The 72089-nt window shown below is 36.2% G+C and overlaps 2 protein-coding genes and 1 long non-coding RNA gene across 6 annotated transcripts; 1 reads left to right on the top strand and 2 right to left on the bottom strand.

The window, feature by feature from the left end:
* Positions 1-8374: 8374 nt before the first annotated feature.
* Positions 8375-34240, bottom strand: LOC5571879 (lipoyl synthase, mitochondrial). The gene is made up of 4 exons (XM_001659939.2): positions 34073-34240; positions 33612-33953; positions 9021-9510; positions 8375-8948 (listed from the first exon to the last, which is right to left on the bottom strand). Exons 1-4 carry the CDS (start codon positions 34136-34138, stop codon positions 8665-8667), a joined length of 1182 nt encoding a protein of 393 aa, XP_001659989.1. The 5' UTR covers positions 34139-34240; the 3' UTR covers positions 8375-8664.
* Positions 34241-37490: 3250 nt separating this feature from the next.
* On the bottom strand, positions 37491-38187 carry LOC110678587. 2 transcript variants are annotated; one of them, XR_002501761.1, is made up of 3 exons: positions 38105-38187; positions 37899-38035; positions 37491-37659 (listed from the first exon to the last, which is right to left on the bottom strand). It is a non-coding gene; the product is annotated as an uncharacterized LOC110678587 (long non-coding RNA). The 2 variants fall into 2 exon arrangements; XR_002501760.1 differs by lacking the exon at positions 38105-38187 and having other exon boundaries at positions 37899-38090.
* A 972-nt stretch (positions 38188-39159) lies between these two features.
* Positions 39160-71651, top strand: LOC5571878 (neuronal membrane glycoprotein M6-a). 3 transcript variants are annotated; one of them, XM_021855071.1, is made up of 5 exons: positions 39169-39542; positions 54503-54847; positions 69063-69222; positions 69284-69594; positions 69650-71450. In XM_021855071.1, the coding sequence occupies exons 1-5, from the start codon at positions 39539-39541 to the stop codon at positions 69925-69927; spliced, it is 1098 nt and encodes a 365-aa protein (XP_021710763.1). In that variant the 5' UTR covers positions 39169-39538; the 3' UTR covers positions 69928-71450. The 3 variants fall into 3 exon arrangements, with proteins under 3 accessions (XP_001659988.1, XP_021710763.1, XP_021710762.1); XM_021855070.1 differs by lacking the exon at positions 39169-39542 and adding an exon at positions 54208-54224 and having other exon boundaries at positions 69650-71651; XM_001659938.2 differs by lacking the exon at positions 54503-54847 and having other exon boundaries at positions 39160-39542.
* Positions 71652-72089: the final 438 nt, after the last annotated feature.

Genomic DNA, 72089 nt, shown 5'->3' with positions numbered 1-72089 from the left:
TTTTTTTAACCATACTACCGACATACTACACACGTGGTTGCCAATGGCTTTTAGGGTATTAAAATAAGTTAAGCGAAGTTTTGATAATTCAGGAAGTCCATTCAAAATAAATCATTATGGACTTTATCTTCCAACTCCAATCGATAACTCAGGTGCCAGTACTTGTTTTAAATATATAAAATGAAAATCTTTCCGACGAAATGCAAAAATATTCCAACTCTCCTCCCAAAATCTATCAAAGTTACCCCGTTTCACGGTACAGTTTTTTGTAAATTTCGCCAAGAGCTGGCAGCTTCGCAGAAGCTTCAGCTAGAGGTTGTTGAGAATGTTTACCAACAACAACAACCTGCTGCGAAGGAAGTGGATTGAAGCTGTTCGCTTATTTGTCTAATGATCCTGTGAAAGCTGGAACATGGGTAGGCTCCTTTCGTTCACAGTGAACGACGATTGCCCGTTGTTTGGTGCACCATGCGTCTCCATCATTTCCATATCAGTCGCACCGTGTACTGAATACAAGGCCTTGGAAAAGCACTTGCTGTACACAACACAAGCGTGGTGAAGTGAGAGAAGGCTGAGGGCGATCTTCTTAGGGATTTAGGATAAATGTTCCAATAGTGGAGGTACTAAGCACGGGTCAACTTTATTCAACCCCTCAAAATTCAAGTAGCGCAATAAATGTACATATTATTGTTGTAATGGGAAGGACACGATTTCCGACAACGTAGCCAGGGGAGCAGGGAGCGTGACGGATACGAGGTGAACAGTTTCTGAAAGGAAAGAGAAAGTGTCAGAAGAGATTATTAGTAGGGGTGCCTAAGTTTATTGGAGTGGTGTTAGTCGATTTCTTTTTAACTTCGTATCCAATAGTTCATTGACGTGAGTGATTTTTTTTCCATTTTTCCATTTTAATTCCCTTGTGAAAATATTACATAGATTTGCTGATTATATAATTTCCTTGGTGGTGTATATAAGGTAAGTCATAGTGCTTTTGAACATAACATTATTATAAAAATAAATAAATAAAAAAAACAATGAATCGACAAGTACCAATACAGAAGTGGGTAATTCGGGAGACATGTGTGTGGCCAAAAGGTCCAATACTAAGAATTCAATCGTTTGTGGAAGAAATTGATTTGACTAAAACTGTATTGGAACAAGTGATGATCAAAGTGGGGGGTGGAGAAGTTCTGAATGAGAACGTAAACGAATTAAAGCAAATCATATTTGATTATATCAAGTTTAACTGGGAAAATTTTGTGTATGAGTGGATTCATTCGAAGAGGATTAATATCTCAAAAGAGGAAACATTAATGTATGAACAATACGAGAGGTCAATAAAAGGTGGTAAACAGGTTTTTGGTTATGAAGTATTATGGGCAGTGGCAGAAATTTTCGAGTGTACCGTAAACATTTTTTTCGAAGCAGGTGGGAAAATTATCTGCGGTTCAAAATACAGAGAGAATCATATTTCGTTGGATTTTGTAATCAATAATGAAGGGAAAATTGAAAACATTATCGATACAGATGAACATATGAGATTTGTATACAACAGTAATAAACAGGGACAGAATGTAAGAAGCGAAGTAGAGCGAGAGATCGGAAAATTAAAAGAGATGCAGGGAAGTAGAGCATATACATTTGAAATTGCAACAAGAGATGAAATATTGGAAGTAAAGCAGATTGGACATGATGATGTGAGTCTTATGAGAGCTTTAGAAGTACAACTCAACGCAGAGCAGGATGGGGAAAGTGAGAAGGTAAGAGAAGAGCTAGATGAGTTATTTCGAGGAAGCAAGATACAGGGAGAGGATTTCAACCAAGTAGAAAATATACTTGCTAGATTAGGGGTAGTTGCTTCTAACCTCAATAAGGAGATCATCATATATAGGGAAAAGAAAAATAAAATTGTATTGGGAGTCACTGAAAGGAAACCAAAAATGAAAGAATGCAAGCTATTACTTACGGTAAGAGAAGGTAAAATACATATAGACATCATTAGCAAGTGCTCGGAAGTGACTAGAATAGACTGGAATAATGTAGTTGAGGATTTAGCATTATATACATACGTAAGAAAACCAAGAGAAGAAATATACCAATTTAAACATCCACAGAAAGAAGGAAAAATGGAAGTGAAGATAATCCAAGGAGATAGAAATTGTATGCTAAGATCGTTATTAGATCAATTAGGAAGGAGGTACGGCAGATATCTATTATCGGATCATAATGTTTATAAACTACGGAAGTTCATGGTAGACTACATACAGCAGGCTAGGGAACAGTTTGAGGGATTTATGTTTGATTACAAACAACCAGAGGAAGACTTTGAGATAGGGATATCAAATATGAGAAAAAATAAAACATAGCTGGGACACGAAGCACTATTAGCATTGACTGAAATATTGAAAATAGCAATAATAGTTTATGGAAAGGATGGAGCGATAAACACTATCGGAGAAAATTATTCATCTAACGGTAGCCTACAGATCTTTTACACAGGAGTAGATGTACAGAATCATTATGATAGCATAATAACTAAAAATGATGAAATAGCCGGAAATACCAGACATACACAAAGATTTCATAATGAAAATGATAAAAGCTACGATTTGAATGATGTAGCAGTAAAGATCGATCAGATGGCAGAAATGAGGGAGCAGGTCAATCCTAATCATGGAACAGACAACTCAGAGAAGTAACAAGCTTCGAACCGAAGAAAAACTGAAAACAGTCATCTACCAACAAGTCAAGTTACTAATACAAATAATACTAATAATACAGATGTTAAATTTATTATAAATAATTATAAAATTCTTAAGAACATAATACAAGGAAAGTAAGCAATAAGTTTATTAGGATTGCTAGTTGGAATGTCAAAGGTTGCAAGAGTAAGGAAAAACGGGAAGAAATTGATGAAACACTCACAGCTTACAATGTAGACATAGCAGCGTTACAGGAAGTAAACACGCTAGGCGATGAAGTCAACACAAAAAATTATGTATGGAAAATTGCAGACAATCACGTAAACAAGTCAAGAGGACTGGCAATAGTAATCAGAAACAATACAAACATTACAATTCAAAATATGAAACAGGTTAGACAAGGAATATTATGGTGCAAAATCAAAGCAAAGGATAACGTTTTCATTATTATTAATATTCATGCACCTAATGTGAAGCAAGCAGCGTTTTTGAGTAAGCTAAATGAAATAACAGCAAACGAAAAAGACCGTAAACATCTTTTAGTAGTAGGTGATTTCAACGCTCAGTTAGGGATCAATGACATGAACCAAGAAGACGAAAAAAGGATAGGTAAAATGATAGGACATGATAAATGCAATGACAACGGAGAAACGTTCAAAATATTTCTTCACACGGCAAAACTAAAAAATGTGTCATCAAAAATTAGCATGGGCACTGAAATCACATGGAGAAGTGGCAGTAGATGTAGTCAGATAGATCATATTATAAGTCCAACGATGACCGATTTCAAAATAAAATACATCAGGGGAAATTGGACAAACTTGAATACTGATCTTAAATTAATAACAATAGGAATAAAATTTGAGAAGATAGTGAGAAATACAAATGAAAGAAATGAGCCAACTAAAATAAACCTAGAGCTACTTAAGGATAATAAAATAAAAGAGAAGTATTAAGAGCAATTAAAACTCAACAAAAGTCAAAAAGAAATTGAGGAAAATACAATTGAGGAATGTTACAAAGAACTATCGAGCAGAATGAAAAGAGCAGCTAATAAAACAATAAGATTGTCCACGATTCCGTCTACACCTAAAAGAATAAAAGCATTTGATAGATTAAAAGATGCAATAAGAATTTCTAAAAAAAAACACCCAGATATGATAAACTATAAATATAAGTTAAAAAACAGGAGACAAGAGTTCACTCAAGCAGTAAAGGACCACAAAGAAAAAGAAATAAAACATTTCTTTAAAAACCTAAATGATTTTGACGTAGGACAACGAATCAGAAAAACACATAATTATTTGAAAAGATACGTAAAACAAAAACAAAAGAGAATAGTTAATATAAGTACGAGGGTATGGGATCAAATGCATAGAGAGAGTGAGGGGCCAACAATAGAGTTCTGTGATACGCATGATTACACCCCAATGATACAACCTCCAACATCCGAAGAAATTATGGATATTATCAGAAATTCAAGCAATGGAAAAGCAGCAGAGCCAGATCTTATTTTTACGGAATATATTAAAAATGCAGACAAGGAAACCTAGGATTACCTTGTGAAAGTTATACAAAAAGCATACATAGAAACCATCTATCCGAGTGATTGGTTAAAATCAACTCAAATACCAATTCCAAAAAAAGTAAAGGTAACAGAGGCAGAACATTTTAGAAGAATCTCTTTATGTAGCGTAGTTTATAAAGTATATGCAAAGTGGATAGCTAAACAAATAATTAAATATGCAGGGCAACCAGATTTATATCAAGCAGCATTCACAAACAATCGATCTACAGATGACCACATATTTGTAACTAGAAGGGTAATGGAGGAAAATTGGAATGCCGGAAAAGATTTATATATATATATTAGCACTAGATATTAGAAAAGTTTTTGACACAATTAAGGTACACAATATTAAAGATATACTGCTAGGTTTGAATGTGCCAACGACGTTAGTAGATAGAGTAATAGCTTGTATGAAAGACGAAATGACAAGAGTGTTATGGAATGGTCAATTTTCTGAGAAGATAAAAAGAGGCAAGGGCATAAAGCAAGGATGTCCATTGTCTCCAATTTTATTCAATTATATTATGCAGGATGTTATAAGAAAAGTAGCCTCAAAAATTCCAGAATTGAAATTGATGGATGTGAATAGCCTCATAATACCCTTGCTTTTAGCCTTTGCCGATGACTTGCTAATTATTGCAGATAGTAAGGAACAATTGGAAAAAATAGTTAAAGAACTAGTGAAACAGCTAGAAGAGGTAGGACTGGAATTAAACTATGACAAGTGTCAACTATTATTAAGGTTTCCGAATTACAAAGGACAAATGCCTAACGAAATTATGTTAAATGGTAGGCCTTATAAAGTGTGTGATAGCATAAAATATTTAGGAGTGTGTCTAACGGCAACTTTAGATAGAAAAGCAACAAATAGGCAGAGATGCGTAAACGCATATAGAACAGGTAGATCAGTTATAGAGTTTTGTAAGAGTTTTAAACCCTCATGGGAATTAGGGAAGTTAATTTATAAAACAGTTTTAGCCCCTGCAATAACTTACGGAACAAAAGTCGCGGTGTTGACGAAAAAAAGCAGAATAGGAATGGCAAACTATGAAAAACTTATTCTTAGGAGTATATATAATCATTGTAGGAGACCACAAAACATAAGATTTAATGCGCGAAAACTGTTAGATGGAAAAACTATAAATAGAAGAGTCAGAGCAGGAAGAATTAGTTACTACGGACATATACTTAGAAGAGAGAAAAATCACCCCATCAGATTAGCATATAGACTAAACTTCAAAAAAAAAGGAGGAAGACCAAGTTTCACGTGGAAAGACTCCTTAGAAAAAGATCTGAACAGATATAGCGAGGTAGACAGGGAAGAATGGAAACAATTGGCTGAAGATAGAGATAAACTGAAGAAAAAAGCAGAAGAAATATATAAAGAAACTTTCAGTAAAATTTCAGAAGGCGAATCATCAGAAGAAGAAGGTAGAAGTAAAAAGTACAAGCATTGGAAGAGAAAAATGAAGAGATGAAGAAACTAGTGATGAGATTTGATAGATAATTGAAAGGTAAAAATGAGTAGGAAAGAAACATACAATTCGATAGTACTGATTCAAACTAACGACCTGTGTACCACCTTTAATAATAAATAGCTGTAACGGGACACGTAATCGAATAAAATGTTTAGGTTAAGGTGAAGATGAGTCGAGGCCGGGGTTCAGATGTTCAAGGGCACGGGTATGGAGAGCCGGGCATCCGTTTGGGCTGAAGACCTGATCGATTGGTCACCACCAGCTGGTGACCAATCGATTAGGTTTTCAGCTTGAACGGGTGTTCGGTTCACCAGATCCGTGATCTTGAGGATTTGAGGTGTGGCTTCGATTCATCTTAGCCTTAATTAAAGCAAATTTATTAGTAGCAGTAATTGCAGTGGTAAATTTCAATATAATCAATGTAGCCATGGAGGGTCATGTTTAGTTTAGTAAATGTCAGATAAACGTTACCCACAAACAAAAGCAATATGACTTACAAGTAAAACGATTAAAAAAAATAATAATAATAATAAAACGGCCAAAACAACGTCGGTTTTACGCAAAAATATACTATTAATTGATAAACACGGCAACACGTCAATGAACTACAAAGGATAAATAGGGATTAAATGTATAGAGATACATTAATAGGAATAGCTACTGTAGAATACAATAAAGGGTGAATACTGATAAAAAAAATCGTACTTAAATACACACAAATAAAGGTAAGATGAATTGTAACCGATTGTATATTACATAAACATACTACTATAAATAACGGGGTACGGGAGGGACCAACAGGGCACCCGATTGAAGCGATCTGGACAGGGAGCCTGGGACTGCCTCCTCCCTGTTGTTAACATTTCGTGGATTGAGGGCGGGCTCTTCAACCCCATCTATTGGGAGTATTCTGTCAATCGAAGGCTTGATTTTACAGTTGTTCGTGAAAACTTCCTTCTGGAAGGAGATTCTTTTCCCCTGCCGCGGGTTTCGTGCAAGTGTCTATGCTTATGGGTCCGCACATCCATTTTCGGCCCTTCATACAGAAGAATGACTGCTCACAAACAAAAGTACAATCTTGATCAAATCGCTTTTCAGATTATTCCAGTGCTATAGGCAGATGCCTTGCTACAATAGATGGTAGAACCATATCATCATATCATCATTCATTCATTTATTTCATAACGCTAAAATTGGCTATTTTGGACACCCACCCACCCCCTTGTAACGCTTTTTGTATGAATATTATTCAGTTTTTATATGGGCCGTAACATCGTTTGGACACCCACCCACCCCCTCCAGAGTTATGAAATATGTGAATGGGCCCTTATTGTTGTAAATGGGAAGTAACGACCATTTACTCAGTGAGAAAACTGATTTCATCGCAGTAACCATCGGCATGTCAGTGAAAAATAATGGACCAATGCACGAGTTCATTATTTGACATTTTAGCGGTGCCGTGTTATTTATGTGACCATGGAAACCAATGATACCCGTTGTGAGCCCGAGTCCTATGTTTCTATTTGTCTCTGATTGCACCGCAACTATGGACCAATGCACGTGTTCACTAATTTGACGTTTGAGCGGTGCCGAATTCACTCGTTGCCATGGATCAATGCACGCGTTCACTATTTGACGTTTGAGCGGTGCCGTGTTATTTATGTGACCATGGCAACTAGTGAATTCGGCACCGCTTAAACGTCAAATTCGTGAACTCGTGCATCGGTCCATGGCCACATAAATAACACGACACCGCTCAAACGTCAGATAGTGAACTCGTGCACTGGTCCATTGGTACAAGTGAGAAAAGTTTATGCAGTTTTGGTGGTATTTTATCAATTATGAAGCATTTTAAACGGTGTTTTCGGCTATTTCGTGTATCAATAAGCCAATACGTCGATTGGCAGTGTCGGTTATGTGGCATATTCAATAAAATCAGTGTAAATGACCCTACCGCAACTATAGGAACACCCACGACTAATGGATCAATTACCCTACTCCACAAATTTCGTTTTGAATACTTTCAAGAATTCAACTTGGCTAGCCCCGGAATTCTCTTCAGAATTTTATCCAGAAATTGTTCCAAAGAGTCTTTTAGGAAGTCCTTCAGAAAAACTGTGAAAAATTTCCCAAGGAAGTTCTCGAAGTAGTTTTCTACTGAGTTGTAGAAGTTTTTTTTAGAATTTTTCTAATCAATTCTTGAAAAACCAAGACTAATGCCAAAAGATATTATCAGAACATCTGTTCTGTTGCAAGGATCTCCGAAATAACTGTCTAACTCATGTGGACTAACTTAGTGGACTTTCGAGATAAATGGCTAAGACAATTATTTTGTTTTTTTTTTTTTTTTGACCCCTTATAATTTGTATAATCCATGGATAATTTGGAAGAACTGCAAGAGTATTTCGTGAATAAAATGTTGGAAAAATTCCTATAAAAATTCTGGAGTAAGTTTTAGGAACTCTTAAATGGTTTTGGTAGCAATTCTTAAGACAAATCGTAGGGATGGAAGCCAGAAAAAGGAAAATTGTGGCATTAAAGAAAATTTTGATTAAAAAAGAGACTTTAATGAAATAATCAAGTCTCTAAGCAGAGAGATTTCTCTACAAGATTGACTCGACACACCATTCACGAATCCAATGGGTAGCTCCTATGTTACTAAGACACAATAGCAGACATTTATTAAAATATTTGTATTTACATAATATATTTTCTATTTTCCTAGATTCATTTTTCAAGCTTCAACAAAAACAACTAATTCACCTTTAAGGCTTTTTTTATAGGTAAATACCTATACGCAGCAGTAAATATTTCTTTCTTTCTGATCGATCCTCTTCCACGAAGGACTTATTTCAAAAGCTTTGACTATTCTGCTTTTTTAGACGTGCCATGTTCCATCTCGATGACGTCACTTCACCTATGTCTGTTCCGTTTTTGTGTCCTGCCCACCCGCTGCCTCCTTGCGTCTCTCGGCCTCTTCGGCCCGGTTCTTGAGAATGCTGGTGATGAAAAATTCGCCCGCCTTGTACGAACTGCGCACCAACGGACCGCTAGCCGTGTACAGGAATCCCAGCTCGTTGCCACGTGTTTCCCAGTGTTTGAACTTTTCCGGCGTAACGTACTCGATTACCTTCAGGTGGCGCTTGGTGGGCTGCATGTACTGGCCCAGGGTGAGACAGTCGACACCAACCGAACGAAGATCTGCGTGGGAATGGAATTGGAAAATTAAAGGTAGTCTAAATCAATTAATTATTTTCGTGGAGCTTGCCATACCTTTCATGGTCTGTTCGATTTGTTCGTCCGTCTCGCCCAACCCCAACATAATCGAAGTCTTCGTAATCATGCTGGGGTTGATTTCTTTGATGCTTCGCAGTACATCCAAACTTTGACGATAGCGTGCTCGTCGATCCCTCACAAATGGCGTCAGGGCTTCAACCGTTTCGATATTGTGGGCATACACGTCCAAGCCGGATTGCGCAACTACCTTAACGCATTCCAAATCTCCACGGAAATCCGGCGCCAAGCATTCCACAAAGATGCGGGGATTTTGTCGTTTTATTTCCCTGATCGTCGCCGCAATGTGATTCGATCCTCCATCGGGCAAGTCATCGCGATCCACCGATGTGAGCACGATATAGTCCAGACCCCAGGAAGCGATAGCCGAGGCGGTATTTGTTGGTTCCGCAGGATCGAGGGGAGGCGGCACTCGTGCCGTTTTCACGCTGCAGAAGCGACAACCTCGCGTACAAGTGTCACCCATAAGCTGGGAATGAAGAAGAAAGATATGTATTATTATAGATAGGACTGATAGGATCTTGGCTTTGTTTGAGAAGAGTTTTGGAGGTTTTTTAAAAACTACCTAAAGCAATAGAACGGTACTGCTGAGTGCTACAAAATCAGTACTTTCAGTACTATTTTTTCTACTATTGATCCCTTTACGATCCTTGTTTGGACCCGTGCCTTCGATTTTTCGTTGATCGAAAGCTAGCTGTGGTAATTCTTCTTGGACAGCGTCTTGGAAAAAAATCTTAGAAGGTCACTTCTTCTTTCGTTTATTCACTAAACATGGTTGCAACCACGAACAAAAGAAAGGGTGAATCTCTGAATTCATAACTTCCTCAAAAATAAGCGAGATTTCAAACTGTCACTAAACGTGGCAAAATGGAAGAAAGAACGCGCGCTTTCTTCTAAGGGTGAAATGGATAATGCTGATAATTGCATCAAAATGAGCAATCCGTTCGATACTTTAGACAAATTTTCCGGACACCAAATCGAAGCAGCCTCTAGCCCAGTCTCTTTGATTCAAGTAAGGAAGAAAAGAGTGTCGCCTATCGTGATCAGTTGTTCCGAATTTGGGGGATTTAGGCAGAAGATCTTGAATTCCATTAGGGTAATCCAGGTATCCTTCCGAATTGCAAAGAAAGCAGACTGTCGCGTTTTGCCGGAAACTCTTAAAGATCTGGAACTTTTTCTCAAACATATTGCAGAGAAGAATCACAAATTGTTTACTTATGGCGACAAAACTGAACGTTTAGATAATTTGAACTCCTCCCCTATTCGTACTATGAGTACTAGTGTGGGACAAAATTTAGATTCTCGCTCCAGTCCACTTTTTGGATTGCATTTAGGTCCCATAACAACTGTGTCAAATTTCAGCTCGATCGGAGAAACTATATTTTAGCGCCAGCCGTTCAAAGTTTGTATGGGATTTGCTATAGGAGAACTTACTTTTACAAAGAAAAATCGCCAGAGGTCGCCCATTTTCCTCTATAAAAAATCTGAATAAAGATCTCGATAGGTATTTTTACGATGAAGAATATTGCCGAAGACCGCGAAACAATCCGACACTTGTGAAAAAAGTTATTCAATGAAAGCCTATTGGCAAGGCGACGTTAATTAACACGTAAAAGAATAACAATAATAACAAAGTCGGGCAAAATTTCCGAATAGTCTATGCTTAGTAACTTTTTTCACAAGCATCGGATTGCTTTGCGGTCTTCGGCAATGTTGTTCATCGTAGAATACCTATCGAGATCTGAGTTCAGAATTTTTATAGAGGACAATGGGCGATCTCTGGCGATTTGTAAAAGTAAGTTTTCCCACAGTAAATCCCATACAAATTTTGAACGGCTGGCGCTAAAATATAGTTTCTCCGATCGAGCTGAAATTTTGCACAGTTGTTATGGGACCTAAATGCAATTTAAAAAGTGGACTGGAGCGAGAATCTAAAGTTTTCATATAACCGTGTCCCAGGCTAATGAGTTCTACTTGTTTCAAAACAAATGAAAAAAAAACCCTACCGCCACAGGTAACTCCTACTCCACCTCTTCGTCTACCGAAAATTCTAATGGGAAATCATCAGACAATGTACCCACTTCAAGTGATATGTCTGCATCTGATTTTAATTTTCTAACTGAACAATTGAATCAAATGATTGATGCAATGTTCGAAGCCACCACTATGACTGAAGCAGTCCAAGTAGGTGTAAATGGTTGGTTGGTTTGACTTTATTAACGAGATTTTTAGCCCTGGGCTAGTTCATCTCGGGACCAACGGCTTTACTTCCCTTCCGAAGGAAGTCGTCACTATAACTTTTTACGTCATAAGTGACTATGTCGGGGATGGGATTCGATCCCAGGTCCTCGGCGTGAGAGGCGAGTATTCTAACCACTACACCAGGTCCGTCCCCAGTAGGTGTCAAATTTACAAATCAAATTGTTATTGGATTATGTTTTTCTAATGGATCCAAATAATAATTTAAATATTTTAAATTGTAATGCTCGTTCCTTGAATGGTAAAGAGGACGAGCTGTTTAATTTTCTAACAGCTAATAACATACATATAGCAGTTATTACTGAAACGTATTTGAAACCTAGATCCAAACTCAAAAGAGATCCTAACTTTTTCGTTTTCCGTAATGATCGACTTGATGGGCATGTGGGGGAGTTGCAATCATCATTCATAGGCGTATAAAACATCAACTGTTTTCGTCATTTGAAACTAAAGTTGTTCAGTTGAAACACAGCTTGGTAAATATACTTTCATAGTTGCCTATTTGCCTTTATAATGCCCTGGACAGCAAGTTGATTTGCTCCAAACTGACTTGCGAAAATTGACTCGCAATTGGTAATTGGTGACTTTAATGCAAAACATCGGTCATGGAATAATTCACAAAGTAATTCCAACGGCAGAATTTTATTTGATGAATGCTTTTCGGGATATTTCTCAATTCAATACCCTGATAGCCCTACGTGTCTTTCCTCTTTCTACGATTGATTTGGTCTTAACCGACTCTAGTCATCTTTTTTTTTTCCTTAACTTTATTTGGTTAGCCACTCGTCCACTTTGGGCACCACTGGGCTGAATAACTTTATGACTTGTACATTGTATGAGTCTAAGATCTATTTATATTCTGTGTACTCTTGTCCGTCGTCTCATCTCGAGATGCGGAGAGTGTACCTATTGCGTGCAGCAGCTGATGAAGTCGCGGTTGCCTACCTATCGGGCGGCGTTGTATGTCTATTTCTCCGAGCCATGATCCATTGTTCGATGCCTGGTTTCTTGTACCGTGTATATCCAATCGTGTGCAGGAATACCTGCGAAGAGGGTCAATTTGCCTCAGTCGCTCTCCGACCACAGTTGAGGATAGGATGTGGGGCTCCATCATCGCTCAATATTATGGATCATTGAGCAACTGGGCGGTTTTTTGTTGGGGGGGATGGGAATCGAACCCATGACCATTCGCTTATCAAAGCGAACGTGTAGCCAACTACGCCACGGACCCCCCTCTAGTCATCTTTGTAACCAACTGATTACTCATGCTGATTTTGATTCTGATCATGTCCCTGTTACATTTCAAATATCCCAAGAAGCGATTCTAAATCCTATCAGCTCCACTTTCAATTATTTACGAGCCGACTGGAATATATATAAAACGTATGTTGACTCTAATCTTGATGTTAACATTTCTTTAGAAACTAAACTTGATATTGACAATGCTCTTGAAACTTTAACAAATTCCATTGTTGAAGCCAGAAGCATTGCAATTCCAAAATGTGAAGTAAAATTTGAATCCGTGATTATAGACGATGATCTTAAACTCTTGATCCGTCTTAAAAACGTGAGGAGAAGGCAATTTCAACGCACTCACGATCCTGCTATGAAAATTATACGGCAGGATTTGCAGAAAGAAATCAAAAAGCGTTTTGCTCAATTAAGAAACAAAAATTTTGAAAGTAAAATTTCTCAATTGGACCCTGGCTCTTTTGGAAATTATCTAAAATTTTGAAAAAACCTCAGAAGCCAATACCGTCAAACGGGGTGACTTGCAACGGCGGGGTGACTTGCAACGGCGGGGTGACTTGCAACGCATTGTAATTCAAAACTAAATTTCACTATAAAACCCAAATTTCAAAAGAAAATTTGTTTTAACTCGGTGCTTCATTAAGTATGACTCACAATTCAAGTAACGGCCACGATTAAAGCTGTTATTATAAATATGTTCATGCATTAAACATAATTCTTTTAAATGTCTTGAAAACTGATACTTGATGGAGGTTCAAAATCGTGAAATGAAAACATGAGATAGATTTAATGTACAAAAGTAATAATCTGAATGGTGCTTCTATAACTAATAAGTGATAATATGACACATTTTTTTACGAAATTGTAGCAGTACCTTTTTAATAAAAAATCATTTTTATACAGGGTGTTTGGTTCCGGACTTTAAGAATTTTGAGGGTAGATAGATCTCCACGAGTTATGAAAAAGTGCCTAAGGAACATAGGGTCGCAAGTCACTGCTAAGTGAATTAATCACAATTTAAAGTTTTTCAATTTTCTCATCTTTGATGCTCCATATCTAAATAACTATTAGTTGTACATTCAATCTCCTTGCACGAATCGAAAGCTTATGACCTCATCTTTCTTAGCTTCTTTGACATGAATTTTGTAGAAAATGGTTAACATGCATAAATAATGAAAAATTTGCAAAAAGTGACGAAAAAATCAGCATTTTTTCAGGTATTTTCATGGAATTTAATATGATAATGAAACTTCTTTTAAAAAAGTTCTTCTACAAAATATGCATTATCTTATTAGCTGCCAAAGTTTCTTTGGGAGCAACATTGTATGTTTTGTAGATTCGTCACAATATCACTTTTAATGTTGTGCACCAAACAGTAATAAATCAATCAAATAATTGCCGGTTTACCCTATTCGTTCGTATGTTCGTTGATTGCTGCCTTCGCGTGGGAATGAAGCGGACGGTGACGACGGATGTTGGTCATGCCGAAGCGAAAGGAAATTGATTTCGCTTTGCAATTTGCGCCATGTTATCTTCGCTGCGGCGTTTGGTTTGTAAACAGTTGCGCATACAGATTCAATGCGTGCGCCGCATGACTGTCGTAGTAGCGAATGTGTGTTTATAACGACCGACCCCTTTAAATTCTTCGCACTAGTAGCTGAGCTACGGTGCAGAGCGGATGGGGGGTGTGCGTGCGCGTGCAGCGAGAACTCAATTTGTGAATTACATGTGGGATATAGGGATTAATAATCTTGACCCATATTGTAAGCGATACATAAAGATGGGCGAGGGAGTCATACAGGGGGAGAGGTCGATTTTTTAGGAATCATATAGGGGGAAGGGAGGTGTGGCCAATGAACACGGTACAAACAAATTCTATTTAATGTTTTTGTACAAATCACGTGATTCATGGACAACCTCTTTTCACGCACCACGCGCTTGTAATGTTGTACTTGTAATGTAACCTCGTAAACCTCGCTCGTATTACACAGCACAAGCGAGGTCTTAGGTCAATTTCTCAATGCGGTGGAAATTGGAGAAAATGTATAATCCTAAACGACCTTCAATTGGCGGGATTCGAACCCACGATCAACAGCATGGTTCGCGGAATTACCGCTACGGCTGGCATATGATATGATATGTACGAATATTATAACAGTAGAACATAGCTTTGCATAATGTGCCTTGCTAGAAAAGTCTATGAAACGATTTTTTTTCCTCTTGATTATTTGAGAGATTTTTTTTCTGGTGTTACGTTTCAACAGGAACCTGATCCTCAGCTAAATGCTGATACTTCCACTGTTATTAATCGAGTGGTTTTCTTTCCAATTGATCATTATGTGCATTTCTAGGTCGAAAAGGTTCCTCTCAAAATCACAAGCAGCATTTCCAGAACTTTCAATAGAGATTGCTAAAGCAATTTTCTGCTCTTTTTCACGAAGAAAATTACAAGCAATTAACTCAAAACAACAACATAGTAATTCCTTTGAGGATTGCTTCTGGAATGATTTCAAGAATTATTCAAGGAACTGCAACGAAGGTTTTTTCAAAAAAATAATCAGGGAGTTTCTTGATCTCCCATTTTTTATTTCTGGAATGCTAGAGATAGTCGGGTCTAAAAAAATGAGTTCAGGTTCGGTTCAAGTATAAGAGATTTAGGTAGGGGTTCGGCTTGGAAAATGTTAGGTTTCGGTCGGGTTTGAGTCGTCTTTGGTGATCATTATGAACAGAGCAACAATCGCCAACGAACATTTCTGCTAAATAAGAATTGAAAAGAACTCTCTCAAGCGTACTCCAACGTATGCCAGAAAAGTTTAATTTACTAGTAATTTCAAACAGGGCTTTTAGAAGGATTTTCTCAAAAATTTAGGGTTTGAGTTTGGAAACAAATTATTATTTCGGGTTTGGGTCGTGCCCGGGTTTTAAAAAAATGAAATATGTCTGGTGGGTTTGGGTTTACAAAATGTGAATTCCGACCAAACCTACTTTCTGGAGTTTCTCCAAAAGTTACATTTGAAATACCTCCAGAAAATTTGTCTGGAAATCTTCAACAAAAATATTTTTATTTCTTTAGAATTTCTTTAGAACACACTTTTGTATTTTCCAAGGACTTGTTTAGGTATTTCCACATTAAGTGGTTCTGAAATTATTGCAAAAGTTCTATTAAGAACTTTTCAAGTTGTTCCTTTAAGAACTCATGAAGAAGTTCATGATTTCTCCAGGCATAATTTTTGGAAATTCTAGATGAGTTCTATCTGGAATTTCTTCCTCCAGAAGTGTACCTTCAGGAAGTTTTGAAGAACCTCCTGATCATAGTAATCCTGGAACTCTGCATGAAAACCTTCAGATATTCCAAGTGATACCTCTGGGGTTTTATGCAATATTCCTCTTGAAATTCCTTCACGGTAATTTGACTACGAATTGATACAGAAATGCTTATAGAGATGCTCTCAGGAAACAATCTAGTGATTACTTCCAGGATTGCTTAAAATATTGCTTTAGAGACACCTCCCGGTGTTCCAGAAAGGATTCCTTAAATTGTTTCTCCAGGATTTTCTAAAAAACACCCTTCTTTGATTTTTCATCTGTTCTCTCAAGAACATTAAACTTTAATTGCTTAGTTTTTTTTCTACGGTTCATACACAATAATAGAGGGTACTTCAAACATTTGCAAAATGACTTGAATAACTATTTAAAAATTTTCAGTGGTTTTCAGGTTTTTCCTCCAAAGTTTTGCAAGTACCCTTCTGGATTAAATTTCTAATGCCTCATTGATTCAAAATATTGGTCAATTCAATGCTGAGAAAATATGACTTGTTTTTTCCAGTTTAGTTTTTGACATGTGTCACAAACTCAAGTATACATTTGGTAAACAATATTCAAACAATTCCTACAAAGTAAGTTTTATTCATTCGACACGTCAACTAACCAAAAACTTATGTATGTTTTTTCAGGTGGTGACCCTAAACTTTTGAACGCGAGTTTATATTAACTTAAACAAACTTAAACTTAAACCACAAACGTAATCATAACGAACCAAACTACGTGTCTTTAAACTATAAAATTTATCATGAAATTGACTATCTATTTTCGAACAAAACCATTGCACCATTTACTTATCATATAATTCTTACCAATGAACTTACTACATCACAAGTTATATTTCGATGCTGATATTTTGTTTTTTTGTACTGAAAAAGTTGTTAATAAAATAGATATCGTTTTTGACGAAATTTATCATATAAAATAAAGGAATTTTCAAGGTATCTTTTCTATTAATTCAGAAGTCTTATAAAGTTTTCATGGATGTAACAGTCACAATTTTTAATATGAAGACTCTAGTTGGATCAAGAATAAACTCCACGAGGACTTTTGCTTAATGCTATAAACTTTGTTGTTCTGAAGCCTAGCGTTTGAAATTTAGCTAACATATGAATAATATGAATAAATTACTCACAAAGAAGAGAAATAATCAACAAATTAACTGGTATAAAATACATAGGGGCCCAGATAGCCTTAGCGGTAAACGCGCAGCTATTTAGCATGACCAAGCTGAGGGTCGTGGGTTTGAATCCCACCGGTCGAGGATCTTTTCGGATTGGAAATTTTCTCGACTTCCCAGGGCTTAGAGTATCTTCGTACTTGCCAGACGATATACACATGCAAAAATGGTCATTGGCATAGTAAGCTCTCAGTTAATAACTGTGGAAGTGCTCATAAGAACACTAAGCTGAGAAGCAGGCTCTGTCCCAGTGGGGACGTAACGCCAGAAAGGAGAAGAAGAAAATACATAAAGGGTCGATGAAGCCGCATGACTAAGAACAAATATTGGAATTAAATAGAAAAATAAAGCCAGTGGCATTGTTTTTACGTCTGAAAGCTTTTTATCACGGTTTTGTGAAAAAAACACAAAGAATACGAAAACAATTTTTTTGTATTTATTGTCGCTTGTGCTACTATAGTCTATAATACAAAGCAAAATACAAATCAAAATCGTGTTTTTTACATAACTTTCACATTTTGCTTTAAAAAATGGATCAAAAGCTTTTGATTGATATAAAAAAGTTCTAATTTAATCAATTATTTTGTTTTATGAAAAATAGTTTTTCTTAGTAGTGCTACTATAGAAACAATAGGTTTCCTATAGATGCAAGGGAGCCTAAATTATAAGCAAAACTATATTTCGATCATTTTTTTTTAACAAAATCGAGTTGTGTATGAATGGTACTTAGGTGAATGGTTCCTGAGCTTCATGTTAAAAATATTTTGCAACGATTTGTACCAAAACGGCTGTTAAAACTACTAGTGCGACAATAGGGGACTGTCTACTAAGGGTACACCGACCCTACACGAATTACGAATAATTTGAAAAATAAAATTCCACCAAATTTGCTTTATGTTCACGTTTTTCAGAATTTCCCGGGATCCCAGGATTTCCCGGGAAATGGTAATTTTATTTCCCGTTTCCCGGGAAATCAAATCCCGGGAAATTTGAAAACTGTAGTTATTTCAAGCCTAATCAAAAATGTTTTATTTTAATAATTAAATAGGACATTTCCATTAGTTGTTCAAGAATCAAGAACAATAAGTCAGTAGAGAGATAAAGGGGAAGTGGTGGCAAAATGAACAGGGGCACGCTATGTCTGAACCAGACGATTATAAAAATCAAATGTACATCGGATTTTTTCTCGCTAGAGATCAGTATTTGGTCTATATTTTCAAAATCGGAAGGTTTTAAAATATTCTATCGGTGAAATTTTTCCCATACATTTTTTATGGGCGGAAATGCGTCATAAACGTGATTTTCAAGGGATTTAGTATGAGAAATGGCTAAAAAGTGGAAAAAATCAAAATTTCACCGATGGAATATTTTAAAATTTTCCGATTATGAAAAAATAACCCAAATTCTAAGCTCTAGCGAGAAAAAATCCGATGTACATTCGATTTTTATAATCGTCTGGTTCAGACATAGCGTGGGGGTGACAAGATGAACATCGTGCCTTTTACCGAGAAAAAACAAATTTGATTGAATTTTTATCACGCACGGACGATTTAGAGCAGTGGTCCTCAGCATAACTGGTTAAGCGGGCCATCACTTTACTCCTTTTTTTTTTAAATCCGATCGAAACGACTCAACTAGAGTTTCTGTCGTCCAAAAATTTCGCTCTGCACGACTCTGTCAGTCGAGTTTTTCGATAGTTGTCACACAATTTGACTGGGTTTCTATCAGGTTCGACAGGTGACTTCTGAAATAAGCATGCCTATTGTGTTCGACAGTTACTAACCGTTTCAATATTCTTTTTTTGATAACACCGATGTCCCTGGATTGTCAAGAGTTCATCCTTCGTGCAAAGATATAAAGTCAATGACAATACAATGACATGTAATGACAAAAATTATACGATTTCCGGAAGTGAAACATTATGGTCACAATCAATCCAGTTACGATTCAAGAGATAAAGCATGTGGATTATTTTTTCAAATATTAAACAATCTTTGACAAACTTTTAATATTTTCCCCAATTTGATGATTGCAACACTAGTATAATATTAACAATTAACCTTTGTGATCCTTAGCCACAGCGAAACTAAAACTTCAGCGTAATTTTGGAACTAAAGTAGAAATATTAGGAAAAAACACTTTCTTCTTTGAAAATAAAAGCTACTAGAACGTCGCAACTTTGTAGTCTTGAAGAAACTGAGAGCCGCATACGGCCCGCGGGCCGCAGTTTGGTGATCACTGCCTTAAATAATACTGCTAGAATCCCTTCCAGAAATACCTCAGATAATATCTTCAGAAATATCTCCAAGAATACCATCAGAAAATTATCGAGGAATACCATCAAAGATTCCTTCATAAATACCTTAGGGAATATTAGCACGTATACCACAAAAATGCCTCTAACGATTCCTCTAGGAGTATCTCCAAGGTTTCATACAGGAATACTTCCAGGAATTAAACCAAACACAACTCTAGGAATTCTTCTAGGAACATGAGATTTCTCCAAAATTTTACTACAAAGATTCTTCAAGGAAAACCTTCAAGGATTCCTCCAGGAATACCTGCTAAATTTCCCAAAAATAACTTTTAAATTTCCTACAGCAATCTCTCTTAGAATTCCTCCTGGATGACTTTCAAGACTTGTTTAAGGCATTTATTCAGAGATTTGTAGGGACATTCTCCAGGAATTTCTCTTTTAGTGATTCCTGCAGAAGTTTTTCCATAGATTACTCTAGCAATAAGAACCTGGTAGTATTCCATAGGAATATCTCTAGGCATTTCACTAAGGATACCTCCAAGATATTCTACAGGAATACATTAAGGTGAAGATAAATCGAAGCCAAAGCTCAAATTTTCAAGAGCACGGATCTGGAGAACCAAACATCTGTTTGAGCTGAAAACCTAATCGATTGGTCACCACCAGCTAGTGACCAATCGATTAAGTTTTCAGCTTAAACGGATATTTGGTTCTCCAGATCCGTGCTCTCGAAATTTTGAGCTTTGGCTTCGATTTATCTTCACCTTAAGGGTTTTTCCAGAAACATTTCAAAGGATACTTTGAATAAAACCTCCAGAGATTTTTTAAGAATACCTCCATGAACTCCATCAGAAATACTTGCAAAAATTTCTAAAGCAATACGGTGAATCCTCCATGAGTCGATGTTCCAGTACTCGATATCGAATCATGGAACCATACTAAAAACAAAATTTCATGGTTACCGTTTAGCTTCGAATTGCCGGACGCTTCGAAAGCCGCACACTATGATTATTTTTTACATTTTTCATACAGTAAATTTGAATTTTACTATAATACTTATGCACAAAATTATTCTTCAACTTTAGTTGTATGTTATAGATGTTAATGTATCACTGAAGGCTTCAAAATATTACTAACAAAAATAAAAGAACAAAATGCGTACCGATACTCTACACATTTTATTGCGTGTTAGGCTGCATCTCACGGTTGCCATGAAGTGGAAGAATCGATTTTGCCCAAACTTCCTTTACATTTCTAGTAGCTTCAGAGTTTGTCACGACTCGATACTTTTGTGAATACGTATTGTAACCTGTTCAAAATCCTGAAATGTAGAGATGGTGAGTTGAATTTTATACAAAATATGCAAATATTTCGTCAAAAAGAGGTGTCCGGAATTCGAAGCAAAATTGTCCGGATTTCGAATCAACTTAATAAGAGTGTCCGGATTTCGAAGCAAGACACATCTCTTGGTTTTGCATATTTGAACTTTTTTTGCATAAATAATCGTTATTTTTATTACACCATCCTAAATAATAAACATTTACCGTCGTGAAACATCACAGTACCTTACGAAAACAGATATCATTAATTATACAAATGATGTTAAAGTTAGTCCGGTGCTTAAGTGTCCGGATTTCGAATCATAACGGTACTATGATGGTCCCCTCAATCAGCTTCCTAAGCATTTCTGTTCCATGACTCGATATTTCCATGAATGGATGGTTTCATCCTCATATCGACTCATGGAGGCTCGAAAAATGTCTCCTAGAATGCCTCCAAGTATCCCTGTTCTACCTCCAAGGTTCCCTTTTAGGTGTCGTGGGTTGAGAACCACTGATCACCGAAACCCACAATCATAAACAAACTCAAAGGCCATCCGCCTGAAACCGACCAATGCACTCGAAAAGTGCAAGATATTGAAATTACAACCATATGCGACAACCGCACCTCAAGTGCCAGAATTATTTCCATTCCTTTTTCCCTCCTCCGCGTGAGCCCTACACGGACGGGCAAACGAAATCGAAAGGTTTCAAATTGCATCGCCCTGGCCGGACCACCGAGATACGAATTGCTGAAATAGCAAGATGCACATTTTTGGGCACGGACCACCTAGGCATACAAAATGCCACATTTGCAAAGATGAATGATTTTTAAGTATGGACTCCAGTTGTCTCACTCTCACCAATAGAAAATAGATTAAGCAGTTAAACATTGTAAGCTTTTGTAACAATATATAAACCCAGAAACGACGAAATAATAAAGAGATTCTTACGAACCAGAAACTGAGAAAGGAGTCTCGACTTTTATTGAGTCCTTACTGGTGATAGCTCTCGAGCTCACCATAGTTTGGATACTCTACAAAGAAAAGACCTTCTCCAATATTTCTAAATACCGTAGGATGCCACATAGGGTTCCACCTAAAAATTCTTGAAGGATTTTACCAGGAATTCCACCACAAAATTCATGAAGATGTATTGTGTACCTCCAGTTATTTAAATGAAAGCTAATACCAACCATCAGGGTTCATTTCAAATTTGAACTTCTGGTCACCTGTTTCTGGTTGGCTAATTGTTTTGATTCTGCATATTGTTTCATGATTTTTCATTCACTTTATTCCATTTAATGAGTTGAATAACGTCTTAATCATTTTAAATTTGAAAAATGTGCAGATTAGCGGGGTGCAAGTTTAAAAATGTTCTGATTAAAAGCAAAAGGAGTCCTGGTACTTCAGGAAATTCCTTGAAGAATTCTTGGATGATTATTTTGAAAATTTCATGAACAAAAATTAGAATAAATTCCTAGTAAAATACCTTAAAAAGCCTGTGATACATTCCTGGGAAACCCACTATAGGAATTTCGTACTCCAAAGTAGTAACTATATTAATCCCGCAAAATTGTGGTGGTAATCAATTTCATGATAAAGTTTATAGTTTAAGGACACATAGTTTGGTTCGTTATGATAACGTTTGTGGTTTAAGTTTAAGTTTGTTTAAGTTAATATAAACTCGCGTTCAAAAGTTTAGGGTCACCACCTGAAAAAACATACATAAGTTTTTGGTCAGTTGACGTGTCGAATGAATAAAACTTACTTTGTAGGAATTGTTTGAATATTGTTTACCAAATGTATACTTGAGTTTGTGACACATGTCAAAAACTAAACTGAAAAAATAAACATGAATCAATGAGGCAATAAAAATTTAATCCAGAAGGGTACTTGCAAAACTTTGGAGGAAAAACCTGAAAACCACTGAAAATTTTTAAATAGTTATTCAAGTCATTTTGCAAATGTTTGAAGTACACCTGGAAAAACCTGAAAACCACTGAAAATTTTTAAATAGTTATTCAAGTCATTTTGCAAATGTTTGAAGTACCCTCTATTATTGTGTATGAACCGTAGAAAAAAAAAACTGAGCAATTAAAGTTTAATGTTCTTGAGAGAACAGATGAAAAATCAAAGAAGGGTGATTCTTAGAAAATCCTGGAGAAACATTTTTAAGGAATCCTTTCTGGAACATCGGGAGGTGTCTCTAAAGCAATATTTTAAGCAATCCTGGAAGTAATCACTAGATTGTTTCCTGAGAGCATCTCTATACGCATTTCTGTATCAATTCGTAGTCAAATTACCGTGAAGGAATTTCAAGAGGAATATTGCATAAAACCCCAGAGGTATCACTTGGAATATCCGAAGGTTTTCATGCAGAGTTCCAGGATTACTATGATCAGGAGGTTCTTCAAAACTTCCTGAAGGTACACTTCTGGAGGAAGAAATTCCAGATAGAACTCATCTAGAATTTCCAAAAATTATGCCTGGAGAAATCATGAACTTCTTCATGAATTCTAAAAGGAACAACTTGAAAAGTTCTCAATAGAACTTTTGCAATAATTTCAGAACCACTTAATGTGGAAATACCTAAACAAGTCCTTGGAAAATACAAAAGTGTGTTCTAAAGAAATATTTTTTTTTTTTTTGTTGAAGATTTCCAGACAAATTTTCTGGATGTATTTCAAATGTAACTTTTGAAGAAACTCCAGAAAGTAGGTTTGGTCGGAATTCACATTTTATAAACCCAAACCCACCAGACATATTTCATTTTTTAAATCCCGGGCCCGACCCAAACCCGAAATAATAATTTGTTTCCAAACTCAAACCCTAAATTTTCTGGAAGCATTTTTGGAGAAAATCCTTCTAAAAGCCCTGTTCGAAATTACTAGTAAATTAAACTTTTCTGACATACGTTCGAGTACGCTTGAGAGAGTTCTTTTCAATTCTTATTTAGCAGAAATGTTCGTTGGCAATTGTTGCTCTGTTCATAATGATCACCAAAGACGACTCAAACCCGACCGAAACCTAACATTTTCCAAGCCGAACCCCTACCTAAATCTCTTATACTCGAACCGAACCTGAACTCATTTTTTTTTAAACGCAAACCCGTCGGGTTGGAAACCCGAGACCCGACTATCTCTAGCATTCCAGAAATAAAAATTGGGAGATCAAGAAACTCCCTGATTATTTTTTTGAAAAAACCTTCGTTGCAGTTCCTTGAATAATTCTTGAAATCATTCCTGAAGAAATCCTCAAACGAATTACTATGTTGTTATTTTGAGTTAATTCCTTGTAATTTTCTTCGTGAAAAAAGCAGAAAATTGCTTTAGCAATCTCTATTGAAAGTTCCGGAAATATGAGATTTATCAAGAGGAAAAAAAATCGTTTCATAGACTTTTCTAGCAAGGCACATTATGCAAAACTATGTTCTACTGTTATAATATTCGTACATATCATATCATATGCCAGCCGTAGCGGTAATTCCGCGAACCCTGCTGTTGATCGTGGGTTCGAATCCCGCCGTTTAGGGTTATACATTTTCTCTAATTTCCACCGCATTGAGAAATTGACCTAAGACCTCGCTTGTGCTGTGTAATACGAGCGAGGTTTACGAGGTTACATTACAAGTACAACATTACAAGCGCGTGGTGCGTGAAAAGAGGTTGTCCATGAATCACGTGATTTGTACAAAAACATTAAATATAATTTGTTTGTACCGTGTTCATTGGCCACACCTCCCTTCCCCCTATATGATTCCTTAAAAACCAACCTCTCCCCCTGTATGACTCCCTCGCCCATCTTTATGTATCGCTTACAATATGGGTCAAGATTATTAATCCCTATATCCCACATGTAATTCAAGTATAAAGGACTTATAATAGCATAATAATGCATGAAAAGTGCAACATCATACACGAGAAATGCACAAATTGAGTTCTCGCTGCACGCGCACGCACACCCCCCATCCGCTCTGCACCGTAGCTCAGCTACTAGTGCGAAGAATTTAAAGGGGTCGGTCGTTATAAACACACATTCGCTACTACGACAGTCATGCGGCGCACGCATTGAATCTGTATGCGCAACTGTTTACAAACCAAACGCCGCAGCGAAGATAACATGGCGCAAATTGCAAAGCGAAATCAATTTCCTTTCGCTTCGGCACGACCAACATCCGTCGTCACCGTCCGCTTCATTCCCACGCGAAGGCAGCAATCAACGAACATACGAACGAATAGGGTAAACCGGCAATTATTTGATTGATTTATTACTGTTTGGTGCACAACATTAAAAGTGATATTGTGACGAATCTACAAAACATACAATGTTGCTCCCAAAGAAACTTTGGCAGCTAATAAGATAATGCATATTTTGTAGAAGAACTTTTTTAAAGGAAGTTTCATTATCATATTAAATTCCATGAAAATACCTGAAAAAATGCTGATTTTTTCGTCACTTTTTGCAAATTTTTCATTATTTATGCATGTTAACCATTTTCTACAAAATTCATGTCAAAGAAGCTTAGAAAGATGAGGTCATAAGCTTTCGATTCGTGCAAGGAGATTGAATGTACGACTAATAGTTATTTAGATATGGAGCATCAAAGATGAGAAAATTGAAAAACTTTAAATTGTGATTAATTCACTTAGCAGTGACTTGCGACCCTATGTTCCTTAGGCACTTTTTCATAACTCGTGGAGATCTATCTACCCTCAAAATTCTTAAAATCCGGAACCAAACACGCTGTATAAATGTACCTATGCGGAGTGACTTGCATGCAACACTTCATTTCTAAGCAATTTAAAGTTGTATAAAAGTTAAAAACTTTTTGTTAAGTCTTCTTTATAATTCCCTGGCCAAGAACACAGGGTTTGACGGTGCCAAAGTAGAAGGTGCACCATAATAATACCCGTCTGTGAAACATATCACCTTACCAATACTTTGGCACACCTCTAACGGTTCATGATTTTCATGAAACGGCTGCATTCAGGCGGAGGATCTGTTAATATGTTTCGGCATATTATCAGGTCCTCTTCGAACGGAGGGACCGCCAGGGCTCATTAGTTACTTATAAACCTGTGCTGGTTGTTGATGGTTCAGTTCGTTTACACGAGCTGTACAATCCTTTGTACTAATCAGTAATGGTGGTTAAGTTTCGAAGCCAACGTGTGTTCAATCGTTTCATAATGCAACATAAGAATGTGTGTTTGGTAAAACTCTGCGTTACACTCGTCGTTATGAAATTAGTGATTGTGAAGGTGCTAATATTGATGTTTAAAAAAATGCATTGTGATGAAAATTTGAAAATGGCATTGGAAGTGATTGTGGTAGTTTTGTTAAATATACAAATAATAATTATATGGACCCTACTAGTTTAACAATGGTCATAATACATTTTGCAATCATTTCTCTGAAGATAAACACTATGGCCTAGTTCTTCACACATGTATGATTTTATAATGACAGTGAGTGCAAAAGAATGGATCGAAGTGATATTTTTTTCTGTAACTTTCTTGATCGTAGTGCTAAATCGTTGTTTTGTAATTTTTGTTGCTGTAGACAAATAATAAAAAAATAAATTGAATATCTTTTAATTACTTAGTAATGATAACAGATGGTAAATGATAATAACAATGAATTTATATGAAAATGGTGTAATGTAATTTTGATGAAAATTTGTAGTTGTGATAGTGAAATATGATATACCTAATGGATAATATATCTGAAGTGTTATACGAAAGTTGATGAGTGATATTCAGTGGTATACGTGATAGTGTCGATAGTGAGTGATGGAATGAAATGGGGAATGAGGACCTTTTAATAAAACTATTTCGTTCTTCACTTTAACCACTCTAGTAGCATTTCGGGCCTTATCATAGGTTGATAGTAGTCTGAACTACTAGACTGCAAAACTACGGTAAGGGCTGATTGCTGCTAGGGTACACAGTGACCATTTGAGCAACATTGCTTAGGAACGTCTGTGTGATGAACGCGATAGAGGCTTATAAAAGCAAATGCTGGGAAGGAGCTTAGGGCAGATTAAAAGTGCCAGTACTACCCCTATCGCTACCAACAAAAAAAAAAAAAAAAAAAGTTAAAAACTTTTTGTTAAGTCTTCTTTATAATTAAAAGAGTAATAACTACAAATTCTCGTCAAAAATATCATTCAGTTAAGATATTGGACCTTGATTGTTTAACCCACCGTCGGTCGCCCTAGTGTACTGAGTACACGCACTTTGCGAAAAGCCGAAAAACACGTTGAAAATCTCTTCAAATTGATCCGGGTGTTGGTCCTATTCCAAGACCTACTCTTCTTTGTGCTTGTAGAGAAGAAATTTTTCGAAAAAATCAACGAAAAGTATTCGAAAACAACGTGTTTTTAACCTAAGTTTTTACGCGTATACTCAGTACACCAGTGCGACCGCTCGTGTAACTTTTTTTTGCCGGGTCCGTCACACGAGCGGTCGCATCGTGTACTGAGTACACGCGGAGCAATGTTGATTGTCAATTGAAAACTAGGCAAGATAGAGTATTGATGTCTTCAGCAAATTTCTTCAGTTCAACGGTACTAATTGGTCAGTGGACAAATAAAACTTTGAAAACATCCTCAACTTCCAGTGGCCATCGGATTGTTCCCCGGGGGAACCGATGAAGTGGACATTTCGCAATGCAACATCTCGAACACAAATATCTTAGGGTCTAGATATTTTAGCAAGATGGTGTCTTCGGCAAAGTTGTTCAGTAGGTTAAGGACTAACATGTGATATGCCGCTTATTTTGGAATTCTGCCACCAGTTGGCGCTAGTAAGCATGTAATTTTTCAAACACAGATATCTCTGGATCCTGACTACCTAGAAAGATGCGGTCTTCGACAAAGTTGTTTAGTAGGTCGTGCACTAACATATTATAGGCCATCTAACTTGACATTTTGCTATCAGATGGCGCTAGTGAGTATACAATATTTCAATCACAAATATCACAAGATTTTTTAGAAAGATGGTGTTTTGGGCAAAGTTGTTCAGTAGTTCAAGGACTAATATGTGATGATTTATTCAATTCGGAATTCTTTCAGCAGATTGCACTAGTGAGCATGACATTTTTCGAACATAGATACCACAGGATCCCGATTACCTAGAAAGTTGACGTCATCAACAGAAGTGTTGAAATACAGATGGTGCTAGTGAGCATGCTGTATTTCAATTGCGGCAATCTCAGGATAGCGATATTATAGCATGATGGAAGATGATTAGAAATTCTTCCCAACACGGTTTATGCATTTTTTCGAAAGCATATATTTCAGGATCCTGATTAGGAAAATAAAATTAAATTAGAAAGATGCTGTCTTTGATGAAGTTGTTCTGTATATCACGGGCCAACGTGTGAGGGGTAAAATATTCTTTAAATTCTTCCACATTCAATTTAAAATGCAGTGGGCTGCATACTAGATTTCAAATACTTACATCAGGCTACCGTCGATGGAGGTGACAATGGGTCTAGGGGGTGAGATTGGGTCAAAACGGAAAAATATGTTTTGTGAAATATTTCAGCTAATAATGCTGATATTACTAAAATAATTAGTTAATATGTTAGGGAACATATTATTACACATGATTCATAACAATATACATTTTTAGAAATAGTAGTTTTTGTGTACTACATCAATAAACTTGCATGTTGAAACTAGATAAAATTTACAACATTAAATTTCTCCTGTACAAAGTATCACGCATGCACTCTAGCCTCTATCGTTGTATTAGTAGAATGTTGAAAGTCTTTTCATTACACATCACAGGTATTTTCCGGAATCTGTTTGATTTTCCCACAAAAAAATTATTTTGTTCGGTACGATGTCTAAAACATTGAAAATGGGGGTGAGATTGGGTCAAGCAAGAACGATAGTAAATGAAATTCCAAGTCCACTTTTTTGACATTTTACGGTGCCGGGTGTTCTCTTTTTTCATTAAGATGTGTTTATTCTTTCTAAATACAGCATCTTTGAAACATCAAACAAGTCTACTTGAGTATTCCGTGCATTGAATAACAATACAACGCATTTTGACAACTTCTCAAACCAGCAACTGTGTTTCGTGCGCAGCAACATCGTAAATTTTTATCAAAAGGGTGTTTTTTTCTAAATTTGATTATTTATCAGTGGTTTCATATTATAGAAACATCTCACGGAAGTACAAATGAGTTGAATCGCTGAAATACTGGGATTATGACGTCAACTTCTGCCTGAAATTTATTGATCGTGGAATGTCGCACCGAAATTTAACTATTTGCGAAGGTTTAAAATAATCACTGTTTCAGTACACCTTTGGGGAAACTGAATGGGCTTTATAGCAATGAGGATGGGACTTTAAAGACAATTTGAGGGAAAAACCAAGAAAATTTATGTAAACTTGACGATAAATGTTGGGTTTACTTATTTTTTCTCATAGCTCTTCAATTTTCAGTATAATCTTTCTTTTAAGTGGGTTTATCATACTTGTGAAACATCTTAGATATCTTTTTGTCTTGTTTGCATCGTTTTTTGTCAATATTTTTCAGTTGTGAATGGTTTTGAAATCATATTCTCAAAAACAAGTTATTTCAATTACAGTGACCCAATGTCACCCCCTCTATGGGGTGAGATTGGGTCATTTTTCATTCACTTGTGGTGCCGCTGTGAATAAATATTTGTCGTTAATTTTTTGAACAGTTGTTAATGTACCATCAAAGTACATACACACCAAATTTGAAGTTTATTGGAGTTAAATTGCGATAGTTATTCAAAAAATAAATCGTACATATCCCTTTTTGACCCAATGTCACCCCCAACGACGGTACACTAGAAGTCCTGATTCAAATTTTTCTAATACAGAATCTCGAGTTCCCGATTATTTTAAAACTTGATGTCTTCGTCAAAGTTATTCATTTCGCCAAGAACGCAAGAGCTGAGGATTCGGGAATTTTCAAAATCGAATCTCGGAACATATTCTACCGAGATGTCGGCATACCGAATTTTTCACAACATAAGTTTACTTAATTTTACATGTTAAGGTGAAGATACATCGAAGCCAAACTTTGAATTTTCAAGCGCACAAATATGGAGAACTGAACATCCATTTAAGCTGAAAATTTAATCGATTAGTCACCACCAGCGTGTGACTAATCGATTAAGTTTTCAGCTTAAACGGGTGGTCAGATCTTCAGATTTGTGCTCTTGAAATTTTGAGGCTTGGCTTCGATTCATCTTCACGTTAAAGAACGCGAAAACGATGGCACTGAGGTCGACATTTCTCGAATCAGACACTAACGTATTCAAAATTCGACACGAATTTACGTCATTTGGCTCGTTTCTTTTATGTGCATCCAAAAGACGTAAAATCTCATGATTTTTTGGAAGGGAGTAGTATTTCCTTATGGAATGTTTATGTCGAAACAGCGCAAGGTAGGATAATTTCCAATCAAACGGATTATTACATGAACATGATAAACAACTTTGTTGAAGACGTCATGTTCATATTTATGCAATCACGATCCTAGATATTTGGGTTGGAAATATAGCATACTCAGTAGCTCCATCTAGTGGAAGAATTCCAAACCAAGTGTGGCCCATCACAAGTTTATACTTGATGTACTGAACCATTTAGCCGAAAACTTCATCTTTCGATGTAATCGGGATCCTCAGATATTAGCAATCATAAGTATGCATGCTCACTAGCGCCACCTGTTGTATGAGTTTTGAAACTTGAGGTCATTCGTATTTAGGTTTTCATCTAATGAACAACTTTGCCGAAGATGTTATATTTCTTAGTAATGAGGATTTCTAAGAATCATTTTTTTAGGAATCAGGATCCAAAGATATCTACGTTTGAAAAATTGGAAAATTACCAGCACCGTTTTGTGTAAAAATTCCTAATCAAACGGCACATCATATGTTTAGTCCTTGATCTACTAAACTGATTTGCCGAAGTCACTATCTTGCTATAATATCGCTGTCCTGAGATTGCCGCGATCAATATACAGCATGATCACTAGCGCCATGTTGTGGTAGAATTTCTAGTTGGGTGTCAGTCATATCAGCTGATGGACTAAAACTATCAATATCAGTTGCGAACTATCAAAATCACTTGGATCTGACAACCAACAGCTGTGATGCGACATCGCACTCTAGATCACAATCACTGCAGAATGAGTGATCACTTGGTAATTACCCACACTATTGATGTTTTTCAGTGACCAACACACAGTTTCAATCCGTCTGAAGCACTATCAAGAATATCGTTCTGATAAATTGCCATGTGATTTGCCCTATTTAAGGCTAAACTTGATCCATCAGTGATATCCATAGTCTATCGCCATCAATGCATTGGTGATTGAGTAGACAGCATGATGTTGATGTGATAAGGAATGATCCGAATTGTATCGCAGTCGGCCTATACAAATCAGCAAAATTCAAGCGTTAATAGTGACAGCAAGCAACTCTGCCCGTGATTATCACATATTAGTCCATGAACTACTGAACAACTTTGCCAAAAACATCATCTTTCTAAAAATCGGGATCCCGAAGATATTCGTGATTGAAATATTGTATACTCACTAGCGCCATCTGATGGCAGAATTTCAAGTTAGATGGCCTATAATATGTTAGTCCTTGACCTACTGAACAACTTTACCGAAGACACCATCTTGATAAAATATCTAGATCCTGAGATATTTGTATTCGAGATGCTGCATTGCGAAATGTCCACTTCATCAGTTCCCCCGGGGAACAATCCGATGGCCACTGGAAGTTGAGGATGTTTTCAAAGTTTCATTTGTCCACTGACTAATTGGTACCGTTGAACTGAAGAAATTTGCCGAAGACATCAATACTCTATCTTGCCTACCTTTAGATTGACAATCAAAATAACTCCGCGTGTACTCAGTACACGATGCGACCGCTGGTGTAACTTTTTTTTGAGCGACTGACGGAAGGTTAACGCCTCTTTTTCCCATACAAAAAAAGCTTAATTATTTTCTTACAAAAAGGTATTCAAAATGGTCTTGTACTGGTTCGAATGCTTTAAATACATGAATAACAATACTTAACAAGTGTGACTAATAAAATATATCAACATTTTGTTGGCAAAAACTAAATTAACATTGAGTGTTGCAAAGTCACCCCGCACAAGGACATTTAAAAATTTCACCTATTCGATGACAAAATAATTAGATTCAATCTTCTGTCATCCCATTCTGTGGGCGGGCTGGCCATTCAAAGTTCCACGAGGATTTTAAATTTTTAGATTACGTTTAGATCATGGTTTTGGTTGATTGAAGTTGAAAAGTGTTGCAAGTCACCCCGTTTGACGGTACCGGCATTGAAAGAGGAAAACAAATTATTACTAACTAATTGCAAAAAAGCTCAAAAACTTGCCATGCAGTTTGAAAGCGCGCACATTTTTTTTTAGGACTTACTAGTCCAATTGAAAATCAAGTTACTCAGGACTTCGAAAATATTCTCAATCAAGAGAACGTTTTCGAAAATTCCTGGGAGACTGATTTGGAAGAAGTGAGAACTATTATTAAAAAATTAAAAAAATATGAAAGCTGTTGTTGGTTTCTACATCCTCATCAAGAAACTTCCAGAAAGTAGCTTATCATTTTTAGTTGATATATTCAACAAATGTTTCCTGACAAATGGAAAAATGCTAAGGTTGTTCCAATTTTAAAACCATACAAAAATCCTGCAGAAGCTTCTAGCCATTGTCCAATCAGTTTGCTTTCCTCCATCAGTAAACTTTTTGAAAAGGTCATTTTGAACAGAATGATGGTCCACATCAAAGTAAATTCAATTTTTGCCAATGAACAGTTCGGATTCCGCCATGGACATTCGACCACACATCAACTTTTACGTGTAACAAATTTGATCCGTTCCAACAAATCTGAAGGGTATTCTACTGGTCTTGCTCTTCTAGACATAGAAAAAGCATTCGACAGTGTTTGGCATGAAGGCTTGATTGTAGAACCAAAAAATTAATTTTCCGACATACATTGCTGGAATAATTCAAAGTTATCTATCAAATCGTACACTTTAGGTTAATTATCAGAACTCCAGGTCTGAAAGACTTCTTGTAAGAGCTGGTGTTCCTCAAGGCAGCATTTTGGGACCAATATTATACAATATTTTCACATCTGACTACTGACTTACCTGAAATACCTCAGAGATGTCAGAAATCCTTGTTTGCTGATGACACAGGCCTCCCTGCGTGTCGATTGCAAACAATTTTAGATATGTTTTCTTCATACTTGCAAAAATGGAAAATTTCTCCTAATGCTTCCAAAACTCAACTAATAATATTTCCACATAAACCAAAAGCTCTTTATTTGAAACCTTCAAATAGACATGTTGCCACGATGACAGGGGTTCCAATAAATTGGTCAGATGAAGTTAAGTATCTAGGGCTCATGCTAGAAAAAAATATATATAAAATCACATTGAGGGCATTGAAGCCAAATGTAACAAATATGTAAAATGTCTTTATCCACTTATTAATAGAAAACCAAAACTTTGTCTTAAGGCCGCACGGGACGTCATTATAATCACCCTATCCACTTGAAGAAGCAAATCTCAAGTACCACTCCAAATATCGATGTGAAAAATTTATCATATAATTCTATACCTATATGTCGTGTACAACTCATTGAATTTGCAGCTTCATCAGTTCGTCAAAACTCGAGATTTACTTCTGCAAAGTATTGATGAGAATGATAATCATTCTATACTAGATAGCACTAGTAGAACCTTGACCTTGTTTGTAGATTCAGAAGAATCAGTGATTCTCAACTTTTGATAACTGATAACGAAATTGATGCCAAAGACAAATAAACGTCTTTTGCTACTCCAATTCAAAATAATTCATTGAGCACCACTGAACTGATAACTCAAAGTGAAAATAAGAGTATAATATTGACCTTTCCCTTATCAACTACTGACCCCCCTGCCTGACTCACCATAATGGTCGCCGTCTGCGTTCCGTGCTCTCCTCCGCCCCAGCATTCGCCAATATTGGGGCACTTGGCCTCCTCGCACACGGTGGCCAACTTGAGCTCCCTGAGCTGATCCTTGATGCGGCTAAAATTCTTCCCCATCGGAATCTTCGTTTTTAGCCAGGGTGGCAACCGCAGCCGATCGTTTTCGCCCTTCTCCCGCCGCAATTTTCCTTCGTAGTCGGTCCAGTCATCCCGGTTGTACGAGGGATTCTGAACGAAATCCTGGAAACTGGGTCCACTTTCGAGTCGCTCGCGGATCTTCTCCAACGGATTGGCCGCGGTGTGTTTGCACTGGATGGAGTTCTGGTGAAGGTATTTCATAATCAATCTTTTGCGATTTTTCGATCGGCATTATTACGTTGTGTTAGAAGCCAATTTGTGAAAAGCACGATATAGTCACATTGAATTCACATCAAACTTACCTTTAGGCAACCAAATTTCCCATTTTGAACGGTATTTCTGAGCAAATTTGACGAAATTTGCGACATTTTTGCGTATCACTGCGAAACAAACAATCAAAATAAAAATTCTGCTCTGCCTTTTGTTTTGACAGCATTCGTGAAAGATTCATATTTTAGTACAATGACGTCATTGTTTTAGTACTAAATTTGATAACAGCGTCGCACAGTGCGTTAAAATTAGATGCTGGACAAAAATCAAAATTGGAAGACCAACCTACACTGATAGAAATAAATATATATTGTCGCGCTGGTGGCGGCATACGATGTTTATGAACACAGCGCACTATTCAAATATTAGTGGCGACGCTTGAAGATTGAGAAAAAATATTATGCATTCGGCAGGTATAAGGATAAACACACTTAAACACTGATTTCAAAAAGCGGCGAGCTGAAGCGTGATCCGGTTTGGTGGCGGCGCGACAATAATAAAAAAAAATTGCCCTTATTTACGTCATCAGAAAATCGCGCTCTTTTCCTTCTTCGGGAAATCTGAAAACAACGGTGCCAGTACCTGTCAAAGTTGACAGGTAGTGGCACCATTGTTTTCAAGTTTTGTTGAAGAGCGAAGGAGAGAGAATTTCGCCTAATATATACTGTAGTATTCACGAAAATAGGGATGGATATGCTTAATTCTACAACAGTGAAGATTCGCTCGTTGGGCTCCGCTACATGGAATGACTCGATGGTTGGATGTTCACTGATTGGAAAAACTATAACGTGCTATAACTAAGTAGCACTCGAATGTCAAGAGTATGGTAAATCAGTTTGTTTTTCGTTATTCTTCTGTTTTCCAGCATATTATAAATTGTCCCGCATGTACAATATCAGATAATATATATTTAAAATTTGCACTATTATAGAATACAAAAGTAATTAATAAACAACACAAATGTGTGGAAAATAATTTATGAGTGCTCTGCTTTACAGTTTGAAATATTCCACAGTTAGAAATATTCCTAAAATTGTAAATGGTGGAACAAGCAGCATGAATTGCGTCGTTTTACAAGTTAGTAAACGATATTCCAAAACATCAAGGTGCATTGTAGCTGTTTTTCGTAAAGCCTGATTCGCTGCTGACAAGTAATTTCTTGGCCTATCTTGATGCATGGAAAATTCCTGCAGAGAATCGATCAAGGAAGCGTTTTTTTTTTCTAATCGCAGTACGCAGTTGAAAAGAGATGTCAGTTCAAACGGAAGTCGCTGTAGAAAATTTCTGCAAGGAATCGGCGAGAAATTTCTTTAGCGATTCCTGTTAAGCAGCAAATCAGGCTTAAGTAACTTTATTTGGATTCAATTTGATTTCATGTATTCAAAAAACTATTCGATTTCTAACAGTTTATCGACGTTTTCAGCTTAAAGATTTGTCTTGGATTCGACGCATCGGAATGGGCTGTGAGCAAAACAGCAACTCCAGTGACGCTCCCATCCAAGGGGTGGATCACTTCTGATGCATCTGATAAATTTCATATATTCAAATGCATTTAAATGCACCCTCAGCAAATTTGCAGTTCATGGCTTGCTCCAATGTTTATTTGCTATCCTTGTCTTGGCATTTTGACATAAATAAACTTATTCTTCGAAGCGCTCAAGAAAAAAAGCTTCTGCACTCCCTAAACAAATCACTGCCAAATCGTGGTCCAACCGGTCTTGATAATCCTTCGTCCCGTCTGATAGAGGGTGGTGCAACCCACTTATTCAGAACCAGTGCGAAGGTACTATTTTTCGATGCTGATCGTAGTAAAGGAACTCCCAAAAACCTTACTGCTGTGTGGGCGTTTCAACGAAGCTTCAGACGAGCTCCAACTAATTCCTTTGCCATATCTGGAGCGTATCTGGATGCGAATTGAATGCACCACTTTCAAAATTGGGTACCTAGCATAGATTTCCAGAAAGAATTACACACAGTTTCTAATGCTTTTCCGCGACGACAGTGGTTTTGTTATTTGGAGATGATATTTGGAAAGTGGCATATCACTATCGAAAACCCTTTACTGTTCAGGAAGAGAACAGATCCAATGAGGATTTTATATTAATGTACACTGTTGAGATGAAGGAAGGTATCTAATTTATCAAAATATCCACAAAATTATGTTACGGTAAGCCCCCTTGTCACACTTCTTGGATGGAATCTTCAAATATTTTGTAGGAATGGTCAGAATGAACCAATTCCCCCTGCCTTGGAGCGTGATATTATTTATGAATGGTTTTTTCTTCGGATTTTGATTGTAGAGCTCGATACAGAGTTTTATGTATCAAACCAAATAATTTCACCTTGCCGTTAGCAAAGTGTGGCTTATTTAGACTGCGAATGCATATCAAAGGCCCCAGGCTCCCCGAGAAGAAGTTTTCTAGACTATTTATTTCTACCAAGCCATCATTCTCCTCTTCTTTCCGTTAAGCTCATTGTTCTTGTAACAAATATACCATCCATGAAATCATATATGAAGTGGTTGGAATACTGATATGCTCAATCAATCCAGTTGGTGCTGCTCAAAACCTCGGAGGACCGCTCAGTGGCATCGATTAGACCTCGAATAATTAAATAAAAATTTTATCGTAAATGATCAGCTTGATATGCTGAAAGGAATAAGGTTGATTAGTACAAAAATATTGGAAATGATTTATCGGAAACATAAGAATTATGAGAATTGGTTTATCGGAAACAAAGCATTTGAAACATGCACAACAAACAAGGTCTCGTTGCTATATCACTATACGACTCGATAGTACACCAGGGCTAAGTTGATCTCAATGTTGAAAAAATGCATTTGATGCAAATGAATGTACGTTTGATGTGCATTGAACAAGTGATCCACCCCTTGCTCCCATCCCATCAACTGGCAGGATCGAGATTTTGGGAAACGTGTTGGAGATTTGCCCATTCCTGTTGATAATGTTTCAACCTTAACGAATAATGTTTTAGAGATCCGACCATATGAACAACGGGTTATTTAGAATGTTTACCGTTTGAGAATCGAGTTTTTCTTAAACAAAATTTGAAAGATGAGCATAATGAGAGTTTACCACATACGGTTGGTAATAGTGGTTATCACGCACAATGCTATAGGTGCCCTAGTGTAGAAGTAGTTGTGAACCTTAGAGGAAAACAATATGCACTCTGTCTCGAAAAACACCCAGAATCCGGGTATACATTTTTCAAATTGGGTAAATTTCCATATGCATTTTGATGAGTCTGGAAAGGGTGTGCAAGTTTCTTTGAGGAAAACAAAAACAAACTGTGTATGACGAGCGTATGCTAATCTACGTGTGTTCAAATGTAACTAAGCTCTATTGCATTACTATAAATTGAAAAAAAATGGTCGGGTATAGTTACATCATATCATGGTACTGCATAGCGTATGGTTCTCGTTGATTTTTGTTTTTTTTTTTCATTATGTATTTTAAATTTCTTATTCCTTTCATTTTTCAATTAATGCACTATTTATTGGCACAACATGTATTTTTGTGAATTTACCAAATGGATTCGTCCAACATTAAACTGCTGAGTCACTCGATCCGTTTGACCAAATTTTTGCTTCCGACATAATCTGCAATCACAGCAAGAGATTAATTTATTATAATGGGAAGTATGCACTTCAACAGAAAAGTAATCGCCTATCACGATGCGTGGGAAATTTCTTGCAAGAAATGCTCAAAAAAAGCATTTTTCTTTGATCGCAGTACGCAGTTGAAAAGAAATGTCAATTCAAATGGGGCTCACTGTAGAAAATTTCTTGGCCATTTCTTTCCGCAGAAATTTTCACTTTTGTTCAGCTGAACAGCATACCTAGCTTAAATCGGTAATGAATCCAATTTACTCTCGTTTTGGGTTTTTTCAATAAAATCCAATGGAATACTCGGCTTTCCAGTTGTTGGAGTGAACGTGATGGACACGAGAATCGAATAACGTTGGCAATTCTTCTCCTAGAAGCATATTAAGACAGCAACTAAATGTTCGTCTAGAAAACTGAATGAAAAACAAAAAATACTTACCGTCACCCAGTTCGATTACTATGCAATGATTTTGCACAACGTTTTCAATCATTCAGAATCTAGATGAGCACATATTGTTCATTGAATTCCACGAATAAGTTATCTCCAGAAATAAACACCTCTCAAACTTTTTTTTACTCATTTTTTCCGACTGGTACATTAGCCATTCTGGGTCGATTATCTTCGTAAACAGTTACACAAAGTGTGAACGGTTTTACTGTTTCTATACCATACCCATTACGGTAACATTAATAACTAATACCGTTGCTATTATTTTACCGTTTTGGGATGAACTGTACCGTGAACATAGCGTCAATAAATATGGGCCCATTCACAAATTTCATAACCCCTTGAGTGGGTGTCCACAAGATGTTACTGTTAATACAAAATTTGAAAAAATATTCATACAAAATGTGTTACGAGGGGGTGGGTGGGTGTCAATAATGACCATTTTTAGCGTTATGAAATACAGTAATCTCTCCCTTACTCGATATTGAAGGGACCATCGAGCTAGGGAGGTATCGAGTTACAAAACACAAAATCAATGCAACTGCGATCCAAGGGACCATCGAGGTAGCCATGAAAACCAACTTTTACTATGGTTCTCTAACTCGATATCGAGATACGAAATATCGAGTAAGGGAGAGATGACTGTATGTGAATGAACCCTATTGACAATTCGAGTGTCAATAGGGTAATGACTGTTTATTTTGATCTCAAACGCTAACAGTTGGCGCCAGCGGCTAAAATTACAGACAACAACCTTTCGAACATTCAGTTTCTCTATGCGGGAACTCATTTTTGAGTTAAACACACTAAAGTTCGGTTTTGGTTGTTTTGCTCTTCGCTCTCTGAACTATAAATACAAAGAGCGATTGAAATAGGGAGGAAAAATAAATCGAAATTAAGTTAATAAAAATAAGGTCAAAATTAATATAGCCCGCTCATCATGATGGCCATTTACCGAATTCCTTCTCCTTGTACTAAAACATTTTCATTCAAACTGTCATCACAAAAATGAAAATATTTTGCTGTGCAACGTATAAACTGACAGCATTCGTCCCAGACTCACAGCCAAAAGAAAAGTATCGTGTAAATGGCGAGTGCATTTCGTTTGTTTATGGTGAAAATTTCTCTGATTTATATTGTTTTATCAATGCATTTGTGAGGAAAAATTGCATCAATTTATAGTTTGTGCTCTGTTTTTCAACGTTCACGTAAATTTTGTCGGTTTCAAGTGCGTTTCGGGGGGCAAATTTACAGATTCCTCCACCCTTTGAATAGCTGCTGCCTTTTGCAGACGCATTCAGTTTTCGTTCGAACAAAAGCTCAGTGCCGTGTTGTGGACTGAAAGGCGTTTAAAGAGCCACTGAAGTGCGACAGGACGGGAATCCGAACCGTCCCAGCGAAAAACAACGATTATTCGGAACTGAAATGGGTGAGTACCGTTTGTGTTTCGTTATCATACATCGGAAGGGGAAAGTGAATCGATTAGACAGTGATAAGAAATCGTTTTTTATATCGACGGATGATGTGTCTGCTCGGTTTTTGTCATTCCTCTTTGAAGGGCATAGTCTCGTCTCGCACCGATGGGTAATTAAAAATAAGGTGGGGTTCCTTCCCACCCAGCGGGTAATGTACCTGTACAGTGTACGCGATACACAGTTGCTTTTTGATTGCTGAAGGGTGGGTGGATTTTACGGAGGAAGGATCATTCATATATGCAAACGGGTTTGGAATCCGCTGAATAAACGCGGTTGGAATTAACGCAAGAAGCTAAACATTGGAATTTGTAGGCAGTATTGTGGAAGTGTAGTAGTGACAGATATGCTAGTGTAACAGGCCTTAGTGAATGGTGTTTGCTGCACTTCCAACATCTGTAGACAGATGAGAAGTAGCTCAGGCTGCATCTTAATACTGCAAACTATGGTATCAACACTATTGAAGTCGGTGTTTGTATAGCAATAGAGACAAGCTAAGAGGGTATGAATCGGGTTAATTAAACGTTACTTTAGAAATTGTGTCTCCAGCTTCATGGCGGTATGAATATAAAGTGCAAGTGATAGTTAGAAGATTAATTGTTCGCAAAAGGCGAAGTGCTGTATTTCAGTTGTTCGCAAAAGGCGAAGACTGAAGCGAAAATGAATATGCTTAGCTATGAACAAATGCACGAGTTCACTTTTTGACGTTTGAGCGGTGCCGTGTTTTTTATGTGACCATGGCAACGAGTGAATTCGGCTCCGCTCAAACATCAAATTAGTGAACTCGTGCATTGGTTCATACTTATTGGTTAGATATAATTGGTCGATGATCATGCAGACTAGACCAAGTGTTTTTAATGGTTTCAGGAAAACGTATCAAACCATTCGAAATATCAAAATATTTGCATTATTTTGTGTAATAATGGAGCTTATCTATTTGATGATACATCTGTATCAAAATAACATAAGGGAAATCAGAATTGATGGAGTCCTTAACTGCCGTTATACGCATAATTGTCCCATGTTACTTTTTGCCACTTTTGAGTTTTTGTAGTCCAATAGTCAATTTAACCTATATTATTAGAAAATAATTTCATAAAATATACTTGGTTCGAAGACAATAAAAAGCATACCAAGTCAATTTGTCCCATTGTTGAATTTCTACGCATAACTGTCTCGCTACTCAATTTCTACGCATATCGCATATCTACATCCCACTATGCGCCTGTGCGTCCTTTTTAACCACATTATTTCGCATACTCATATACCGCTCCACTTTGCTACATGCCACATGAGCCTTATTTTAGACCCTCAACATAGGCTTTATAATACACATCTTTCACCTTCGGTATAACATTCACGTCAATGCTACCGTCAATCGGTCTACTAAAATTAGTTGGACTATTATGCGTAGAAATTCCCTCAAAACTCAGTATTTCTAGGCATAACCGTCCCACTTTGAATTTCAAAGCAAAATTCCTTTTTTTTTCGCTTAAACCAATTTTATACTCTAAAGAACACCCATTTCCTCATATTATTGTGAAGAAATTTTTAAAATTTGTCATAACCTTTATCCATACGGAGCATAAATGTGTCAAAATATTTAATTGCGTTTTTCTCGGTTAGAGTTACATATTTCTCAGGAGCACATAAATGTACTGACGAGCAGGCAGGGCCGCATTGACGGGGGCATGGCCCCCTGGCCCCCACAACTAGACAAAAATATTTATAGTTAAGCTTTCACGAATAATTAGAATCAATGCAATAGTACATACTTTTCGAAAACGCATCATAAGATTTGAAAGCTTTTTTTTTTTTAAATAAACTCTAATGTGTAAAATTACTCGAAAGTATTCAAACTTTCAGAATGGGATTTTGTTTTGTTTGACAAGATGATCAAGAAATATTCAAAAACGATTTGGATAAACAAGTGGAGTGCCATCGTTTTGCTTGAATTTTTAACGATTTTCTAACATGACTTTCTCAACGAAGTTTCAGACTGGGTTCGAATGCAATGTATACATCTGCAGATCAAGTAATAGGACTTGATTATTTAATTATGTATTTTGTTGTATATTTAATTATGTATAGCTCTATCGATCACATAGCCGACCTAATAGTGTTTAAGTGGCTTGAATAATGGAACTTTAGAGAACTCTAGCTTGAACAAATGGACCAAAAAGAGACCGAAAATGGATCAAACCGAAAAACAAAATGTAACCCTTAATGAACCAGATAAAAAGATAATCAGGCCAGACATTTCTTTTTCTTGTAATTCTTCATTTTGACATTTCGACAGTGTTACTGCTTGTATTACTATGTTTTTTCATATTTTTTTTTTGTAGGTATTTTGGGAGAATCAGGGTATTTTCCCAAAGATGCAGAAATAATTCCACTGATTAAGTTATTATTTCCTGTGGAATGTTTCTAAGGAATTCCTTCAAGAATTTTGTTTCGGATATCTCAAGAATATAACCTGGATTTTAACAAGGATAACGATAGAAATTACCCAGGAATTTCTCCAAAGATTCTTTTAGATATTTTCCAAGTAAGGCCTAAGTCCTCCATGATTGTATCAAGAGGTTCTTCTATCGATTTCCTTACAACTTTAGAATTGGGTTGAAGGATTAGTGAAAAAAATATCTGGAAGAACTCCTAGTACAGTCTTTGGAAAACAACTCGAGGTAATCCCTGGGGAAATAAATGGAGGTGAATCGTTGGAGTGCTCAAGATTTTCTTGGAGAAAGTCCTCTAAACATCCTTTGCCAAATCGCTGGAAGAATTTCTGGGTGTATTGGTAGAGGAATCTCTAGAAAAAAATCCAGAGGGATCCCAGAATGAGTCCCTGAAAGTATTTTATATGAAATCTCTGGAAAAATCACTAGAAGATATCTTGAAGTTTTTCCATGAGACATATGAGAGGAAATTTTTGAAAAACCTGCTTACAATCTGCATTAAAGTCTATGATATTTTTTTCTCCGGAGCCTGTACAATTTAGCATCAGCATTATCTGCAATCCTAATGAGGGAAAAAGAGACTCCAGAGAGCATTTTGAATAAAATAGAGGTCTTAAAGATCTTCCATTAAAAATGGAGACTATTCAGAGACTTTCATTAAAATAGAGACAGTCTCTAAAACAAGACCCGCTACCAACACTACAGCAATTTCTTCAACGCAAAACTGTTAAATAAATTTGTTTGTTAAACAACTTGAATATTAAACATGAATAGAATAAGCATAATTTGAATTAAGGTATCTGTAAAAAGAGAATCATCAAACGAATATTGTTGTTGACATTGACATATTGACAAAAAATATTGAATTTAAGCTGTTAACATAGAAAATCTACTTAGATGTATTAAATATATAAAAAAAGTTATCTATATTAATTTAAATCACAAATCGATTTACGTTTATTGGAGATTTGAAGTATCTTTGTTACCGTTATAAAATAGTTTGACTCTGGTAATGAAAACCTTATAAAAACATTACAAATATCTTATCTATATGCTAAAGTATCAAAATGTTTTTTTTTCTGGGAGAAGGGCCCCCACATTTGTAAATCCGGCCCTACGACTCGAGCCTCCAACCAAACCGTGTCTCAGCTCATCGGAATTCTAGTGTGCTGCGCTAGACGAAGAATTGAATAAACTATTATGTAAAGGTATTTTCGATAAGTTTCAATGTTCCGTTCAGTAGTTATGAATTTTCAAAGCTTGAAAATATTCCAAAAACACATAATTGGTTTGAAGCACATCTAAATTTTCTCCAAATTGACTGAAATTTTGACCAGAAGTTCATTTCGACATGAAAAATCAAAATATTGGTTGACTCAGGAACTTCCAGACATTTGACTAGGTCTACTCTACAACTATTTTCGCCTCATTATGCAGGTGTCTAGATAGCCTACATGATATGGTCGAAAACTCGCGATCCAAGAGTTGCAATTTCGATTCTCGCTGAAAACTTTTGTAATCACTTCAATTATTGCGCTGAATTTTAAACAGCACATGTGACGGAGCGCATGAGACCGCAGTAGACACATCTCAAGAAAAATGAGGCGCACCAAAAAAGGTCTCACAATGTACTGCGCGCCCGTGCGCTTGCAAGCAATGAGGCTCCTGCACCTAAGGCTTACAGTACGTGCACAGTAACTCTACTCTCGGTTTCATGTTTTGGAACATGGGACAATTATGCGTATAACGGCAGTTAACGTACCGTCGTTGGGGGTGACAATGGGTCAAAAAGGGATATGTGCGATTTATTTTTAGAATAACTATCGCAATTCAACTCCAATAAACTTCAAATTTGGTGTGTATGTACTTTGATGGTACATTAACAACTGTTCAAAAAATTAAAGACAGATATTTATTCACAGCGGCACCACAAATGAATGAAAAATGACCCAATCTCACCCCATAGAGGGGGTGACATTGGGTCACTGTAATTAAAATAACTTGTTTTTGAGAATATGATTTCAAAACCATTCACAACTGAAAAATATTGATAAAAAACGATGCAAACAAGTCAAAAAGATATCTAAGATGTTTCACAAGTATGATGAACCCACTTAAAAGAAAGATTATACAGAAAATTGAAGAGCTATGAGAAAAAATATGTAAACCCAACATTTATCGTCAAGTGTACATAAATTTTCTTGGTGTTTCTCTCAAATTGTCTTCAAAGTCTCATCCCCATTGCTATAAAGCCCATTCAGTTTCCCCAAAGGTGTACTAAAACAGTGATTATTTTAAACCTTCGCAAATAGTTAAATCTCGGTGCGACATTCCACGATCAATAAATTTCAGGCAGAAGTTGACGTCATAATCCCAGTATTTCAGCGATCCAACTCATTTGTACTTCCGTGAGATGCTTCTATTATATGAAAACACTGAAAAATAATCAAATTTAGGAAAAAAACAAACTTTTGATAAAAATTTACGATGTTGCTGCGCACGAAAACAGTTGCTGGTTTGAGAAGTTGTCAAAATGCGTTGTATTGTTATTCAATGCACGGAATGCTCAAGTAGACTTGTTTGATGTTTCAGAGATGCTGTATATAGTCACCCAATAAACATGCAAATAATGTCATCAAAGAACTTTTCGCTGAACGTCGAGCAAAAATGTCCAGAATACGATCCGTCCAAACGACTGAATCTCAACCACCAAATAGTGGTTGGCGATTTATAAACAACGGGAAAAAACGACTTTGACTCCAAGACTGGTCTAAGTATGATTCCATATACTCAAATAAAATTGCTGAAAGAGGATCAACACAGAATAAACATGAACGGGATTTCAACCTCAACAACAAAAGCAACAACAACCAAATCAAACCATCAGACAAGCAGCTTCTAGCAACTGCTAAAGTGCAATTCGCAACAAAAAAGTGCTAAAGTGCAAGTGCAACAAAACTAAAATCTGACAATTTTCCATCCGTTATGCACCTTGATGAAAATGTGGGTGACAACTCAGAAAAAAATTGCAATCTATATGCAATTTTTTTCCAAGAAATCTATACTACATTTTCGGAAGAAGACCGCGATCGCAATCATTTTGCGTTTTACCCGGAATTTTCTAGAGATATTGGTGTGAATCAAATCAATGTGCGGGAAATTTCAGACGCTCTAATGAATTTGGACGCTTCAAAAGGTCCCGGCCCTGACACGATTCCACCAATATTTATGAAAAATTTAGCAAAAGAATTTACAGCGCCATTGTTTTGGCTTTTTAATAAATCCCTTGAATCCGGAATCTTCCCAAAAATATGGAAAAGCTCCTTTTTAGTGCCTATCTTTAAATCTGGCCGAAAATCTGACATACGTAATTATCGTGGTATAGCCATTATCTCTTGTATTCCAAAACTTTTCGAGTCAATTGTCAACGAAAAACTATTTCTTCAAATCAAAAATAGAATTACTGACACACAACATGGCTTCTTTAAAGGTCGCTCGACCTCAACAAAATTAACTTCAATTTGTTGACTATTCATTGAATGCAATGGACAATGGAAACCACGTAGAAGCTACCATGCTACTTTTCAAACTAAAAAAATTGGAATCGAGCCAAGACTGCTGAAATGGCTTGAATCGTATTTAACTGATCGCCAACAAATAATAAAATTCAAAGGAAACAAACCAAAACCAATTCAAGTCACTTCGGGTGTCCCTCAAGGCTCTCATTTGGGACCTCTTCTTTTTATTATGTATGTAAACGACATTTCCTTCATTTTCAATAAACTCAAAGTGTTAATTTATGCCGATGACATGAAGCTCTACCTGGAAATAAGAAATGAAGAAGACATCAATGTATTCCGCAATGAAATAGAAAAATTCTACATATGGTGCAAAAAAAGCCTATTAGAACTGAATGTAAAAAAATGCAACCTAATATCATTTAGCAGAAAAAGAACAACACCACGAATTTCAATTTCATTAGGAAATCAAAATGTAGAAAAATGTGAAAGAGTAAGGGACTTAGGAGTAATCTTAGACTTTGTCTGTGCTTAGACTCTAAGCTTTCTTTCGTAGACCACTACAATACAATAATTCACAGGGCTATTAACATGCTAGGGTTCATAAAACGCTTCTGCTACAACTTTCATGACCCATACACAATTAAAACTCTATATATTGCATATGTATGATCAATCATGGAATACTGCAGCATTGTATGGTCTCCTTTCTCAATCACACACGAGGAAAGATTAGAATCTGTACAAAAACAATTTCTACTATATGCTCTTCGTAAATTAGGTTGGACATCATTTCCACTTCCACCCTACAAAGCACGCTGCATGCTTATTGACATACAAACTTTGAAAGAGCGACGTGAAATCACAAGAGTTTCATTTGTAAATGATATCGTTTCGCAACGTATTGATTCTAGAGAAATCTTATCAAAATTAAATTTCTACACTCCTTCTAGGCAACTACGAAATCGTAACTTATTCTTGACAAATCATCATCGAACAAATTATGCCAAAAACGGGCCTCTAAATCAAATGATGACCATTTACAATCAACATTGCGAAACTATTGACTTTACCATGTCTCGGCAAAATCTAAAAACATACTTCAAATCCATAAGAAATCGCAACGCATAAAATAAAACAAAATGAAATTAACATTACTTACACTACACTTTCTTTTTCAATATTTTTTATAAATTTCATAATTTTAGTATTAAGAATTGAAACAAAAATATGTATATGTAAAATGTACTAGTCTACGTCGGTTGACGAAATAAATAAATAAATAAAATAAATAAATAAACACTCTTACTGAAAAAAGAGAACACCCGGTACCGTAAAATGTCAAAAAATGGACTTGGAATTTCATTTACTATCGTTCTTGCTTGACCCAATCTCACCCCCATTTTCAATGTTTTAGACATCGTACCGAAAAAAATGATTTTTTTGTGGGAAAATCAAACAGATTCCAGAAAATACCTGTGATGTGTAATGAAAAGACTTTCAACATTCTACTAATACAACGATATAGGCTACAGTACAAGCGTGATACTTTGTACAGGAGAAATTTAATGTTGTAAATTTTATCTAGTTTCAACATGCAAGTTTATTGATGTAGTACACAAAAACTACTATTTCTAAAAATGTATATTGTTATAAATTATGTATAATAATATGTTCCCTAACATATGAATTATTAATTTTAGTAATATCAGCGTTATTAGTTGAAATATTTCATAAAACATATTTTTCCGTTTTGACCCAATCTCACCCCCTTCTTCTTCTTCTCTCTGGTGTTACGTCCCCACTGGGACAGAGCCTGCTTCTCAGCTTAGTGTTCTTATGAGCACTTCCTCAGTTATTAACTGAGAGCTTACTATGCCGATGACCATTTTTGCATGTGTATATCGTGTGGCAGGTACGAAGATACTCTATGCCCTGGGAAATCGAGAAAATTTTCAACCCGAAAAGATCCTCGACCGGTGGGATTCGAACCCACGACCCTCAGCTTGGTCATGCTGAATAGCTGCGCGTTTACCGCTACGGCTATTTGGGCCCCCCTAGACCCATTGTCACCCCCATCGACGGTATCTTAAGAATGCCAAAATAGCATCATGTCCGGTCTGTCTGAAATCCGACAAATTATTCTTCCTATTCAACCAGATGTATTTTTGTAACATGTCGATATAACCAGGGTAGACAATCGTCACCGTCAAATGGAAAAAGTCGTCGACGAAACTAAAAAAATAATCGTCATCGTCACTCAACCAGCGTTGGATGACGATTTGCTGCAGTGGCCCGCCCCAAAGGCTCGGCGTCATGACTAAAAATATGAAGCTCTGAGCCGACTAAAAATATGAACAAAAACAAAACAACAAAACGTGTCTGGAACTGAACAAACGATCTCTGAATTGTCAACGTCACGCGCTTACCAACAGAGCTATTGTTGAAGCTTGAGGATATTGGAGCTTGAGCCGTAGCGGTAAACGCGCAGCTATTCAGCAAGACTAAGCTGAGGATCGTGGGTTCGAATCCCACCGGTCGAGGATCTTTTCGGGTTGGAAATTTTCTCGACTTCCCAGGGCATAGAGTATCTTCGTACCTGCCACACGATATACACATGCAAACATGGTCAGCTGAGAAGCAGGCTCTGTCCCAGTGGGGACGTAACGCCAGAAAGAAGAAGAAGAAGGTATTTATTTGAAAATCACTAGAAAAACCTCTGAAGGTGTTCGAAAATTTTATATACACACTAAGCTCATTTTACCGGAAATCGGTGAATTTCTCCGTACTCTCATCAGCTGTTCAGTTCGGTGGAATAAAATACCGTAAATTTCTCGGAATTTTACGGATTCCAGTGCATTTTTACCGAATACTGTAAAAATGTACCGTACTCCGTTAATTTATTTTACCGAACCGTTCAGCTAATGAGATTTCACAGGAATCCGTAAAATAATTTAAGTGTGTAAAAGGTAAAACGGAGTAAGACCGCCCGCCTAAGCAATTTATTTCATATGTCAAAATCAAGAATCAATCAATCATTTTTCGACGCACCATGTTGTTTATCGAAGCCTTAGGCATGATTAAAAAATATCATAGGTGTATTTGAAAAAAATTATTTATTTCTTGAAGTTTGAAAATCGATTATTTTAAGCGACGGGGTAAAACCGCCCACCTACGGGGTATAAGTTACCATCACGATTTTCGTACACAATTTCGCAAAAAAAGTATATCAGTTCCCTCCCAAGTAACACTTTTAGTTTTACGAATAACTTCCAGGGTGCTATAAAAAAATCGCATCCCCCAAAACCTCTTGTAGACTAGAACGTGACTAGTTGGCCCACTCTAAAAGAGGCTATGAAGTGTATATTTATGTCACACGAATAAAGCAAAATAGCATTCATGGTAGCAATTTTGAGGCCAGCTGTTCTAGAGGAATGTCGTTTCACCTTGAAAATGGTTTTATCATATCGTCGATCTTACTGGATTTATTCCAAAGTAAACAACACAAATTAAGATCGAAAACACGTCTGTGATAATTAATTTCGTAGTGCTTGTTGAATATTTGAAGTAATTTATTTTGATATAGTGTTCAAATCTTTAGTGCCGAGTGAGATTTACTGTGAAATGTGACGAAAATGAAGCAAAATTGCGTATGCCGCTTCTGAGAGTGGTATATTTTTAGTTTGATTAAATAAATCGCCTGGTGATGAATAAAACATATTCAGCAGTTCTTGGTTTGTTTGAGAAGTAATTGTGCTTCAAATTATATTTGATCTATTGAACAATCATACCATTGCATTTTATGATCAAATTATTGAAGATAATTCGATTTGAAAATAGTTAAATTGTGCCAAACAGAGTGAAATTAATATGGCGGAACCATAATCGCTAAGTCCTCATCGACAAATGCTGTTTTGTCATCATAAATACACAAATGAGAGAACAATGTTATAGTTCGGCATTTGTGCTTGCAAAATTGTCTCAATAAATGTTGTTAGAAGACGATTCAGCTTTTTTTCGCTTTTTATGATAGCCAAGCAGCATTACACAAAGTTTGACAGTTTGGGTGTGTTGTTATGAAGAATATACGCAAAAGCAATGAAAACGGATTTTAGTTGTGCATGTTTCAATAGGCATTAAGGGCCAATTTCTTCACCTTCGCTTAACCCATAAACCACGTTTACCCATACGATTAAACCAGGTTTAAGGCCTAAGCGGTGGTGAAGAAACCGCTTATAAGTGTTTTTGAGTAAATACGCAACGTGAATGATATTATGTTGCTAATAGTATTATCGCATCTTAAGAGCCCAAATACTGATCTAAAAGGAATAGACAAGGTAAGTTATCAAAATTAAAAAAATAAAAGAAATTAAAGTTTAAAAGCAGTTTTTATGGCAACAAGGTGTATTATATCAATCTTTTATCATAAACGTAACAAATAAGTGTCATTCAGCTACTACAAGCAGTTTCAATGAGGAATTATATGCTGCAATAAAGCTGGTTTTGAGGCCACAATATTTTGATTTTGTATTTTGCCTCTAAATGGTTTTGGAAACAACTAAGAGCTGACTTACAAAATATCATCTTCTAGCATCGTTAAATGTCGCCTCTAGCTATTATAGCTTTCACGTAACTGCCATAAAACATTAATAAATCCACATGAATGCCAAATTGCTGTGGAATTGTTACTTGGGCTGTGATTCTAGAAAGTACAATGTTTTATGAATCGATTGTTATTTAATTAATTCAAAAAACTTAGATAGGGTGCAGAGCTGGGCACTCCCATGAATCACTTAGGCATGGGTTTATTTTTTTCGGCCGAATTGTCTGAAACTTTACCATATGAAGCACTTAAATGCGGCGCATATTGTGGCCCAATATGAGCTCAGTAGACTTCGAACCCCATTGCCAAAGTGAATTGAAAGTGCCAAGAATGGGATACAGATCCCTATATACTTATCGACACTCATATTTTGTAAAAAAATATGCGTATTTGGCTTGTATTTTTTATAAAATTGATTGCATTTTATTTGAATCGAAATGTATAACGTAGTTTCAGCCTTTGAAATGGTTTAGACATTTTATTTGGTATTAATTAGGGGTGGCGGTCTTACCACATCAACAGTGGTCGGTTTTACCCCGCTTGTGCAATTTTCACAACTATGGCCTTACTTCAAAGCTAAATAATTACAATTCATATTTCACTTCACTGAAGCATATTTCACATTTCTGTTGAAGCATAGACGGGTAGTTTGTTATGTTTTTACAAAAAAAAAATCCTTTCGAAATCTTTAAGTGAACATCTGTTAAATTTAGATCGAATTCAATATCTACAAGCAGAAACTTTATTTAACTTGTTGAAGTTTATGAGAAATTCTTTGTAAACTTCTGTAAGGATTCGTGGAAAAATCTTTGTTTGATTAATTATTGAATAATAGCTTGAGGATTTTTGTTTTGAGAAATTCCTCCACATATTAGTTTTCACACTCTTGGACGAACCGTACCTTAGGTACCTTTTATTGGACAAAAACTCAGTCGATAAATTGAACTTAACTACATGAGGCTAAGTTTCAAATAAAAAATCAGAATAGTCGTGCAAAGAGGGAGGAAGGTGACGTAGACACCGCAAGGGATTGACCATCAATTCTACCACTACGAAGTACATGATTACAGGCAGAGCTAGAGGTAGACTATTTTACATATTTTGAAATGTTATAGAAATCCTGAATGGTTGCTTGGTCCTCCTGCTTAGGGCTCATTTCTACTAAAAAACATTGCGTAAAATGTTATTAAATAATACTTTTTCGTTTTTTTTTTGTTGGTACTGATAATGTATCTAATCATATTTAAAGACCCTTTGACATTTTCCAACAAGATATCACCCATGCTGCGCCACTGAAAGCAAAATAAATGGGAAAGAGAGATGATGAAAATATTCATAACACCAAATCTTCAAATCTAGGTTAAAACTAAAGTCCCCTCCAGCCTCAGCGATGCGCCGCGGTACATGCCACTACCTACTACTCAGCACGCTTTGGTCGCCTAAAACCCCTAAATCCAATGATACGCTTTCTCGTGCGGCGTGGATCATTATTACTTCCGTTCGTCTTCCATCTACCTGGTTCGGATAGAAAATGTAGCGACTGTTATTAATCACGACAACCACCGTGGTCTCACGTGCACGAACTCCACTGTGACCACGACGACGATGACGAACTTGAATAACAACGCACGGCTACGGCACAGTAAAGCATGGAATGCTCTAAATTTGATCAGCGAAGAGCCAACATCCAGGAAACAGCTACTCTATAGGTACTGTCCATAACTCATCAATAACAAATTTCTTAAAATTACCTCAATCAATAACTCATCAATAAGTATTTATTCGATGCTGAAATTTTGTACAGCTTTTTTCGCAAAATAAACTGTACCCCACTTGGAAGATCTTGTTTTAAGCTTTTGAATGAACTTATTCTCATCGCGGGCTACTAATGTCTTTTATCAAAAATAGTATGTTTTTTGAAGATTCTTCTGCCTTAATTTACTTTGTATGAATTTAATGAAAATTTTTGTTCAACTCAGGTATACTTTATGTATCTACAAACAACTTCTCTAAAGATATCAATGCGGTTTGACCTCTCTTTGAATTCATAAATAGTTAGTGAACTCTGGATAGCAAATATATTTGTTTTCTTTTAAAATCATGTCCGCGGTTCACTCAAAGAGTTGTATGAAATTCAAAATTCAATGAATCTGCTTCAAACATTGAATTTAAATCACCAATATGTTAAGAATGTCGAGAAAAATATTACCATTCGGAGAAAACAACTTTGATTTTCGAGGTTTTGGCCGTCTCCAAACCAATGTGGGTTGGAGAAATTTACTTTATATTTTCGTAATTGAAACAGTCATTGCTATAGGCGGCATCCACAAATTACGTAACGTAAAGGGGGAGAGGGGGGGAGTAGGCTCAAGCATTACGGGTCATACAAAAATTTTAAATTTTCCATGCAAAAAGCGTTACGTTGAGGACTATTGATATATTTTACTGAATATGTGAATTAACGTTTCAAACTCATGCGTTAACCTTTGAGGCCATTGAGAACATTACGATAGCTAAGAGATTTCTGAGATTTTTCAACCATTATTGCATAATAGAGTGAAAAATTGTTAACCTGTCAACTGTTACTCCGTAACAAGTTGGCGGCGTACCGTTTTGATTCGAATCCCGGACAGCTTCAAATTCCGGACACTCTACTTTGTATGGGAAAGATTTCACTCGAAATGTTTCAAAATGCGCCGTTAAAAAGTTCCCAATTTGAAAGATGATTTTTATAAACATTTTACATAGCAATCCATGAAAATTTACAATGTTCAATTAGTTTTGACGTCTTCCTAACGGTTACGTGCGTTTAATTAATGATTTGACTATTCTGATTGTGTTTTTCAAGAGCTGTCCGGAATTCGAATCAAAGTGTCCGGAATATGAAGCGAAAGTGTGGTTGTGTCCGGAATAAAAATCATGAAGAGGCCGAACATTTTTATTGATTAATGTGAATCAAAGATGTGGAATTCGAGTCTTCACCCACCATTCGAAACTTAAGTGTTTGCAAGGCCTGATTACGCTAAAGTTTTGACAGAACGATTCAATTTATATGTGTAGTGATTAGTAGAACTTCACTGAAGCCTTAAGTGTCCGTAATATGAATCAAAACGGTACAATCTTATTTTAATATTTTCAGTGGAAAAAAGTTGCGGAAAATAATTTCCTGTAGCACTTCTTAGTTGTCCTCTGTGACAGTTTCAAACTGCAATAAACAAAGTTTTGGAATTAATTCGACGTAGACCTAAAACTAATTAAATTTAAACACCGTCAATTTTCTTATCAGGTGGGGCAAGTGAAAAGTTTATCATCAGAGATTGAATTTGTGTTTTCTCTATAAGTCGCCATAAGTAAACATGGTTCGCAATTATCATATAAAAACATAACGTGCTGATAATTCAAGAAACACTATACTCAAGCGTTAAAAGCTATTACAATATCAATATGTCTACTTCGGGCAGCCAATTAAAAGGAAGACGTTGACTGAAAAGTTGCAATATTAGAGAACACACGGAAATCTCGTGGAATGTCTATGTAAAGCTAGTCCAAACATAAAAATGGGGTATAGGTCTATCCACATAAAAAAGACCCTAAATACGTTATTGAAGGATTCCGTTTGATTTCTCCCGAAGAGTTATCCGACGTCATATCCGACTTTCTCAAAAACAAATAACGAGCGGTGGAAATTCTACAGAGCAGAAATGCAATTGCTGTCCTATATTGTAAGAACTAACGTTGGAAACGTTGCAGTTATAATGTTGTCGAATCATTTCAAATAACATAACTGAATAGAAGAAAATTAAAGTGAAAAGAATAACATTTTCTTTGTTCACATGTTACTTATGTTGTTGTTGTTCATTGGGAAGCCTTAACAAGTGTTAAAGCTAATAGAAATCGTGAATATAACTTTTAGTTTTTGAATTTATTGTTCAAAATGGTAAACTTTTCACTTGCCCCACTTTTGGGGCAAGTGAAAACTAAGAAGACATTTTTCAAAAACTTTTTCTGTATTTTTTCTTCAATTTTTCATAAAAATCAATTTCAGCATGCTGCTTATATATGGTGAGAGTCAAGCTAAAAAATATACACAACCTCATTTGTTTTAATTTAAAGTCTCTAGAATTGGAAGAATCTCAACTATGCGAATTCCATTACCCGCTTGCCCCACGGTACCTTAATCAAAATTTTGGGGGTGGGAAATTTTGTAACTTAGGATTTTCATAGTTAGATTTCGACCTTACTACACGTGCTCAGATTTAGAGTGTTCCAATCGTAACCCCTATCGTTTCTACTGAATGGAACACCTACTCCCAAACGGTACGACGACGAACACACAACAGTGCGGACAGTGAGTGAACGCTTATCGAGGAAGCAACAGGCAGCATCTAGCAGCGCTGGTGCATCGGGTGGTAGTAATCGCTTCTACTACGACATTGTAACGATGGGATCGCGGAATCGAGTGCCTTCCCAGCAGATTCGGGACGACTTTCTGCTGGAGACCAACTTTGACGACGATGGGACACTGACCAGAGCCTACAATACCCTGAACAACAACAACGGAAACGGAAACGACATTGGCCAGCAACCGCAGCACAGAGCCCCTAGTAGACGGAGCCTCACCTATCGGTCCAACTTATCAGTGGATCGGTACTCTGATAACACCATACATGGAAGGCGCTCGAAAGGTTTGCCCTAAAAGATAAAAAATACGTGACGTGTGTAGCACTAACTGTACATCTGTGTGAATTACGTTTCGAAGGGTAGTGCATTAGTCACGCAAACTTCCGAGAAAGCACTCGTTCCAAAATATCGATCGCCACTTTTTTTGTCATTAGAAACTGCATCAGAAGTGCACTGAATTAAATGCTTTAAGTTGCACGCTATCCATCAAGCCATATAGCTATAGGGCGTCATGATCTCGGGGTTGCACAAATGAACCCATCCTACACGTATTTCCTTGCTTATTGCATTGCATCGAAAGTGATACTTCATTACATTCATCTGTATGTAAACATATGTGTATATCTGTAATTAACTGCTGTTGTTTGTTCGTCTTCTCCTTCTCTGTGCGTTTCATAACATGATCAATGAATGGCCATTCGTCGACATTCATTTCGGTATCACGTTCAGATATAGGTAGGTAATTGATATCGTACCTATCTCAGTGCACATTCGAATTTTATGAATGTGTTTTTCATACTTTCCAAATCTGTTAAAATATCACATTCAGATAAGATACATATCGCTTGACCGGTCATAAAATTTGTTACGTTCGTTCTGGTAATAAGCACTGTTTTTTTAATTCTTATTAGTATCGTTTCAAACATTACATTTATTTCTTATATCTAGGTGTTCTGTGTTATACAACACCATCATCCTAATTAGGTACAACAAAATTGAGCTTTCATTAACATTTTGTTAACAACATATTAAATTTCATTTGCCGTAGCAGTTCAAATTTTTACAGGTGAGTTGATTTCACCTGCTTATATTAAAAAAAAACTATCAATTTACTTAACCTAAATATATAAGGTACAGTGGGGGAAGTGTACCAGTGGGGTAAGTGGATCATTCGTCAATATTAAGCATAAATACTTGAATATGTTGAATGTTTTCGCACCATTGCTTCGTTTTAGGATATATTCTTACGTCCACACTCATACTATTGCAAAACTGGTACTACACGTACACTAACACAAGCAAACTTGTTAGCTGCAAATATTAATTAATTTTTAAATTGTTTTCCATCAATCAAAAATCCATTGTATCTCTGTCTAAAATCGAATTCTATTAGTTTTTTCGACACATGGTGAGCATTTCAGTTCTAATTGAATGAATCACAATGAAAAATATGTGATTTTTATAAACAAATACAGATATATTGTACATGGTACACTTACCTACTTTTTAATGGTGTGGGGTAAGTGGATCAAGTATTATTATCATTTATTGGCAGACTGCGTACGGGAATTTTAATAAGTTTTAATATTTGCAAATGTTGTTTTCCTTTATTTTTTTTCATTCCCAGCTTAAATTTGTTAAATTGGCCAAAAAGAATTTGAACTAATCCACCTAAAAGTTTTTTTAACCTCTCTGGTATAAAAAAATATAAATAAATAATTATTTCAAAACTCACACGAAATTTTTCGTGGTTTATCTAAGCTGAGTTGCAAAAGAGCATAATATACTAACTCTTCAATTGAAAGCATATTATCGTGCCTTATTTGACCATATAAATTATTCTAGACAGATGATACAAACATATTCATAAATAGAATAAAAAGATTTCAGTTTATTATTCAAAAATAAATGTAACTAATATTTTCAAACTACGAGTGTTTTTCAAAAACATCGTTAGGAATAATCCTAAAATACTTCTGTATAACTTATGTGTATAAATGGATCAATTTCCTTCAAATGATTCTAGTTACAATGTTTTTTCGTTGTGCGAATTAGTGTAAACTAATGTATTCATATGTTTCAATATATTTTGAATAATAAAGATACTTTTCAATTTTAAAGAATTAAAATGTACCATTATTGGCACTAATAATAAGAACGAGAGTAATATCATTCTAACTATACATAATTACATCACATTTGTTTTGAGAACAGATTTTTTTCTATTGGTGATCCACTTACCCCACCATGGTGGGGCAATTGGATTATTTGGCGCAAATTTTTAGGTCCCTCATACTCAATACATAACAATCAAACAAATCCAAATAATCGATGATTTGAAGTATATTAGCCCCTCGTTTGTTATCCACAGAAAAAAGTTTTAATTCCATTATTCACGTTAGCTGTACATAGTAATGAAGTTGACTATTGATTTTTCTGTATCCACTTACCCCACGGTACCTTAACGTATTAATCATAGCAATAGAGGATTGCAATGATTTTTGTCTAAATTTTTTATTTGTTTTATTTGACATTTGTTCCAACGTTTCAACATTGGATATTCTATGTGAGATACTATACAAGTGAGGAAGCGTCAAAATCATTTTCAAAATTTTAATTTCAATCCTCTGTAGAGCTTTTTTCCTGGTATTACAACAGCTAGTTCATATTGGTACAGCATACAAAATGACCTAAAAATGTTTGAAGATCAAAAACTTGTTCTTAAGACAAAGTTCCGTTTTTCTGTTAATAAGTGATACAGACATGTTATATATTTGTTACATTTGGCTTCAATGCCCTCAATGTGATTTTTGAAAGTTAAATTCTTATCTAGCATGAGCCCTAGATACTTTACTTCATCTGACCAATTTATTGGAACCCCTCTCATCGTGACAACATGTTTACTTGAAAGTTTCAAATATGGTTTATGTGGGAATATTATTAGTTGAGTTTTGGAAGCATTAGGAGAAATCTTCCATTTTCGCAAGTATGAAGAAAAAATATCCAAACTTTTTTGCAATCGACTACAGATGACACGCAGGCTTCGTCCTTTGGCGGAGAGGCCTGTGTCATCCGCAAACAAGGATTTTTGACATCCCTGAGGTAACTCAGGTGAGTCAGATGTGAAAATATTGTATAATATTGGTCCCAAAATGTTGCCTTGGGGAACACCAGCTCTTACAGGAAGTCTTTCAGACCTGGAGTTCTGATAATTAACCTGAAGTGTACGATTTGATAGATAACTTTGAACTATTCTAACAATGTATTATGGAAAATTAAAGTTTTTTAATTTAATATTACGACAAACCTTCATGCCAAACACTGTCGAATGCTTTTTCTATGTCTATAAGAGCAAGACCAGTAGAATAGCCTTCAGATTTGTTGGAACGGATCAAATTTGTTACACGTAAAAGTTGATGAGTGGTCGAATGTCCATGGCGGAATCCGAACTGTTCATTGGCAAAAATTGAATTTTCGTTGATGTGAACCATCATTCTGTTCAAAATAACCTTTTCAAAAAGTTTGCTGATGGAGGAAAGCAAACTGATTGGACGATAGCTAGAAGCTTCTGCAGGATTTTTGTCTGGTTTTAAATTTGGTACAACCCTAGCATTTTTCCATTTGTCAAGAAAACACACCAACTGGTATGGTGGTATGGTGCATTCAAAAGTGACAAGATATTATGACAAACATAATGTAAACGGTAATAACATGTCACCATTAATATAAATAACAAAGAGAGGTTTATTTGAAAACTACATCACAAAATTATGCTGAATGTGACATGTGTACAAAGCACACACAAGAACATACACGTACATGCACAACACATACTAATTCTTATTAGTATCGTTTCAAACATTACATTTATTTCTTATATCTAGGTGTTCTGTGTTATACAACACCATCATCCTAATTAGGTACAACAAAATTGAGCTTTCATTAACATTTTGTTAACAACATATTAAATTTCATTTGCCGTAGCAGTTCAAATTTTTACAGGTGAGTTGATTTCACCTGCTTATATTAAAAAAAACTATCAATTTACTTAACCTAAATATATAAGGTACAGTGGGGGAAGTGTACCAGTGGGGTAAGTGGATCATTCGTCAATATTAAGCATAAATACTTGAATATGTTGAATGTTTTCGCACCATTGCTTCGTTTTAGGATATATTCTTACGTCCACACTCATACTATTGCAAAACTGGTACTACACGTACACTAACACAAGCAAACTTGTTAGCTGCAAATATTAATTAATTTTTAAATTGTTTTCCATCAATCAAAAATCCATTGTATCTCTGTCTAAAATCGAATTCTATTAGTTTTTTCGACACATGGTGAGCATTTCAGTTCTAATTGAATGAATCACAATGAAAAATATGTGATTTTTATAAACAAATACAGATATATTGTACATGGTACACTTACCTACTTTTTAATGGTGTGGGGTAAGTGGATCAAGTATTATTATCATTTATTGGCAGACTGCGTACGGGAATTTTAATAAGTTTTAATATTTGCAAATGTTGTTTTCCTTTATTTTTTTTTCATTCCCAGCTTAAATTTGTTAAATTGGCCAAAAAGAATTTGAACTAATCCACCTAAAAGTTTTTTTAACCTCTCTGGTATAAAAAAATATAAATAAATAATTATTTCAAAACTCACACGAAATTTTTCGTGGTTTATCTAAGCTGAGTTGCAAAAGAGCATAATATACTAACTCTTCAATTGAAAGCATATTATCGTGCCTTATTTGACCATATAAATTATTCTAGACAGATGATACAAACATATTCATAAATAGAATAAAAAGATTTCAGTTTATTATTCAAAAATAAATGTAACTAATATTTTCAAACTACGAGTGTTTTTCAAAAACATCGTTAGGAATAATCCTAAAATACTTCTGTATAACTTATGTGTATAAATGGATCAATTTCCTTCAAATGATTCTAGTTACAATGTTTTTTGGTTGTGCGAATTAGTGTAAACTAATGTATTCATATGTTTCAATATATTTTGAATAATAAAGATACTTTTCAATTTTAAAGAATTAAAATGTACCATTATTGGCACTAATAATAAGAACGAGAGTAATATCATTCTAACTATACATAATTACATCACATTTGTTTTGAGAACAGATTTTTTTCTATTGGTGATCCACTTACCCCACCATGGTGGGGCAATTGGATTATTTGGCGCAAATTTTTAGGTCCCTCATACTCAATACATAACAATCAAACAAATCCAAATAATCGATGATTTGAAGTATATTAGCCCCTCGTTTGTTATCCACAGAAAAAAGTTTTAATTCCATTATTCACGTTAGCTGTACATAGTAATGAAGTTGACTATTGATTTTTCTGTATCCACTTACCCCACGGTACCTTAACGTATTAATCATAGCAATAGAGGATTGCAATGATTTTTGTCTAAATTTTTTATTTGTTTTATTTGACATTTGTTCCAACGTTTCAACATTGGATATTCTATGTGAGATACTATACAAGTGAGGAAGCGTCAAAATCATTTTCAAAATTTTAATTTCAATCCTCTGTAGAGCTTTTTTCCTGGTATTACAACAGCTAGTTCATATTGGTACAGCATACAAAATGACCTAAAAATGTTTGAAGATCAAAAACTTGTTCTTAAGACAAAGTTCCGTTTTTCTGTTAATAAGTGATACAGACATGTTATATATTTGTTACATTTGGCTTCAATGCCCTCAATGTGATTTTTGAAAGTTAAATTCTTATCTAGCATGAGCCCTAGATACTTTACTTCATCTGACCAATTTATTGGAACCCCTCTCATCGTGACAACATGTTTACTTGAAAGTTTCAAATATGGTTTATGTGGGAATATTATTAGTTGAGTTTTGGAAGCATTAGGAGAAATCTTCCATTTTCGCAAGTATGAAGAAAAAATATCCAAACTTTTTTGCAATCGACTACAGATGACACGCAGGCTTCGTCCTTTGGCGGAGAGGCCTGTGTCATCCGCAAACAAGGATTTTTGACATCCCTGAGGTAACTCAGGTGAGTCAGATGTGAAAATATTGTATAATATTGGTCCCAAAATGTTGCCTTGGGGAACACCAGCTCTTACAGGAAGTCTTTCAGACCTGGAGTTCTGATAATTAACCTGAAGTGTACGATTTGATAGATAACTTTGAACTATTCTAACAATGTATTATGGAAAATTAAAGTTTTTTAATTTAATATTACGACAAACCTTCATGCCAAACACTGTCGAATGCTTTTTCTATGTCTATAAGAGCAAGACCAGTAGAATAGCCTTCAGATTTGTTGGAACGGATCAAATTTGTTACACGTAAAAGTTGATGAGTGGTCGAATGTCCATGGCGGAATCCGAACTGTTCATTGGCAAAAATTGAATTTTCGTTGATGTGAACCATCATTCTGTTCAAAATAACCTTTTCAAAAAGTTTGCTGATGGAGGAAAGCAAACTGATTGGACGATAGCTAGAAGCTTCTGCAGGATTTTTGTCTGGTTTTAAATTTGGTACAACCCTAGCATTTTTCCATTTGTCAAGAAAACACACCAACTGGTATGGTGGTATGGTGCATTCAAAAGTGACAAGATATTATGACAAACATAATGTAAACGGTAATAACATGTCACCATTAATATAAATAACAAAGAGAGGTTTATTTGAAAACTACATCACAAAATTATGCTGAATGTGACATGTGTACAAAGCACACACAAGAACATACACGTACATGCACAACACATACTAGTTTGCACATTCATACATACATACATTCATACACATCACGGAGAAAAAACAAGCTAGTTCGAAACAACAACAAAAAATGGTTGAAATTCAAACTAAAATTTTTGTTGTTTCGAAACTAACACTTGTTGTTTGTAAACCAAAATTTTGTTTGAAACAAACTATCTACATTTTTTTTCTATCTTTATTAACGAGATTTTTAGCCCTGGGCTAGTTCATCTCGGGACCAACGGCTTTACTTCCCTTCCGAAGGAAGTCGTCACTGAAATTTTAAGTGACTATCTCGGGGATGGGATTCGATCCCAGGTCCTCGGCGTGAGAGGCGTGTGTTCTAACCACTACACCAGGTCCGTCCCCTAACTATCTACATTATTTATTTGTTTCCAACTTATATTTTTCTGATTGAACAACAATGATCAACGTTGTATCAAACTAATACATATATTAGTTGTTAGCAAAAAAAATTTGGTTTATTTTTACCAAATTTCAGTTTGCACGATACCTTAACAAATTCCTTAAATCAAACCAAAAAATAAGATTGATTCAAACAACACCACACATCGAAACAAACTGATTTTTTGTTTGTAGAAATAACAACCTAAGAATTAGTTTGAAAAAAGCTAGATATTTAGATTGTTTGCAAGCTCAAACTCTGGTTCGAGAGTTAGCCATGTTTTCATTTTGTGTTGTGCCTGAAAACAAACTGTCATGTAAAAATATGAAACTTACTTATAAAATAATGCAACCAGAGTCTAAATACAGGGTGGCCACCGAACCGGGAAAAACGGGAAAAGCGGGAAAAAGGCGGGAATTTGATTCCACCGGGAAAAAGACGGGAAAAACCGGAAATTTGAGATGACTACCGGGAAAATCATGTTGAACGAACATTTTGGAGCTACAGACCAGAAGTCGTAGAAAACCGTTATGTTTGAATAACACATTGGAATGCTTAATTTTTTTAATGATTTAATTTCTACTTTTTACACTATGCGTCTTAAAAATGTTCGACTATTCCCACAACGTCGCTAACCATGTTTCGAAATATTTTTCAAATCTTTCCAATACTGTCAAAATTACATTTATTTTAACCTTTTCTCTAACATTTCTGACTCGATGTTTTGAATCAAGGTTCAAGTTTTATTTTCTTACAATAAATTATTTTAAAAAGTATCTAATATTTCATTCTTTAAATAATCGACAAAAAAATAATAAATTAAGTAGAGATACATTCTTCTACATGTGTGGCTTCGTTTAATTTCCAGCTTAAACTTCACACTTGGAATAAATCACAAATTTCTGTGCAATTCAACCGAATATTGATGTTTTATTTCATTGATCGATCCATGAAGCTGGAAAAGCTCAGCTGTCAAAAGTATTGAATAGTTCGGAGATATTTTATGAATTTCCGGTCCAGTATATTTATATAAATACACACAAATATAAATTTTAGCGGAATTCGCAATTATAAATACGCCGGTCAAACATGATTTCACAGATTTTCAGTGTAATTTTCGGTATATGGTAAAAAGACTGATTTTCATTGTCAATTCATGTCAATTTTTCCCAAACTTTTGTAAAATTTTAGCTTTCACCGAAGTTTTGACAGTTATGTAGAAACCACTGTTGTTCCACAGAAAAATCTGTTTCATTTTAAGTGTGTTGTTTGCTTTTGAGAACTCTTTGTTTTCATGAAGAAAAAATCAAAAGATTGGAAATTGAGTTGAAATGATTAAGCTATCAAAAACCGGGAAAATGTTGGCGATTGTACCGGGAAAACCGGGAAAAAAGCGGGAATTTCAAAATGGAAATTTGGTGGCCACCCTGTAAATATTATAAGATGCTGAATGTTCTGTCAATGATTCAGGTAATTAATATGTTGTGTATAATGGTACATATCTTAATTTATAAAGCTCAAACAACAAATAGAGAGAATATAATCAGAACGTTATTTCAATAAATTTGTTGTTTGTTTCAAATTGCACCACTTGTTTGTTCCAAACTAATTTTTGGTGGATTCAAACTAGAAATAATGCTTGATTCAACTATTTTCTTCGTTTGTTTTGAGAACTGTCAAAATCAAACAACCTACAAATTAGTTATTTCTAACAAATGTTTGTTGATTTCAACTAAGACGGCGTTAAATATTTAACGCAGAATGTTAGTTTATTTCTAACAACGCGATTAGTTGATTCAAATTGATTTTATGTTTGTGCAAAATTCAACCTAAAGTTTTGGTTGAAACAAACCAAAATTTGTTTGTAGTTACTATATTTTTTTCTCCGTGATATAGCCGCAGTAGTCGCATTCTCCTCCTATTGTTTCTACAGGATTCTTGAAGGCATCCCACAAGACTCGAAGAATATCACAGAATCCCTATTGGAATTTTTCCAGGATGCTCATGAAGAAAAAAACACGGAATTCCCATAAGGTTTAGGGGGAGATCCCCCAGTACCGGACACTTAAGCCACTAAATTCATAATTCGGAAAATATTGATTTTATGGGCTCGTGTTACCCATTTAAGGTAAATATTATCATTTTTATAGTGTACAAAAATAAATTTGAAAATATAAATATGAATTTTGATATTGAATTTTGATGATGAGTTTTAGTACCAAATTGATCGATCTTAAAAGGTGGCACCCAATACCGGACAAGATCTGGAAATGCCTCGAATTCTGTAAATTTGAACATCATCGAATGTGTACACTATAGGAATAGTTTATAATTACCAATTTAATGCATTTGCTACATTTACAAGAATAATTTGAGTTTTTCTTAGTTTGCAAGATGCCTATCAAAAACCTCTTTCATATATGATGAAAAATAGCACATTTTACGATGTTGTTCTGAATGTTCATTATTCTTAATTTTATTGCATATTTGATACCATGATCGACGGAACCCATGGAAAATAAAAGTATTCTGAGACACTGATGCAATAATTACAAAGATATCATATAACAAATCAAGCTGTCCGAAACTGAGGGACAGGAGGTGCTTAACCAAAATTGTAATTTGTCCATATTTAGTTCAATTAAGGTACAAAATACATTCATACTATCAAATTAGGATTATGTTCGATCATGCTTGCGGGATCCAAAGTATTTTTTCATATTCAAAATATTTACTAAATTGGCTCATAATTAAGTGGATACGTCAATTTTTTAAAGATTTTCAAACTTTTCTACTTTTTTAAAAAGGCATGCATATTTCAAGGATGTGTTATTCTACGCAATCATTAGTCTACATAATAGCTTTCTTTTCTACTAATACACCATCTTGATTGGATCATGATTTCTCAATGTTTCGGCTTTGTCCGGTATTGGGTGCTGTCCGGCACTGGGGGATCTCCCCCTACAATTCCTGCAGTATTTATACACAATTCCCAAACAATTCTTCCAGGTTTTACAAAAAGTTCCCTAAGTCTCACATGACTCTTTCTAATAAGATCAATCCAAATTCCCAAAGTATTTCTACGAGATTCTCTCAGGAATACTAACTATTTGCTATATAACTACAAGATAAGATTTCAACAGGACCTTCACAAGAATCCCAGCATTCGCGTAAGATTCCCAATGTAAGGTACCGTGGGGCAAGTGGGTAATGGAATTCGCATAGTTGAGATTCTTCCAATTCTAGAGACTTTAAATTGAAACAAATGAGGTTGTGTATATTTTTTAGCTTGACTCCCACCATATATAAGCAGCATGCTGAAATTGATTTTTATGAAAAATTAAAGAAAAAAATACAGAAAAAGTTTTTGAAAAATGTCTCCTTACTTTTCACTTGCTCCAAAAGTGGGGCAAGTGAAAAGTTTACCGTTTTGAACAATAAATTCAAAAACAAACAGTTATATTCACGATTTCTATTAGCTTTAACACTTGTTAAGGCTTCCCAATGAACAATAACATAAGTAACATGTAAACAAAGAAAATGTTATTCTTTTCACTTCAATTTTCTTTCGTTTTGTTATGTTAGTTGAAATGATTCGACAACATTATAACTGCAACATTTCCAATGTTAGTTCTTACATTATAGGACAGCAATTGCATTTCTGCTCTGTAGAATATCCACCGCTCGTTATTTGTTTTTGAGAAAGTCGGATATGACGTCGAATAACTCTTCGGGAGAAATCTAACGGAATCCTTCAATAGCGTATTTAGGGTCTTTTTTATGTGAATAGACCTATACCCCATTTTTATGTTTTGAACTAGCTTTACATAGACATTCCACGAGATTTCCGTGTGTTCTCTAATATTGCAACTTTTCAGTCAACGTCTTCCTTTTAATTGGCTGCCCGAATGTCTACTTGATATTGTAATGTTTGCCAACATCTTTTAGAGAATTTCCATGATTTCTAATAGCTTTTAACGCTTGAGTATAGTGTTTCTTGAATTATCAGCACGTTATGTTTTTCTATGATAATTGCGAACCATGTTTACTTATGGCTACTTAAAGAGAAAACACAAATTCAATCTCGAATGATAAACTTTTCACTTGACCCACCTGATAAGAAAATTGACGGTGTTTAAATTTAGTTATTTTTAGGTCTACGTCGAATTAATTCTAAAACTTTTTTTATAGCAGTTTAAAACTGTCACAAAGGACAACTAAGAAGTGGTACAAAAAAAATGTTTTCCGCAACTTTTTGCCACTGAAAATATTAAAATAAGATTGTACGCCGCCAACTTGTTACGGAGTAACAGTTGACAGGTTAACAATTGTTCACTCTATTATGTAATAATGGCTGAAAAATCTCAGAAATCTCTTACCTATCGTAATGTTCTCAATGACCTCAAAGGTTTACGCATGAGTTTAAAACATTAATTCACATATTCAGTAAAATATATCAATTGTTTTCACTTACCCCATTTACCCACTTGCCCCGCGGTACCTTATTTTAAAACTTTTTGCTCATCATTTCCGTAGAATTTTTACAACATTTGCACTGTCTTTCAACATAACTCCAACAGGATTCCCACAATATATCCTTGGGTTACCATCTAACAATTCCCACTGGAATGCCAGAATTCTTACCGGAATACAAGCATCTACACTAGAATCTCTAAATCGGCACTGAAAATCCATGATCTATGCTGGAATCCAGCATCCACACTGGAAACTCAAACTCTTCACTAGTATCCCCATATTGCACTGAAATCCTAGGATCCGCATCTGAAATCCATACTGGAATACAGGATCCTCAGTGGATGCCAAGGATCTACACTGGAAATGCAAAATACTCACTGGGGCTAAAATATCTACACTGAAATCCAAAAATTGGCACTGAAATCCCAGCATTCACATTAGAAAACAAGGACCCATGTTCTAATCCTGCGGGTCACACTAAAATCGCAAGATCCATACTGGAGTATCAAGATACTGAAACCCCAAGGTCCCCACTGAAATTTCAAGTTTCACATTAAAATTACACGAACTATGTAACAATCCCAGGATTCAAACTGGAATTTCAATATACACAATGGAATACCAAGATCCACACTGACACACTATGATCTGAACAACAGTCCAAGGATATACATAAAAATACAACAAACCTAGTGAAATCCCAATATCTACGTTAGAAGCCAGAGATCTACAATGCAGCAACACAATCTACACTATAATCCTAAGATTCACACTGAAACACTTGGAACCAGACTGGAACACCAGGATCCACATTGTTATTCCAGGATCCACACTGAATTCCCAAGATTCACACTGAAACCCTATGATCCACATTGCATTCCCAGAATCCACATTGGATTCCCAGTATCCACATTATATTCCCAGAATCCTTGCGGGATTCCCAGAATCCTTGCGTGATTCCCAGAATCCTTGCGTGATTCCCAGAATCCTTGCGGGATTCCCAGAATCCTTGCGGGATTCCCAGAATCCTTGCGGGATTCCCAGAATCCTTGCGGGATTTCTAGAATCCTTGCGGGATTCCCAGAATCCTTGCGGGATTCCCAGAATCCTTGCGGGATTCCCAGGATTCTGCACTGGAATTCCTCAATCCACATTGGCATCCCAAAAACATATTCTGAAATCTGCACTCTGGAATCCCGGAATCCACACTGACTTCCGGCACAGGATCCATTCTGTAATTATTCAGGAATCTCTGATTTGCAAACCACGCTTATTACAGTATACGACGAGCGTGGTGACGCCGATAAGAGCTGGTGACAAAACAGATATGTTTTATGCTGATAGCGCAACCTAGTGGAAGAAATCTGAATTAAAAAACTTGTCATTGGACTGCCCTTAGGGTCTTTCACAACTTTGCCAAAGATACCAACCATCCATTTTGTCTAAAAAATTAACTGTATTCAAAAATGTTACTGATCTCAAAATAGATCACTGGGCGTCCGAGGCATCTGATCTCAAAATAGATCACTGGGCGTTAATGGGTTAAGCAATTCGCACAAATTCGTAGGTGGTATAGCCCTAGACCGTTGTACGAGGGTTGCCTCATTCCCGTCCGTTACCTAAGTCAAAGACTTGGGACTAACCCTTGACTCTTAGACAAGATTAACGCATCATCCTACAGTTGAGAGCGGTCCTGGCCACGTCCTTGCGAATGCTGAGGAATGGGTAGGAATGATTAATTGAAAACCTACTTACGAAAGATGCAGAGAACTCTACGACCTGTTATAGGTGTTACGGGATATTTTGGAATGTTAATGGAATTTGAAAGATCATAGGATACGTTTAGTAGACGTTCTGGCACATATGAATTCAGAAAGCGCACTGCCCAGCAAATAAGAAAACCGAGAGAAAAAAAAACCATTCCGGCGACGCACAAACCGAACTCGCTGGCTTGGGCTTTGAAAAGCGCACTCACAATATCGCGCTAGAAGGTGTTGTGCGAAAATCCGAGGAACTATTTTCAACAGATTCAGTCAGTTTGTTTGCTTCGTGGACATCGTCAGCCCAACATTTGAAAAGATTGCAGAATGCGTGAAAGATACACGTTAGTAGGCAGAGCCGGGTGCTAAAAAACTCACCGTGGTTCAATAGATGGGGATGCGTACGAAGTGATGGACTAGGTGATGAATTAGTACGCCTACCTTGGATTCTTGCTGACAGCGGATAATAGCTTGTGGAATATTTCCTGGAGATAGCTTTAGTTAAAATTACTGGATTAATTTTTAGAGAAGACCTGAAGTCATGTAAATGGAGAAATGAGAATTTGAAATTGACTTGAGGAATCCCTAGGATAACTCTAGATTAAATTTTTGAAGAAGTCCTGGATGAAAATCTTCAAAGAATCGCTTTAATTCCAAAACTGAGGGCTTCTTTGAGAAATTTTTTCATGAATCTTTGAAGGAATCCATAGAGTATTTTTCGGAGCTTCCATTTAAAAAATCTTCTTGAGTAAGACACTTCAAGTAGATTCATTACGTACCAAGTATCTATTTCCCAACAGCCGTGGAAAACACATCTTCTGAAGCTTCATCATACCTGTTAATGTTTTCGGATTGCTTTAGGCTTCTTGGGCCAAATAAAATGGTATGAGTGTAATTGTTACACATCCTCATTAACATATTCTTCTTTGAATCATTAAAATATCACTGCTCCAAGTTTACATCACTATTAGAAATCGTTGCTTGTGTATACATTTTTAAATGTTCATAACGCTTTGAAAACATCTTCGGTTCCTAATGTAAATTTAAGGTTTTCTGAAATAATATATTATAACATTTCTCGTATCGATTCCATTCCGCAGGAGACTGCTGCAAATCATGCCTGACCCGGATACCGTACGCTACGTTGATAGCGACGGTCATGTGCCTTATCGGGGTGGCCATCTTTTGCGGTACAATGTACCGCGGTACCTCGCTCGCCATCATCATGCTCGACCAGGTCTTTCATCTGCGACTTTTGTGGTAAGCTTTTTATCCGTAATTTCCTGGATTCTAGCTAATCTGAAATTGTCGTTTCCCACAGGATTGAAGCAGTTCAAATGATCTTCGTGGTGATTGGTGCCTCGATGGCCGCCCTCGGACTGATGATTCTGTTTGTCGGATTCCTGGCTACCGGGGCCACCCGGTACAAGGTCTATAGGGCGTGGGGCTCCCGCGTTGGTGGCCGCATTTCCTGTGCGGTCTTCATGGGCATAACGTACGTGCTGAAGATCGTGTGGATCGTGATCTTATGCTTCCTGAGCATCGTCACGTTTATGTTTACCGTGTTCTGGAACATGTGCGAGAATCCGAATGTGCAATCGCACCGGAACTGCATCGATTTGACGCAGTTTTGTAAGTAGCATTAGAGTTAAGTTATCGGAAATAGATCTAAAGAGTTGTTTTGCAGACTTCATGTTCCCAGCGGGCGTCAAACAGGAGGACATGAACATCTGTGAACAGAGCAAGGTGAAGGCATTCTGTAAGGATGGCGTCGAGAAGTGCGAGATTATGTTTATCCTGGCGACGGTCAGCTGTCTGCTGATCATCCTTAGCTTGGTGCACTACTTGATGTGCCTTGCGGCTAACTATGCGCACATTCGGGATCACGAGAAGTTCCAGGAGCTGCAGGAGATTCAGAATCTAACCGAGATGGAGTACACGGCGTCATCCAAGGATCGGTTCTAGGATACGGCCCAGGAGATTTATATTGAGCACAGCGCCTGATGATGGCCGACGTCATCATTTGGCGGAGCTATACGAGCAGCTTACGTTTAAGTTTACGTAACTATCTGTAAAGTCTGGAGCCTAAGTTGTTCTTATTTGTTTTTTCGCCGTAGTCGTGGTAAGTCTTTATACTAGATTTAAGTTGTTTTCGGGCCGTATTTTCCTCATGCGAAATTTTGCGACAATGGGTTAATGCTGTCCATTCTGCGTAAGTTTATCCGTCCGTGGCGTACAACTATAGCTTCATTAGTTATCGCAATCATTCCAATTCTCTAGACTGGACCTGCTCAATATAGGTACTCCTGGAACCATCAAGAAGTATAACGATCAAAATGCAATACCCAAGAACAGAAGAACAATCAGAAACATTTGCAACAGCACAAATAGCAGTAACACAAAGGCTGACATTCGAGTTAGAGAAGATAGACATGATACTAGGCTGACAATAAAACAGTAGATTTGTTCATAACCACTTTGTCACCCGTTCACAAGAACCATCTAGCAAAAGTTTCAATGCACAACATTTTTCTTTCGACAAACCTTCAGGAAGAAGACAACTGGAAACATATCTTCTCTAAACATGACCGAGAGACACATAGACACAGCCTCTGAAACTTAAACTTTCCCGACCTCTCTGACACACCGTGTGATATCGTAGAAACCGCAGTATAGTAGCAGATAACGAAATGAAAAGGACTCTATTTTTGTAGTATGATTATCCAACTTAAAGAGCGTATTTAATGCTAGAGATCCATCCCGTAGTAGCTCCTCACTTATATACATCTAATCATAATCCAGATCCAATCATTCGCTACCCACGCCAATATTTTACGGAAAGGAAACGTACTCATCGGTTAGTAGGAAAAATTGAAGAATGAGAATAACTTTAGATAGAAGAATCAGATTCGCCGCGTTGCGAATCCCTGAACTGGATACTGAACTGTGCGGCTTCGGTTTACGCAAATCGTAACTTTAGGTCTCTAATTCAAACGCATAGATGTGTACAATCCATCAACAAACATACAAATCATATAATTCATCATCAATCATTATTGTCTATAATCGCATTTATCATTCGTAATCCATTTGTATTTGATCAACCTGACAGAAACGTATCATCACTACCTAATCAATCGAAACAATTATCCCTATCAGTATTCATTAGATAAATCATTGAACAAACCATTTGTCATTCCAATTAAACCATTGCTATCTTTATAACAAACTTTGCTTATTCCAGAATACTTCTGGTCCTCATTTGCTAGGAGCGTTTGTGAATCGTTTTTCGTTCATATTGTGTCTCTGTTAGTCGTTAACACTTTCATCCCTCTCATGCTTACACGACCTCCCAAGGATGCCACAAGCGTTTTGAACTAGAAGTTCGCTTTTTCCCGCTAGTTATCAATCGCTTAATTGCTCTACCGTTCTATATAACTTAACTTGTGTCGGTCTCATCGTTGCACACCATTCAAATAACCCAATTCGTTATTGACAAATTTCGAAACACTGGAAGAATCCGAGAAAAGCAGTTAAGCACGCGCGTAAATTTATAGAAACGAAAACGTTTCAATATATCTAGGATAGTTTTTTGTCGATATTGTATTGCGAGGCGCGAAAAGTATTAACGAGAAATAAAACAGTATCCCTTTAAGGATCGGGAGCCTTTTGGTTCCGGTGAAACGAAACCCTTACGGATGGTTTTGTTTGGGTAGAATGAAAGAAATGCCCGTATGAAACCCCCCGTATGATTCCGTTCAAATTTTCTAAGAAGCTTTTTCTAGGGGTCCAAATGAATAAATTTTGGTGATGTAACTTATGATTCATTATTTTGTCCTCTATGCCAGGACACTAAATTCGCCAATCTCGTACAAGCAGGGGAGTAGTAGCTAGGGGGCTCCGCACCGGGCCTCGGGTTCTTGGGAGCCCCGAAATCATGGCGAAAATATCTCATAGCAGCAGATTTCTTTGGTGCAAAAATATTGAGAAACAATTTGAATTTGTTTCGCGATAAAAAATGAAGCTGCTGGTAGAGGGGTTAATTATGTACTTCCCCGGAATCAGTAATGTCTATAGGGCTTAGATCATAAATTTTAGGTTTCAAATTCATGAAAAATAGCCTCAAT

The sequence above is a fragment of the Aedes aegypti genome, chromosome 3, assembly GCF_002204515.2.
Source record: "Aedes aegypti strain LVP_AGWG chromosome 3, AaegL5.0 Primary Assembly, whole genome shotgun sequence".
In the NCBI taxonomy this organism is placed as follows: domain Eukaryota; kingdom Metazoa; phylum Arthropoda; class Insecta; order Diptera; family Culicidae; genus Aedes; species Aedes aegypti.
This window is presented reverse-complemented; position numbering and strand designations above follow the sequence as displayed.

Coding starts and splice junctions, on each gene's coding strand:
- LOC5571878 (XM_021855070.1), top strand. Junction 54,848..69,062: donor ACATGGAAGGCGCTCGAAAG/GTTTGCCCTAAA, acceptor TCCATTCCGCAG/GAGACTGCTGCAAATCATGC. Junction 69,223..69,283: donor TTTCATCTGCGACTTTTGTG/GTAAGCTTTTTA, acceptor CGTTTCCCACAG/GATTGAAGCAGTTCAAATGA.
- LOC5571879 (XM_001659939.2), bottom strand. CDS start 34,138: ATGTCGCAAATTTCGTCAAATTTGCTCAGAAATACCGTTCAAAATGGG. Junction 33,954..34,072: donor GGAAATTTGGTTGCCTAAAG/GTAAGTTTGATG, acceptor TACCTTCACCAG/AACTCCATCCAGTGCAAACA. Junction 8,949..9,020: donor AATCGAACAGACCATGAAAG/GTATGGCAAGCT, acceptor ATTCCCACGCAG/ATCTTCGTTCGGTTGGTGTC.